General features: G+C 42.8%; 6 protein-coding genes across 6 annotated transcripts; all 6 read right to left on the bottom strand.

The window, feature by feature from the left end:
- Positions 1–379: 379 nt before the first annotated feature.
- Positions 380–967, bottom strand: LOC122452994 (interferon omega-1-like). The gene has a single exon (XM_043486800.1). The coding sequence runs from the start codon at positions 965–967 to the stop codon at positions 380–382; it is 588 nt and encodes a 195-aa protein (XP_043342735.1).
- A 4,686-nt stretch (positions 968–5,653) lies between these two features.
- On the bottom strand, positions 5,654–9,597 carry LOC122452957 (interferon omega-1-like). The gene is made up of 3 exons (XM_043486763.1): positions 9,047–9,597; positions 7,469–7,520; positions 5,654–5,977 (listed from the first exon to the last, which is right to left on the bottom strand). The coding sequence occupies exons 1-3, from the start codon at positions 9,595–9,597 to the stop codon at positions 5,654–5,656; spliced, it is 927 nt and encodes a 308-aa protein (XP_043342698.1).
- A 10,343-nt stretch (positions 9,598–19,940) lies between these two features.
- LOC122452987 (interferon omega-1) lies at positions 19,941–20,762 on the bottom strand. Its single transcript, XM_043486794.1, has one exon. It carries the CDS (start codon positions 20,601–20,603, stop codon positions 19,941–19,943), a length of 663 nt encoding a protein of 220 aa, XP_043342729.1. The 5' UTR covers positions 20,604–20,762.
- An 11,623-nt stretch (positions 20,763–32,385) lies between these two features.
- Positions 32,386–32,955, bottom strand: LOC122452999 (interferon alpha-1-like). Its single transcript, XM_043486805.1, has one exon. The coding sequence runs from the start codon at positions 32,953–32,955 to the stop codon at positions 32,386–32,388; it is 570 nt and encodes a 189-aa protein (XP_043342740.1).
- Positions 32,956–39,263: 6,308 nt separating this feature from the next.
- Positions 39,264–39,862, bottom strand: LOC122452995 (interferon omega-1-like). The gene has a single exon (XM_043486801.1). It carries the CDS (start codon positions 39,849–39,851, stop codon positions 39,264–39,266), a length of 588 nt encoding a protein of 195 aa, XP_043342736.1. The 5' UTR covers positions 39,852–39,862.
- Positions 39,863–52,316: 12,454 nt separating this feature from the next.
- On the bottom strand, positions 52,317–52,886 carry LOC122453141 (interferon alpha-1-like). The gene has a single exon (XM_043486996.1). The coding sequence runs from the start codon at positions 52,884–52,886 to the stop codon at positions 52,317–52,319; it is 570 nt and encodes a 189-aa protein (XP_043342931.1).
- Between the last annotated feature and the right edge of the window lie 13,114 nt (positions 52,887–66,000).

Here is a 66,000-nt window from a genome sequence, read left to right as displayed (position 1 = left end):
AAAAAAAAAAAAACCTCAGGAAGTTTACCTTGATAAGTATTGAATAAATAAAACAAATTACAATATTAATGAAATAGAATATATTTTCTAAATTTTAATACAATGCAAACATATACATCTTTTAAATGAAAATATAAATATGAGATAAAACATTAACTAAATAAATAATAAATAAATAAATAACACCGAGGCAGTCATCGCTTATGGACTGATACCCCTGCAGCTGAATAATTTCTATCTACTATCTTCTTACTACTGACAATGTATTGGTTGAAGTAATCCAATAAATTTTGTGGCTGAAACAGAAATCAGAGTCTTCTGAAATGACCACAGGTAACTGTACAAGGGTGATGTGGCATCTTAGTCAGTGAGAGTCCTGTCAAGGTGAGATCAGGTCTCCACCCATCATTCTTAAACTTTCTTGCAAGCTGGTTGATGAAGAGAAGGATCTCATGATTTCCAGTCTGACGATTTCCCAGGCGCAGGTGCTGTATTCCTTCTCTTGCAGGTAGACATGGATGCCCTGGAAGTACCTCTTCACGGCCAGCGTGGGGCCCATCCTTCCCAGGGCAGAGTCTTCCTCTCCCATCACCTGCCCCAGGCAGGCATCCAGGTCGTCCAGCTGCTGATGGAGTCCCGTGCGGAGCTGCTCCAGGAGGGTGGTGTCCCAGGCAGCAGAGGAGCGCTCTGTGTGGAAGAGGTTGAAGCTCTGCTGGAGCATCTCGTGGAGCACAGAGATGGCCTGGGCCTCCTGCAGCTGGCCGCCCTCCACCATCTCCTGGGGGAAAGCAAAGTCCATTCTGTCCTGCAGACAGAAGCGAGGGGAGAGTCTCCTCATTTGGCCCAGGAGCCTGAGGTTCTTCCTGCCAACCAGCACGTGGTTCTGAGACAGGTCACAGCCCAGGGATCCTCCCGGGCCGTAGCTGACCAGCACCAGGGCCATCAGAAGAGAGAGCACGAAGGCCATGGGGAAGATGAGGCTGCTGCTGCTGGCCTGACTGCGATGGTGTCTGGTGGAACCTTGAGGTAGGTTCTCTGATGCCATGCTTTCTAAGCAAGGCCATTAAATAGGGAACATGGTAGTTTTCATTTTCTAATCATTTCTATACACTTTTACTTCCTATTTTGGTTTTCTGTTATGTATTCTGAATATGGTCAAAGAACTTGTCTTCAATCTAAACTATTAATTTTACCTTTTTCCAGTAACTTCTGATGTGCTTATCCAAATGGATATTCATCATCTAATGAGAAAGGTCTTCGTTTTAAGTTAGAATTGAAGTACATTTGTAATGACACACATTATTGCCTCCTTTCTCTCATGCATAAATGTTCCTGTCCTCTTTTCTAGGAACACATTTGTAGCCCTCATCTTAGGCTCCATTTTCCCCTCTCACTTTACCTAGGAAGCTAGACTCCCTCAGCTATGGTTTCCATATTTATTTAGGGTTTTACCAGATCACTGTGGCAGTTGAGCTCTTTGAAACAAAGGGTCAGTTTTCTTTAGTGTTTGATTTAGAGAAGAAGCTGATTATTGTGAGTCCATGAGCTTCTCCCACATTTCTCTTCCTTCTAGAACACATTCCTGCAGGTCCATGTGGTTGTGTTTAGGGAACCAAGAGGGCAGGACTATGACAGACATCACCCTTTCTTTCCACCATTTTCTTACTGGAGACCTCTTGTCCTCCACAGACTGGGCCAAAACACCCAGCAGAATCCTGGTTCTTCTCAGGGAACATGGGTGAGGAGACTCTCATTCCAGGATGATTGTATTTCCCCAGCAGCACCTCACTCACAATGGAGAGATCACATGGAGCCACAGCCTGTCCTCTGGAGTGACAGAGTCCCTTCCTCACCTGCTGGACTCCCTCCCTGAGGACAGGCTCACCACATCCTGTGGATTTGAAAATCTCCTTTCTGTGGAGGGATTGTATGTTTGTTGGGGAAATAAATCCTCTTCCTAAACCCCATCCTCTCCCCTGGAGTGTTTCTGTGAAGGACCCTAGGTCTTGGTGGTGACCTCCTCTTCTCCTGACCAATTTCCTCAGGTGTCCAAAGTGTTAGCAGTGCTCAGATGCTGAGAGCAAAAGTGTGTTTGTGTAAGTTGGTAGAGGAATTTCCAACAGCAATCATTTTGCTTTTAGTAGATAAATAATATCTACTTTGCCAAGTATAGTTTTTATTATTCAATTCTTTTACCTAAACTCTTCAACACTTGTTCTGCTCAGAGTTTCTGAGCTGGAGGAAGGAGATTCAGTGCTGGTGTTGTTTCTTGTTGGAAGCTTATGTCATAGAATCTAGTGAGTTACAGTCGTTTATTCAGGCAGTTGACTCCACCGGGCATCTCTGTTTCTCTCTTTCTCTCTCCTCTGAGAATGCAGGGCATTGAGACCCAGTCTATTAGATCAGGAGAAATAGCCTCTTTTCCTTTAGTGTAATTTTTCATTTAAACTTTTTATATTCACTTAGTGACGTATTGGACAAGATTTGTTTCACTGCTCCTTCTCTGGTTGTAATTCATGATGAGGTGAGAACAGTAAAGGGAAGTAAAGAAAACCCTAGGGGCTACATCACTTTCAAGAGGTTAGGTTTTTTTTGTTTCTCTTTGCAATTTTGCTAGAAAGTAAAATTCCACAGTTGTTTTGTGGGCAACAAGAAAACAAGGGTAACTCTCATTGTCATGAATATGAAATAAGGGAAGTGGTTTTCCCCTGACACAGTGATGTATTCTGGGTTAACAAACTTCAGGGCAGCATAGCTGGGGCCTAGGCTGTGGCAGAAGGGAAGGATCAGGTCAATATGAACAACAGAAAGGCTGCGACATGGCTGCTTCTGATAAAAGCTCAAGGAAGGCCAAGTCCTGAGTCTGTGGACTGCCATCAGCTTTGTAAGACCAGTCACCTGATTTTTCTTTCCTTTAATCCATATGTGGACAGTATAAGGGGAGAAGGAAGAAGTCACACGCACCAGCTCTTGGGAGATGGGCAATCAGAAGCCCCGTTGCTCGAACACTAACCCTCTCTCACAGGGTCAAGGAGACCAGCCTTGCTGTGCATCTGTGACAAATCCACCTGGGCAATGAGAAGTTGCATTGAAAAAATTAGAATGAAAGGGAATGAAATGATTCCAAGGGATTCTGATCTTAGTCTGAGTAACAATAATTATAATATTAAAAATGAAAACTGAATTTTATTGATTGCTAACCCTAATCTCCCTAATATCCCACCTTGTGATATGATCCCATTGATGGGTTGTTTTTCTTTGGGTTTTTAAGAATTTTAAAATATTTATTTTATGTATTTATTTGGCCGTGCCAGGTCTTAGTTGCGGCATGCTGGATCTTCGATATTCCTTGCCTCCGATGGGATCTTTACTTGTGGCATGGGAAGTCTTTGTTGTGGCCTGTAGGATCTAGTTCCCTAGCCAGGAACAAAACATCAAAATTCTAGGAGAGTAGACAACTTTCCTAGAATCTCTTCCTCAGCAAAGAACTGTAGGATTTCTCTCCAGTATGTATAAGGCACTGCTCAAAAGGGAGGAAACTTGGGCTCCTGGGCTCGTCACAGTCCTGAAGGCATTCCGTCTCCTAGAATGAACTAGGAATTCAACATGCAGACCCTTGACTGTGTTAAGGAACTTGCAGGCAACGCTTCTCTTGGTTGAACTGAGGGTGGAAGAAAGAGGTTACTAATTTGCAAACTGTGTATTATTTGAGGTAAAGGGTGTCCTCTGTGACTGCTACTAAAGTTGTCTTGATGTTTTAGAACACAAAATGAACGTCTGGTGTCGGCTACACTCAGGAGCCCCAGATTGTGTGAGAGTAGACCTTCCTGCTGCTCCCAGGCCCTCCTCTTCATCAGCTCTGAGAACCGGCCCTCAGCTGCTCTGAGCACGTGCTGCCTCCTTCCTCCTCATCCTGCCTCCAGAGTCCTCTCCCCTGATCCCAGGAGGGCAGTCATCATCCCCGCATGACTCTCCTGGAATCCACATCGCCAAGCACATTGTCACACGTGTGTGCAGTGAGCACACTTTGGTGACAGAATGAAGAGAGCTCTGTGAATTAACCCATGTTCACTATTATGCCACTAATATCTGTAGACCACCAGAAAACAGGAGCTATGGTCCTGTAAATAACTGTGCAGATTGAAACCTTATGTATTAGACCCTTAAAAAGGAAATGCAGAGAGATGTGGCAATTTAAAAGTTGGTGGATTTTATCAAAACCACAATGAGGTACCACTTCATGCCAGTCAGAATGGCTGCTATCCAAAAGTCTACAAGAAATAAATGCTGGAGAGGGTATGGAGAAAAGGGAACCCTCTTACACTGTTGGTAGGAATGCAAACTAGTACAGCCACTATGGAGAACAGTGTGGAGATTCCTTAAAAAACTGGAAATAGAACTGCCATATGACCCAGCAATCCCACTGCTGGGCATACACACTGAGGAAACCAGAATTGAAAGAGACACGTGCACCCCAATGTTCATCGCAGCACTGTTTATAATAGCCAGGACATGGAAGCAACCTAGATGTCCATCAGCAGATGAATGGATAAGAAAGCTGTGGTGCGTATACACAGTGGAATATTACTCAGCCATTAAGAAGAATACATTTGAATCAGTTCTAATGAGTTGGATGAAACTGGAGCCTGTTTTACAGAGTGAGGTAAGCCAGAAAGAAAAACACCAATACAGTATACTAACACATATATATGGAATTTAGAAAGATGGCAATGATAACCCTGTATGCAAGACAGCAAGAGAGACACAGATGTATTGAACAGTCTTTTGGACTCTGTGGGAGAGGGCCAGGGTGGGATGACATGGGAGAATGGCATTGAAACATGTAAATTATCATATGTGAAATGAATCGCCAGTCCAGGTTCAATGCATGAGACAGGGTGCTCAGGGCTGGTGCATGGGGATGACCCAGAGGGATGGGATGGGGAGGGAGGTGGGAGGGGGGTTCAGGATGGGGAACACATGTACATCCATGGCGGATTCAAGTCAATGTATGGCAAAACCAATATAATATTATAAAGTAAAATAATAAATAAATTAATTAAAAAATAAAACCTCCAAAAAATAATAACATTAAATAAAAAATAAATTAAAAAAATATATATGTGGATTTTAAAAACTGTCGAAATAGACTATGGAGTCACACCTCTAAGTTCTCTTTTAGATTAAAGAAGAGAGATTGAGCCTCAGGTTTTTCTTTCAAGCTGAGTTGACTCATACAGATGAATATCTCCTTTTGGATTGAGACTTTTCCATGAATAAAATTTCATTTCCAGTGTAAAAACACATGAGAAGTATCGAAGCTGTGACATTCTCTGATGCCCAGAATAGAAGGGAAAAGTTTTTCAGTGGAGACAAAATTGAGAAAAGTGCAGAAAGTGACAATTCTGACCTATTTAAAAATCTTAGTTTCGGGAAGGTGCTGGGAACAGCTGGATAAAGGAGGGCACAGCCCGACATCTGCAGCATCGCCAAGCTCACCAGATGCCAACCCCTTCCCTGATGACAAGGAGGGTGATGTTCTCCAGCCCTGGAGAATGGTGATCATCACCATTGCCACCCTCTGAGAGACCAGGAATCCCCAAAATTAGCACTTCAATGAAACTGACTCCCAGGGCTTCAGCTCAACAAATGCTCAAATCTGCCTTTCCTGCGCCCCAGCGACCAGGAGGGCACCACAGAACTCCCTGTAACAGAGCAACTGGCCCTGCTCTCCCCGCAGACCTGTCTCCAGGTCCAGCGCCTCGAACTCCAGCGCCAAGTCCATGGGGAGATCTGGGGAGTCCCTGTAGGCAGGAGCCTCCAGCTGAGCTAGGTGCTGCTGGGGCCCAGAGAGCGCGAGGGGCCCCGGGAGCAGTGAGGAAACTTCCTTTTCGGGCCAGACTGCCCAGGGGAGCGTTGCAAGGGTTTTGCTCACAACTTGATTTTTGCACCTGCCCCTGCGTCCATCCTCCCCTTTCTGGGACGAGATTTTAGCCAGAGCAGTTTACACTGGTGCGCATTTATGCTGCGATTGATGACTGGAAATCTGAGCATGTTGTGCTATGTTTTCAGATTCTGGGTTGTTTCTGGGGAAAAAGACTAATTCGCAGAAAGGGGAAAAGCATCTACATTCTGAACAGTAATCTAGATATAGGGACCATCCAGTGGAAAAACTTGAGGACAAGACTGAGATTACAGGAGCCCCTGGGAAAGGGAAAATGATTTTATTTAATATAAATGGTTAATTTCTCCTGCAACATTCAAGTTGTTGAAAATATTTTAAAATCTATAAAGAAGTCTGAAATTCACACCAAGTCTAAATATTCCTTATGCCAAAACACAACTTTAAGTTCCTGGTTTCAGTGGAAGCAAAATCATCTGTAATGTTTTCAAAATTACTTCTTTGTTTATCTCAGTTCAATTGAGGGAAAGCCATATTTGAGAAACTTATGACCCAGGAGCTACCTTAAATAATTAATCTCAATTTTCAAAATCTTTTTTTCTTCTCATTTCCTTTATCTAAGGATCTTATGTTAAGCTATCAAATGTATACATAGTTTTGCATTGGAGAGTTTTATTCACTTTTTTAAAATGTCATTTCACTTAGATAAGTTGCTTTAAAATTCATAATCAAGATGTTTTTTATTTCAGCATAATGTAGATTTTCACTTAATACACCATTTCCTACCTATTAAGCATCTTGTATGCCAAGTGCGCTGACTGCATGGTGACCTGATGCTCACTAAATGTCTCGGTGTGCTTGGGAAAGTCATGAGATTATTTTATTTGCTAGTAAAATTTTTAAATGTGTAGATATGCTTTGTACAATACTAGAAAAGATTAACCTATTCTAATTTGCAGAGGTAGAATTTTTGCATTAAAAATTGAGTAGAGCAAGGCACAGATAAGGCATAATCATCTTTAGGGTAGACGTGAAATAATGGTGAAAGCTTTGTATACACCTGTCACAGTAACAACTCTCCCAGCTGTTTAATGTGTCCCTGATGCTTTATATAATCTACACATTTAAGATAATTTTGTAAGTTTTTATATTAACATCATATAGAGTACATAACATGAGGTAGTATATTGAATGGAGTACAGTATTCTCATTTTCCCCATTTTGATTTCAATTGGAGAGTAATTGCTTTACAATGTTGTGTTGGTTTCTGCTGTACAACAACATAAAATAGCTATAAGTACACATATATCCACTCCCATATCCTTATTTTAAAGCTGAGAAAACAGTAGCATAAGACAGAAAAATCAACTGGACTAAATGATGCAGGAAATTGAGGGACCAGTAAAGAGATGCCCAGATAACAAGTATACTGGTCACCTGAGAAGACAAGAGTAACCCACAAAAGATAAAGACAAAAAAATGTAGCAGTATTGTCATTTTCAAACAGTTTAACTGGTAAAACTATTTTAAGCTTATCATTATGATTATTATCACTATTACACTTACACTTTTATTGACACCCCTGAGGACCCGCAGTATCCTACCATTGTGCAGGGTGCTGGGTGGGAATAAGAAATGGAGACTTGCTCCTGCTCTGGGGAGTCAATTCCTCCCCATTTAAGGGACTGTCAGTTAGAAGGTCCTGATGGAGGATGTGTGTGAGGGAGAGGAGTTTAAAATGAAAAGAAAAACTTTGATCTTGAAAAGTACAGATTATAGGAAATTCTTAAAATAATAAAAGTTGACATATGGTGAATGAAATGTATAAATTTGTGGGATCTTTGTTGATCAATTTTTATCAATGAACCCTGGGTTGTTACTGCAGAAACTTGGATATACCTCAATAAAAATATTTTCTGTACAGCATGTTGACTTATTGATTTTAAAAATCTTTCTTAGAAAATCATACTGCTTGAAGACAGACAACATACCTATTTCCAGTAATTAATGCCCAGTTCAAATCTCAGCCACACGTTATGTCCGTGATGGTGAATAAAAGATATGGTGGGTGTGCATGAGATGGTTGAGCATTTTTCAAATGGTCAAATATCAAAGTTTTGGCTTAGCTTCTGGTTCAAGATGGCAGAGTAGAAGGACATGCACTTATCTTCTCACGCAAGAGCAATGAAATCGCAACTAGCTGTTGAACAACCATCCAGAGGAGACTCTGGAGCCTGTCGAAAAAGGATGCTCTGCGTCCAGATGGAGGCAGTGAAGGTGCTGTGTAAGGGAGTGAGCTGCTCAGTAAGGCAGTACTGAGGAGAAGGCGGGAGACAGAGTAATAGTTAGGCGCGGCTGGTTAACACCGCATGTCATCAGCTTTCCTGCTGGAGGTGACTGCTTCCCTCAGATATGTATATCAACCATTCTTTAATGAGTGGGTATAAATCAGTTATGCCTATGACATCAAGACTCACCATTTTCTACAATTTCATAATTTCCCTTCTTTTTTCTTTTTGGCACCCTCCACAGCTTATAGGATCTTTGTTCTTCAACCAAGGCTCCCTGAAGGAAAAACTCAGAGTCCTAACAACTGCACCCAGGAAATATTCTCAGAATTCCACCTTTTGACAAACATTTCTTAGAAAATGATAGAACTGTTACACAATATAAAGTGAACAAATACTATTTTATGATAGGTCTATGTAGACAAAATAAGGATTTAGGTTTTCAAAACAAAAATTTAACAAATTTATCTTGATAACTATTTAATAAATAAAACAAATGACAATTTTAATTAAATAGGGAAAATATTTTCTAAATTTTAATACAATGTAAACATACACATCTTTTATATGGAAATATAACTATGATGAGATAAAATATTATATTAACTAAAGAATAAATAAATAACATCAGGGCAGTCATCGCTTATTGATTGATACCCCTACACTTGAATACTTTGATATCTACTTGCTTATTACTACTGACATGTATTGGCTGAGTTTATTCAATAAATTTGGTGGCTGAATCAGAATTGAGTCTTCTAAAATGAGCCCAGGTGAGTATACAAGGATGATGTGGCTTCTTAGTCAGTGAGAGTCATGTCAATGTGAGTTCAGGTCTCCATCCATCATTCTTAACCTTTCTTGCAAGCTGGTTGATGAAGACAAGGCTCTCATTATCTCCACTCTGATGATTTCCCAGGCGCAGGTGCTGTATTCCTTCTCTTGCAGGTAGACATGGATGCCCTGGAAGTACCTCTTCACGGCCAGTGTGGGGCCCATCCTTCCCAGGGCAGAGTCTTCCTCTCCCATCACCTGCCCCAGGCAGGCGTCCAGGTCGGCCACCTGCTGAAGGAGTCCAGTGCGGAGCTGCTCCAGGAGGGTGGTGTCCCAGGCAGCAGAGGAACGCGTTGTGTTGAAGACGCTGAAGCTCTGCTGGAGCATCTCGTGGAGCACAGAGATGGCCTGGGCCTCCTGCAGCTGGCCGCCCTCCACCATCTCCTGGGGAAAAGCAAAGTCTTTTCTGTCCTGCAGACAGAAGCGAGGGGAGAGTCTCCTCATTTGGTCCAGGAGATTGAGGGTCTTCCTGCTAGCCAGCATGTGGTTCTGAGACAGGTCACAGCCCAGGGATCCTCCAGGGCCGTAGCTGACCAGCACCAGGGCCATCAGTAGAGAGAGCACGAAGGCCATGGGGAAGATGAGGTTGCTGCTGCTGGCCTGACTGCGATGGTGTCTGGTGGAACCTTGAGGTAGGTTCTCTGATGCCATGCTTTCTAAGCAAGGCCATTAAATAGGGAACATGGTCATTTTCATTTTCTAATCACATCTATACACTTTTACTTCCTTTTTGGTTTTCTGTTACGTATTTTCTATATAGTCAAAGAAATTTTCTTCCTTCTAGACTTAATTTTGCCTTTTCCTAGTGACTTCAGATGTGCCCATCCAAATGGATATTTTTCAATCAAATGAGAAAGGTCTTTGTCTTAAGTCTGAATTGATAGACATTTGTAATTACACATGTTATTGCCCTTTCCTCTCATTCATAAGTGTTGCTCTACTTTCATCCATGAACACATTGTTGGCTTGCTCTTAGGCTCCGTTTTTCACTCTTAGTTTCCATAGGAAGCCAGGATCTGTCAGCTCTATGGTTTCCTTATTTATTTATTTATTTTTACTTTTCTGAATGTTAAGGGATTTACCAGATCACTCTGCCAGTTAAGCTCTTGGAAACAAATGATGAGTTTTCTTTAGTGTTTGATTTAGAGAAGAAGCTGATTATTATCAGTCCTTGAACTCCTCCCACATTTCTCTTCCTTCTGGAACATGTTCCTGCAGATCCCTGCCCTTCAGGGAACCATGAGGGCAGGACTGTTACACACATCACCCTTTCTTTCCACCATTTTCTCACTGGAGACCTCTTGTCCTCCACAGACTGGGCCAGTACCCCCACCAGAATCCTGGTTCTTCTCAGGGAACATGGGTGAGGAGACTCTCATTCCAGGATAATTGTATTTCCCCAGCAGCACCTCACTCACAAGGCAGAGATCACATGGAGCCACAGCCTGTCCTCTGGAGTGACAGAGTCCCTTCCTCACCTGCTGGACTCCCTCCCTGAGGACAGGCTCACCACATCCTGTGGATTTGAAAATCTCCTTTCTGTGGAGGGATTGTATATTTGTTGGGGAAATAAATCATCTTCCTAAACCCCATCCTCTCCCCTGGAGTGTTTCTGTGAAGGACCCCAGGTCTTGGTGGCGACCTCCTCTTCTCCTGACCCATTTCCTCAGGTGTCCAAAATATCAGCAGTGCTCAGATGCTGAGAGCAAAAGTGTGTTTGTGTAAGTTGGTGAAGGCAATTTCCAACTGCAATCATTTTACTTTTAGTAGATAAATAATATCTACTTTGCCAAGTATAGTTTTTATTATTCAATTCTTTTACTTAAACTCTTCAACACCTGTCCTGCTCAGAGTTTCTGAGCTGGAGGAAGGAGATTCAGTGCTGGTGTTGTTTCTTGTTGGAAGCTTATGTCACAAAATCTAGTGAGTTACAGTAATTTATTCAGGCAGTTGATTCCACCGGGCATCTCTGTTCCTCTGTTTCTGTCTCCTCTGAGAATGCAGGGCATTGAGACCCAGTATTAGATCAGGAGAAATAGCCTCTTTTCCTTTAGTGTAAGTTTTCATTTAAACTTTTTATATTCACTTAGTGACTTATTGGACAAGATTTGTTTCGCTGCTCCTTCTCTGGCTGTAATTCATGATCAGGTGAGAGCAAGAAAGGGAAGTAAAGAAAGCCCAAGGGGCTGCATCACTTTCAAGAGGTTAGATTTTTTTTGTTTCTCTTTGCAATTTTGCTAGAAAGTAAAATTCCACAGTTGTTTTGTGGGCTACAAGAAACAAGGGAAACTCTCACTGTCATGAATATGAAATAAGGGAAGTGGTTTTCCCCTGACACAGTGATGTATTCTGGGTTAACAAACTTCAGGGCAGCATAGCTGGGGCCTAGGCTGTGGCAGAAGGGAAGGATCAGGTCAATATGAACAACAGAAAGGCTGCGACATGGCTGCTTCTGATAAAAGCTCAAGGAAGGCCAAGTCCTGAGTCTGTGGACTGCCATCAGCTTTGTAAGACCAGTCACCTGATTTTTCTTTCCTTTAATCCATATGTGGACAGTATAAGGGGAGAAGGAAGAAGTCACATGCACCAGCTCTTGGGAGACGGTCAATCAGAAGCCCCGTTGCTCGAACACTAACCCTCTCTCACAGGGTCAAGGAGACCAGCCTTGCTGTGCATCTGTGACAAATCCACCTGGGCAATGAGAAGTTGCATTGAAAAAATTAGAATGAAAGGGAATGAAATGATTCCAAAGGATCCTGATCTTAGTCTGGGTAACAATAATTATGATTTTAAAAGTGAAAACTGAATTTTATTGATTGCTAACCCTAATCTCCCTAATATCCCACCTTGTGATATGGTCACATTGATGGGTTGGGTTTCTTTGGGTTTTTAAAGAATTTTAAATGTATTTATTTTATGTATTTATTTGGCTGTGCCCAGTCTAGTTGTAGCATGCTGGATGTTCTTCCTTGCCTCAGATGGGATCTTTACTTGTGGCATGGGAAGTCTTGGTTGTAGCCTGTAAGATATAGTTCCCTGACCTGGAACAAAACATCTAAATTCTAGGAAAGTTAGAGAACTTTCCTGAACCTCTTCCTCAGCAAAGAACTTCAAGTGATATAGGATTTCTCTCCATTACATACAAGGCACTGCTCAAAAGGGAGGAAATCTGGGCTCCTGGGCTCTTCACAGTCCTGCGGACATTCCCTCTCCTAGAATGAACACTTAGGGATTCAACATGCAGACCCTTGACTGTGTTAAGGAACTTGCAGGGAAAGCTTCTCTTGGTTGGACTGAGGGTGGAGGAAAGAGGTTACTATTGGTTCTATTGATATGAAAGACTGCTATCATTCACTCAGTTCCACATTCTCAGCCTAATTTGCAAACCTTGTATTATTTGAAGTAAAGGATGTCCTCTGTGGCTGCTACTAAAGTTGTCTTGATGTTTTAGAACACAAAATGAATGGTGTCGGCTACACTCAGGAGCCCCAGACTGTGTGAGAGTAGACCTTCCTGCTGCTCCCAGCCCCTCCTCTTCATCAGCTCTGAGAACCGGCCCTCAGCTGCTCTGAGCACGTGCTGCCTCCTTCCTCCTCATCCTGCCTCCAGAGTCCTCTCCCCTGCTCCCAGGAGGGCAGTCATCATCCCCTCCTGACGCTCCTGGAATCTACATCGCCAAGCACGTTGTCACATGTGTGTGTGCGTTCAGCATACTTTGGTGAGAGAATGAAGAGAACTCTATGAATTAACCCATGTTCGTTATTATGCCACTATTATCTGTAGACCACCAGAACGCAGGAGCTATAGTTCTGTAAATAACTGAAGAATTCAAACCTTATGTATTAGACCCTTATGTATTATGTATTCCTTTAAAAAAGGAAATGCAGAGAGATGTGGCAGTTTAAAAATTGGTGCAATTTAAAAACTGTCAAAATAGACTATGGAGTCACACCTCTAAGTTCTCTTTTGGACTAAAGAAGAGAGATTGAGCCTTGGGTTTTTTTTTCAAGCTGAGTTGACTCATAGATGAATATCTCCTTTTGGATTGAGACTTTTCCATGAGTACATTTCATGTCCAGTGTAATAACACAGAAGAAGCATCAAAGCTGTGACATTCTCTGATGCCCAGAATAGAAGGGAAAAGTTTTTCAGTGGAGACAAAATTGAGAAAAGTGCAGAAAGTGACAATTCTGACCTATTTAAAAATCTTAGTTTCGGGAAGGTGCTGGGAACAGCTGGATAAAGGCTGACACAGCCCTACATCTGCAGCATCACCAGGCTCACCAGATGCCAACCCCTTCCCTGATGACAAGGAGGGTGATGTTCTCCAGCCCTGGAGAATGGTGATCATCACCATTGCCACCCTCTGAGAGACCAGGAATCCCCCAAAATTAGCACTTCAGTGAAACTGAGTCCCAGGGCTCCAGCTCAACAAATGCTCAAATCTGCCTTTCCTGCGCCCCAGCGACCAGGAGGGCACCACAGAACTCCCTGTAACAGAGCAACTGGCCCTGCTCACCCGGCAGACCTGTCTCCAGGTCCAGCGCCTCGAACTCCAGCGCCAAGTCTGCGGTGGGGGGCGGACTGGGAAGTCCCTGTAGGCAAGAGCCTCCAGATGAGCTAGGTGCTGCTGGGGCCCAGGGAGAGCCTGGGGCCTCGGGAGTTGTGAGGAAACTTCCTTTTTGGGCCAGACTGCCCAGGGGAGCTTTGCAGGGGTTTTGCTCACAACTTGATTTCTGCACCTGCCCCTGCGTCCATCCTCCCCTTCCTGGGAGGAGATTTTAGCCAGAGCAGTTTATACTGGTGCCCGTTTATGCTGCGATTGATGACTGGAAATCTGAGCATGTTGTGCTATGTTTTCAGATTCTGGGTTGTTTCTGGGGAAAAAGACTAATTCTCGGAAAGGGGAAAGGCATCTACATTCTGCACAGCAATCTAGATATTGGGACCATCCAGTGGGAAGACTTGAGGACAAGACTGAGACTTACAGGAGCCCCTGGGGAAAGGGAAAATGATTTTATTTAATATAAATGATTAATTTCTCCTGCAACATTCAAGTAGTTGAAAATATTTTAAAATGTATAAATAGTCTGAAACTCACACCAAGTTGAAATATTTTCCTTATGCCAAAACAAAGCATTAAGTTCCTGGTTTCAGTGGAAGCAAAATCATCTGTAATGTTTTCAAAATTACTTCTTTGTTTATCTCAGTTCAATTGCGGGAAAGCCATATTTGAGAAACTTATGACCCAGGAGCTACCTTAAATAATTAATCTCAATTTTCTGGAGAAGGAAATGGCAACCCACTCCGGTATTCTTGCCTAGAGAATCCTGTGGACAGAGGAGCAACCCTATGGGCTGCTGTCCATAGGGTCGCACAGAGTCGGACACAACTGAAGCGACTTAGCAGGCATGCATGAATTGGAGAAGGAAATGGCAACCCACTCCTGTGTTCTTGCCTGGACAATCCCAGGGACAGCGGAGCCTCATGGGCTGCCATCTATGGGGTCACACACGGTCGGATACGACTTAAGTGACTTAGCAGCAGCAGCATGTATATATGTATATGAATGTATAACTGAATCACTTTGCTATATATACGTTTTTAGATTCTTTTTCATTATCCCTCATTTCAGTATCCCTCTATACTCAAGATATTGAGTATAGTTCCCTATGCTATACAGTAGGATCTTGTTGATTATCTGTTTATAGATAGTTGTATATATATTTAATCTCAAATTCCTAATTTATCCCCTTTCTCCCCACTTTCCTAACCATAAGTTTGTTTTCTATGTCTGTGCTGCTATTTCTGTTTTGTAAAAATTCCATTTGTATCATTTTCTTGATTCCACATATAAGTAATATTATAAGATATTTGTCTTAAAAAAAAAATTAATCTCAATTTTCAAAATCTTTTTTTCTTCTCATTTCCTTTATCTAAGGATCTTATGTTAAGCTATCAAATGTATACATAGTTTTGCATTGGAGAGTTTTATTCACTTTTTAAAAATGTCATTTCATTTAGATAAATTGCTTTAAAATTCATAATCAAGATGTTTTTTATTTCAGCATAATGTAGATTTTCACTTAATACACCATTTCCTACCTAGTAAGAATCTTATATGCCAAATGCACAGATTGCATGGTGACTTGATGCCCACTAAATGTCTCGATGTGCTTGGCACAGTCATGAGATTATTGTATTTGCTAGTAAAATGTTTAATTGTGCAGATATACTGGTTATAATACTAGAAAAGATTAACTTATTCTAATTTGCAGAGGTAGAATTTTTGCATTAAAAATTAGAGTTGAGCAAGGCTCAGATATGGCATAATCATTTTTAAGGTAGACATGAATTAATGGCGAAACCTTTGTATACACCTGTCCAGTAACAATGCTCACTGCTGTTTAATGTGTCCCTGATGCTTTATATAATCTACACATTTAAGATAATTTTGTAAGTTTTTATATTAACATCATATAGAGTACATAACATGAGATGGTATATTGACTGGAGTACAGTAGTCTCATTATCCCTATTTTGATTTTTTTTTTCCTATTTTGATTTTAATTGGAGAATAATGGCTTTACAATGTTGTGTTGGTTTCTGCTGTACAATGTAAACCAGCTCTAAGTACACATATATCCACTCCCTTCTCCCTATTTTAAAGCTGAGAAAACTGTAGGATAGGACAGAAAAGTTGACTGGACTAAATGATGCAAGAATTTGAGGGAAAAGTAAAGAGATGCCCAGATAACAAATATACTGGTCACCAGAGAAGACAAGAGTAACCCACAAAAAATAAAAACAAAGAAATGTAGCAAGATTGTCATTTTCAAACAGTCTAACTGGTAAAACTGTTTTAAGCTTATCATTATGATTATTATCATTATTACATTTACACTTTTCTTGACACCCCTGAGGACCAGCAGTATCCTACCATTGTGCAGGATACTGGGTGGGAATAAGAAATGGAGACTTGCTCCTGCTCTGGGGAGTCAATTCTTCCCCATTTAAGGGACTGTCAGTTAGAAGGTCCTGATGGAGGATGTAGAGGGGAGGGGCGGGAGGGGTGTTTAAAACTAAAAAGCAAGGCCTTGATCTTGAAAAGTACAGACTATAGGAAATTCTTAAAATAATAAAAGTTGAAATATGGTGAATGAAATGTATAAATTGGTGGGATCTTTGTTGATCAATTTTTATATATGAACCCTGGCATGTTACTGCAGAAACTTGGATATGACTCAATAATAATATTTTCTGTACCGCATGTTGACTTATTGATTTTTAAAATCTTTCTTAGAAAATCATACTGTTTGAAGACAGAAAACATACCTATTTCCAGTAATTAACTCTCTGTCCAAATCTCAGCCAAATGTACGTCCATGGTGGTGAATAAATATGGTGGGTGTGCATGAGATAGTTCAGCATATTTCAAATGGTCTAATATCAAAGTTTTGGCTTAACTCCTGGTTCAAGATGGCAGAGTAGAAGGACACGCACTCATCTCCTGCAAGAGCACCGAAATCACTACTAGCTGTTGAAAACCATCCCCAGGAGAACTCTGGAGCCCACCAAAAAAAGATACCCCACATCCAAAGACAAAGAAGAAACTGCAATGAGACGTAGGAGGCACTCAGCACAATAAAAATAAATCCTATACCTGCCAGATGGGAAACCAACAAACTGGAAAACAATAATACCAAAAAAGTCTCCCACTGGTGTGAAGGTTCTGAGCCTCTTGTCAGGTTTCGAAGCCTGAGAATTTGGCAAAGAGACTCGGAATCCCCAAGGAATCTGACTCTGAAGGCCAGTGGGATTTAATTACAGAACTTCCACAGAACTATGGGGAAAAGAGACTCCATTCTCAAAGGGGACAAACAAAATCTTGCGAGCACCATGAGCCAGGTGAAAGGAGCAGTGGCCCCACAGGAGACTGAACCAGACCTCCCTGCTAAAGTTGGAGTCTCCTGTGGAGGTGGGTCCGCAGTGGCCTGCCGTGGGGACAAGGGCACTAGCAGTAGCAATCCTGGAAGGTGCCCCTTGGCATAAGTCCCCTTGGAGGTTGCAGAAAATCAAACAATTCATTCAGTAATAATGTTCCTCACTTTTTTAGTACAAGAAGTGGAAAAATTGACTTCTGAACCCTTTTTTGGTTTTGGTCTTTCAGTAGCAATGCAGAAGCTCAAGGAGATGACATTGCCAGCAAGTATCGACAAAGGACTTTATGGAAAAGAGAACTGGGTTACAACCCGGCATGTTGGGAGCCGCCAGGACGTGCCCAGGCCGTGACAAGGTCACGGGACGAGAGAAGAACCTGCAAGACAGTTCTTCCCCTCGAGGTTGTCCCGGGGGCCCGGTGTGTCCCTTTCCTCCTTCTGTCTTACTGTTGTAGGGCTTTCTATTAATTTTTGGAAATATATAGTAATAAGGCCTCCCTGGAAAAGTCCAAGCCTTTTTGGAAATGCTCTGGCTCAGGACACTACCATAAACATCAAGTCAAAAAAAGAGAAAAGGCCACAGGTATAGTTTGACTGCTTGCTTAAAAGATTATACATTCTAGAATAGAAAAGAGTAGAGGGATTTAGAATTAGAAGTTGAGATCCGCTTCAGTTTACTTGCTCCTTGGTTGACAGGGTTTTCATTATTGCCATTTCCTTGCTGCTATTTGTCCATTGTTTCCCTTTCTTTAAACAACATGGGATATTATGTGTATTTTTGTAGAGTTAGGAAATGGGGTACATAGGATTTCAATAGAAGATTTATATTAACCAGCTTCACTGCCATTATCTCACTATTAATAGAAATGTTTTGCTGCTTTAGAGGTGTTTTTGCTGTTTAATAGTTAATCATTGTAAATTGAGGTTTTGTGGTTTCAGGTAAAGAAAAATATCAAGGTTTTTCTCATGGTACTATTCTCAGAAATGTAAAACATGTTACTGTGACCCATCCCATGTATTGTTTTATTGCCCCAAAAATTTACACTATACCTGAGATTTGTAGAACATTGTTTTGTTAGAATGAAAATGTTAAGCCATTGAGGCAAGAAGACTATGTACGGGACATTTAAGAAAAAACCCTGTAATCGGAAACATTCTAGATGAATGCATAGGGGAAAAACATGGGAAAGAAAAATATTGACAGGAGCACGAAACCAATATCTGATGTAATATGTGGTGACTTAAGGGGGAGGTAACGTTCATTCTATAAAAACTGAGCTATCCTAAAAATAAAAAAAAGCTACCTCTTCTACGCAACCTCCTGTGTGTGTCTGTCTTCTTCCTCGCCGACGCCACTCATCCCTTGGGTGTTCCTGGACCCACTGGGCTGGACCCCGACACCGGCATGGCCCAGAACTGGAGAGCAGAACCATACACTTCACAGCCCCTGCTCTTTGCTTCCTGCCTCTGCATGTGTTTGATTATCTGCAAGGACATGAGATCTATTCTTTATTATTCCTGTTTATATTAGATCAAAGCATTTTCTACCAATCCTGCTTTCTCAAAGAGTTTCCTTCAAACTCATAGAATGCTTTTAGAGATATGAAACCCAGAAATTGGAATGCTCTTCAGCATACAGCAATGGAAAGTTCTCACACTGAAAGCACTTTGGAACTAGCACCCAAGGTGAAAAGAAAATACCTTTGCCGGGGGCCCAGCACCTTTCCAGTGTCGCCTTCCAGTCACTGTCTCAGGCCAGCTGTCCTGTCTCCTCCCTGTGGGCAGGCACTCTGTGATCCTCACAGTCCTGATGATTTCTGCAGGAGCGCTTGATGCCTCTTGTGTGATATGGACTCATTGAATCCAAACAGTAATTATATGAAAACCACTCTTATTGTCCCCATGTTAAAGATGAGGAAACTGACCTGTAGTGTTTGTGACATTTTTCAGGGTCACACTGTTGGTAAATAGTGGAGTTGGGATTCAAAGATTTTGGAATTTCTAGAACTCCTTTCCCTTGGGCTCTCTTCCTGTGGCTTCCACTCTGACTGCACCGTGCAGCTAGAAGAAATCAGCAGAGAACGGAGCTCCTGTGATGGAGGCAGTGAAGGCGCTGTGTGAGGGGGTGACCTGCTCAGTCCTGAGGAGCAGGGCTGAGGAGAAGGTGGGAGACAGAGTAATAGGAGTCAGGAGCGGCCATCAACACCGCATGTCGTCAGCTTTCCAGCAGGAGGGGACTGCTTCCCTCAGACATTTATATCAACCATTCTGTAATGAGTGGGTATAGATTAGTTATGCCTATAACTAATGCCTATCAAGATTAACAATTTTCTACAATTTCATATTCTCCTTTCCACTTTTTTCCTTTTTGGCACACTCCACAGCTTCTAGGATCTTAGTTCCCCAACCAAGTCTCCCTGGAGGGAAAACTCAGAGTCCTAACAACTACACCCACAGAAAATTCCTAGAATGCCACCTTTGACAGACATTTGCTAGAAAGTGATAGAACTGTTCCACAGTATAAAATGAACAAATACTATTTTGCCATGGATATATATAGACAAAATAAGGATTTAGGTTTTCAAAAAAAAAAAACAACTCAAGAAGTTTACCTTGATAAGTATTTAATAAATAAAACAAGTTACAATTTTAATAAAAAAGGGGAATATATATTTTCTAAACTTTAATACAATGTAAACATACACATCTTTTATATGAAAAAGTAAATATGATGAGATAAAATATTACATTAACTAAATAAATAAAGAATAAATAAATAATATCAAGGCAGTCATCAGGTATGGACTGATACCCCTACAGCTGGGTACTTTTATATCTACTTGCTTATTACTACTGACATGTATTGGCTGAGTTAATTCAGAAAATTTGGTGGCTAAAGCAGAAACCAGAGTCTTCTGAAATGACAACACCTGAGTGTACAAGGGTGAATTGACATCTTAGTCAGTGAGAGTCATGTCAAGGTGAGATCAGGTATCCATCCATTATTCTTAACCTTTCTTGTAAGCTGGTTGATGAAGACAAGGCTCTCATGATTTCCAGTCTGACGATTTCCCAGGCACAGTCGCTGTATCCCTTCTCTTGCAGGTAGACATGGATGCCCTGGAAGTACCTCTTCATGGCCAGCATGGGGCCCGTCCTTCCCAGGACAGAGTCTTCCTCTCCCATCACCTGCCCCAGGCAGGCATCCAGGTCGTCCAGCTGCTGATGGAGTCCAGTGCGGAGCTGCTCCAGGAGGGTGGTGTCCCAGGCAGCAGAGGAGCGCTCTGTGTGGAAGAGGTTGAAGCTCTGCTGGAGCATCTCGTGGAGCACAGAGATGGCCTGGGCCTCCTGCAGCTGACTGCCCTCCACCATCTCCTGGGGGAAAACGAAGTCTTTTCTGTCCTGCAGACAGAAGCGAGGGGAGAGTCTCCTCATTTGGCCCAGGAGCCTGAGGTTCTTCCTGCCAACCAGCACGTGGTTCTGAGACAGGTCACAGCCCAGGGATCCTCCTGGGCCATAGCTGACCAGCACCAGGGCCATCAGTAGACAGAGCACGAAGGCCATGGGGAAGATGTGGCTGCTGCTGGCCTGGCTGAGATGGTGTCTGGTGGAACCTTGAGGTAGGTTCTCTGATGCCATGCTTTCTAAGCAAGGCCATTAAATAGGGAACACGGTAGTTTTCATTTTCTAATTGTTTCTATACACTTTTACTTCCCTTTTTTGATTTTCATGTATGTATTCACAATATGATCAAAGAAAACAATCTAAACTATTAATTTTATCTATTTCCCAATAACTTCAAATGTTCCCAGCCAAATGGATATTTATCAATAAATGAGTAAGGTCTTTGTCTTAAGTCAGGAGTGATGTACTTTTGTAATTACACACATTATTTCTTCCCGTCTCTCATGCATAAATGTTGCTCTCCTCTTGTCCAGGAACACATCAGTAGCCCTCATCTTAGGCTCCATTTTCCCCTCTTACTTTACATGGGAGTCCAGTCTCTCTCAGCTCTATGCTTTCTGTATTTATTAGGAATTTACCAGATCATTCTGGCAATTAAGCTCTTTAAAACAAATGATGGGTGTTCTTCAGCATTTGATTTACAGAAGAGGCTGATTATTACAAGTCCAAGCTCTTCTTCCATGTTTCTGTTCCTTCTAGAACAATTTCCTTCAGGTCCCTGTGGTTGTGCTTCAGGGGACCATGAGGTCAGGACTGTTACAGACATCACCGTTTCTTTCCACTGTTTTCTTACTGGAGACCTGTTGTCGTCCACAGACTGAGCCAATAATTCCACCAGAATCCTGATTCTTCTCTGGGAACATGGGTGAGGAGACTCTAAATGCAGGACAATTGTATTTTCCCAGCAGCACCTCATAAGGGAGAGATGATGTGTAGCCTCACCCTGTCCTCTAGAATGACAGGGTCCACTTCCAAACCTGCTGGATACCCTCCCTGAGAGCAGGGTCAATCCTCAGAATCCTGAGGACTTGAAAATCTCCTTTCTATGGAGGGCCTGTTTACTTGTTGGGAAAAAACTTTATCTTCCAGAACTCCTTCCCTGTCCCCTGAAGTGTTTGTGTGAAGGACCCTGTTACTCTGTGGTGACTTCCTCTTCTCCTGATCCATGTCCTCAGGTGTCCATAGTGTCAGCAGCCCTCAGACACTAACAGCAAATGTGTATTTGTGCAAGTAAGTGGAGGAATTAATCCAACGGCACTCCCTTAACCTTAATAAAAATTAAAAGGGACCTAGGTATTGAAGCCGGGTGTCCTGCATCACAGAACAAGTCTTGACCATCTGAGCTACCAGGCAAGCCCTAGTCTTAGTAGAAAAATAATTTTTATTTGACCAAGTATAGATTTAATTATTCAACCCTTTTACTATTGAGCACTTGTTTTACTGAAATTTTCTGAGCTTGAGGTAGGAGATTTAATGATGATGTTGTTTCTGTTTAGAAGCTATTTCACAGAACCAAGGGTTGAGCTTCATTTGGTCATTCAGTTCAGTTCAGTTGCTCAATTGTGTCTGACTCTTTGCAACCCCATGGACTGCAGCATGCCAGGATTCCCTGCCCATCACCAACTCCCAGAACTTACTCAAACTCATGTCCATTGAGTTGGTGATGCCATCCAACCATCTCATCCTCTGTCATCCCCCTCTCCCCCTGCCTTCAATCTTTCCCAGCATCAGGGTCTCTTCCAACGAGTCAGTTCTTCACATCAGGTGGCCAAAATATTGAAGTTTCAGCTTCAGCATCAGTCCTTCCAATGAATATTCAGGACTGATTTCCTTTAGGATGGACTGGTTGGATCTCCTTGCAACCCAAGGGACTCTCAAGAGTCTTCTCCAGCACCACAGTTCAAGAGCATCAATTCTTTGGTGCTCAACTGCCAGAGTCCAGCCCCAGCAGGATCCAGGGGAACCCTCAGGATGAACGGTGTTGGTGAATGAGAGAGAGACAGTGAGACAAAGCTTGGGGGCTAAGTCTGAAGTTTACTTTTGCACGGCCCCTTTATACCCTTAACAGCATCTTTTTGGGGGAAGTGCATATTGCTTACACACAGGTCATCTTAAAACAGCAACTTGACCTTCAACAAAAACAGGATGTCACCCACATACTTTTCGTTCACAAGAGTCTTTCCTATCATTTGGCCTTCAGGCCTGCTAACATTTTATGGCTTGCACCTGGTGTGACTTAAGCAACTTCAGTAGCCGACCCTGTTTTTCTCATAATTAATCTATTTTCTTTCTAATAGGCATCATCTCTATGGGAACTAGATAGGATTACATTTTTACAGAACAGAAATGCGAAGGACTGCAAAAACAGCAGATATAGCACAAAACAGGCTCTTAGTCTAAAAGTTAACTCTAATCTCTATCTAAAGTATTTTCTATGAGGCACATTTATGGCTATTGTATTTGTGGAGCTTTTCTCACCCTGAGAAGGGGCCTATGCTTAATAGTTTCTTTTGTTAGCGTACTGTGCTTAGGATATTTAGAACAATCATGAGCATTTTTTGCAATGAGAGCACACATTTATCAAACAAGCCAGAATGCCAGCAAAAGAGTTTAAACTGAAGCATTTCTTTCATCCCTAGCCCCTTCATAGGGTACCAGCATCTAGGAGATTTATTAATTAGGGTTTTAAGTTGGTCTTTATTCAATGAAAGAGGAGCAGGAGAGCTCTCGGCAGGCAACACAAGAATCCGCAGCAAGGCAAACAAGGACAACAGCAGAAAAGGAGGGAGGATACAGGGTGGGGTAGAGGCCGAGGCCAACCTGGAGGGTCCCTTATCCTAGACGGCCTTGCCTGTCAGGTTTTTTCCTCATGACCTCATCATGAATGGTCCTGGATGGCCTTGCCTGTCCGGTATTTTCTTCATGACCTCGTCATGGGCGGGATCTCCCATAATGGCTCCCAGCACTCAACTTTCTTTATAGTCCAACTCTCACATCCATACATGACTACTGGAAAAACCATAGCTTTGTTTGACTAGATGGATCTTTGTTGGTAAAGTAATGTCTCTGCTTTTTAATATGCTATCTAGGTTGGTCATAACTTTTCTTTCAAGGAGCAAGTGTCTTTTAATTTCATGGCTGCACTCACCATCTGCAGTGATTTTGGAGCCCCAAAATAAAGTCTGCCTCTGTTTCCATTGTTTCCCCATCTATTGCCATGAAGTGGTGGGACCGGATGCCATGATCTTAGTTTTCTGAATGTTGAGCTTTGAGCCAACTTTTTCACTCTCCTCTTTCACTTTCATCAAGAGGCTCTTTAGTTCTTCTTCACTTTCTGCCATAAGGGTGGTGTCACTTGTATGTCTGAGGTTATTGACATTTCTCCTGGCAATCTTGATTCCAGTTTATGCTTCATCCAACCCAGCATTTCTCATGATGTACTCTATATATAAGTTAAATAAGCAGAGTGACAGTATACAGCTTTGACGTACTCCTTTCCCGATTTGGAACCAGTCTGTTGTTCCATGTCCAGTTCTAACTGTTGCTTAAGCCAGCTGAATTCCATGGGCATCTCTGCTCCTCTGAGAATTCAGGGCAGTGAGGACCAGCCTAGTATGTCAGGAGAAATACCCTTTTTTCCTTTATTTGAGTGTAATATTTCATTCAGTTTTTAATACCCTATATTCACTTAGTGGCTGACTGGACAAGACTTGTCTCAGTGCTCCTGATCTAGTTCTAATTCATGATGAGATAAAGAAAAGTAAAGAAAGCCATAGGGGCTGCATCTCTATCACTTTCAAGACTTTAGATTTTGTTTCTCTTTGCAAGTTTCCTAGAAAGTACAATTGGAGATGTGTTTTGTGGACAAAAAGAAAGCAAATGTAAGTCTTCAACATAATGAATGTGGAAGAAGGGAGGTGGTTTTCCCCTGACACAGTGACGTATCCTGAGTTAGCAAACTTCAGTGCAGCACAGCTGGGGACGGGGCTGTGGCAGAGGGGAAGGGTGAGGCCAGTATGAACAAGGATCAGAGAAATGCAAATCAAAACCACAGTGAGGTACCACTTCACGCCAGTCAGAATGGCTGCTATCCAAAAGTCTATAAGCAATGAATGCTGGAGAGTGTGTGGAGAAAAGGGAACTCTCTTTCACTGTTGGTGGGAATGCAAGCTAGTACAGCCACTATGGAGAACAGTGTGGAGATTCCTTAAAAAACTCGAAATAGAACTGCTATATGACCCAGCAATCCCACTGCTGGCCATGCACACTGAGGAAACCAGAATTGAAAGAGACACGTGCACCCCAATGTTCATTGCGGCACTGTTTATAATAGCCAGGACATGGAAGCAACCTAGATGTCCATCAGCAGATGAATGGATAAGAAAGCTGTGGTGCGTATACACAATGGAATATTACTCAGCCATTAAAAAGAATACATTTGAATCAGTTCTAATGAGGTGGATGAAACTGGAGCCTATTTTACAGAGTGAAGTAAGCCAGAAAGAAAAACACCAATACAGTATACTAACACATATATATGGAATTTAGAAAGATGGTAACGATAACCCTGTATGCAAGACAGCAAGAGAGACACAGATGTATTGAACAGTCTTTTGGACTCTGTGGGAGAGGGCGAGGGCGGGATGATATGGGAGAATGGCATTGAAACATGTAAATTATCATATGTGAGAGGAATCGCCAGTCCAGGTTCAATGCATGAGACAGGGTGCTCAGGGCTGGTGCACTGGGATGACCCAGAGGGATGGGATGGGAAGGGAGGTGGGAGGGGGGTTCAGGATGGGGAACACATGTACATCCATGGCGGATTCAAGTCAATGTACGGCAAAACCAATACAATATTGTAAAGTAAAATAAATTAATTAATTTAAAAAAAAGAAAGAAAAGCTGGGACACAGCTACTTCTGACAGAAGTTCACTAAAAGCCAAGCCCTGACTCTATTGACTGCTTTCAGCTTTGTATAATAGTCATTTGATGTTTCTTTCATATAATCCACATGTGATCAGTAATAAGGAAAGAAGGAATAAGACACACCCACCAGCTCACAAGAGACTAACAAGCAGAACCCAGTTGTTAGAACAATAACCCTCTCTGGCAAGATCGTGGAATCTAGCTTTGCTGAGCATTTGTGTAGGTGGTAAATACACCTGGGCACTGAGAAGGTGTTTGGGAAAGCTAGAATTAAAAGGAAAGGAATTAGATGATTTAAAAGATTCTGATCTTATTCTAAATAATAGTGATTGTGATATTAAAAAATAATAACTGAATTTAATTGCTTGCTACTAATGGACTAGCCACTTTTCTAAGTTCTTTCAAATTTTAACTCAGTCCTCTCATTAACACTATTAGGTTATAGTCAGTCATGCAACTAGAGAGCAACATAAATCTTGACAACTGAACTATTCCTAATGTACCAAAGATATAAGGGAACACCTTAGTGGCTCTACAATGATTTTTCTTAAAGAACCCATTAAAAAAGTCAAGAGTTCAATTGAAGATATTTAGGAATGAACGAAATAAGTAGATCCAGGAGAGTGAGATGACAGAGGACCCTAATCCACTACAAATGCCAAAGAGTACTGTCTATGGTTTTGTGGGGTGATTCGGGTGTGGTCTGAGTGAACAGAACTAAGTTCTAATCAAAAACACAATATCACTATTGTGTAGTTAGAACAGAATAGATATGTCCGCCAAATGAAGAAGAAAAAGAAAGCATTTCCTAGAGTTTCCTAGAGTTTCCTAGAGGTCTAGTCATCAGGATCCTATATTTTCACTGCTGCAGGCCAGGTTCAATCCCTAATTGGGGAACTGAGATCTCACAAGCCACACAGCAAGAACTCTTAAGATTGTATGAGTTATTTCATCAATGAAATTTAGTAAAATAATGTTATTAAACCTACAGGAGCTGACTCCTGAAATCTTTGTAGTTTTAACTCTTGACTTTTCCAGTGAGTTTAATTTCTACCCATTTTAGCTCTGATGTTTCTCCTTCAGGATGACAACTAAAATGTCATTTTCCATCTTGTTCTACACGAATGAAATCGCTATACCCACTGCAGTCCCTGACCTCCAACATACCCTGATAGGTGTTCAGGGGGGAGATCAGGAACGAGGCTGGGAAAATTGACACAACAGGCCAGCAGAGAGTTAGATAATTCCCAGAGAAAATGTTTGAACCCAATTTTTGCAACTTCTCATTCTTAGAAAAGCTTGGAAATCATTTATAGAGACATCTGTTCCTCCTGACTCTCAGCCACGTTCTACCAAGATGTGAGCTCGATGCCATATAACCCCTTTACCACAAACACATATACACTGACCTCCCGCTAAGTCCTTGAGCAGTTCCTCAGAGCTGAGGAGAGGCTGTCTTCCAGCCTGTAGTCCTCAGTAAGTCTTCCCCCAAAACTGAACTCCTGGCTCTCACCCTGTTGGATATTTTTCAGTTGACAAAGGACCTCTTCCAGGAGACCTCCTCAGGTCAGCCTGTTACTCTCACTCACATTCTCTTTCATTTCCCACCTCCAGTCCAGACGGCTCATCCTGTTGTCCACTGAGTCCAGTGAAGACCCTCTGCTCTTTATTTTTCCAGCTACTAGTGATGATGTGGGCACTGAAGAGGCCTTATGTGTGACCGAGATGGAAGAGCGTACATGCTTCCTGGACAGTAGTAGCACAGGTTTAGTGTATGTGCAGCCGAAGTGAGCGCAGCAGCACCGGTTTTGATGGGCTCCTTAGCAAGGAGGGTCTGAAATGAACTCCAGAGTCAGCCTTATGATCTTACATGGTTGTGTTTATTTAAATTTCTAGCCTCAATATTTTGAAAATCAAAAATAATACTGTAGGATTGAAATAAAAATAATACTTAAGAAATCATTTGTTAATAAAATGATATTTTTAGCAGTAATATAGGAATGGTTTTTGCTTGTATTAGGGCCCTAATCCTCTGGAAGGGTTCCAAACCTAAAATGTACTTTAAATGTCCTCTATCTTTAAAAGTATCTACTCAGTGCTATATGTACCAACTGGAAAGAAGAGAGAAGCTCAATCCATCAATGTCCTCTTTATCAATTGCCCACATTAAATACATGAATTTCCACAAAAATCATTGTTACTTTTAGAAAACGTGATCTTCCAGTGTGCACGTTACTGTCATATGTCCTGCAGGGAAAGCTCTGTCCCACTGTTGCTAAAGATTAAAGCCCTGCCTGCATCCCTTCTACGAAAGCTTGTTTGATCTTGTTTGTCTCTCAAAAAGGCAAAGACACCATGATGGAATTTAAGAACTTCCTTGGATTGCACTGTCCCCAGGCACATCCTGCCCTGCTCTGTGATAACTTGCTGGGTCCTAAGGAAGAAACAAGTCTGCAGCTGTGACGGGAGTGACCCTCATGCCTTCCAGGACTCTGCAGGCTGCTGTGGTGTGAACGTCACCCATGCTGGGGACCCAGCTAGTGGCCAGTCATTCGTGCTCTGTCTCTGTACTTTCAACATCCACTTCGGTCTTCTCAGTCTCTGAAAAGGAATGTTGTGGAGAAGCACTTGCCTCAGTGTAGCCCATCTGTGTTGTTCCATATCCTGAGGACCTGCCACTGCTCCACAAACATTTTAAATGTCTGTGTTCTCCTTCCAAGTTCTCAAGCTGCTGCTGACTTTCAGCTCCATGTTTCCTGCCCTTTGGGCTTTTTGAGCAAGTGAGATTCTTGAACCAGGTGAGCTCCTCCTAGTGTAATCAGCATGTGGAAGAGCCCAGGTAGACGCTCAGAGGAGCCCCTGGAGTCTCCACCATTGTTCACTGTGGTGCATTTCCCTCTATTTACTGTGTTTCTTTGGGAGGCTGGACAGTCTGGACCTGCAGTGCTTTTCAGGCAGAGTGGGTAAAATCATAGGAGAGTGTCTGACAGACCTAGAACATTAACTCAGGTCCTGCTTTTTGGTTGGTGGCTTTGCCGTCTTACGGGTAAATGGACAACCAGAAAGTGTAATGGAGAAGGACACAGCTGTCTGAACGGAGAGGACACCTTCATGCAGAGTGAATGAGGAGAGCATGCTGGGGGTTTCTACACTGGGAGGAGTGAATGATTGTGATAGTTGAGTGTAAGAATGAGACCCAGGGGAGCAGAGATGAAGCAGAATGGTGCCATGTATCAGAATCAGCAGATAGGTATATGGTATGTTATACATGTAGCATGCTTTATTACTTTGTTTTCACACACGTGTATATTATTATTTTATCATGTATATAATTACATAAAATTGATGAAACACTTTCCCCCAATACTTTTATTTAGGTTGTTATTGTTTTGCAGTCAGTGAAAGAGGGAGGGTAGGAGAATTCATTATTCCCATTTAGATTTATATGAAAGAAAAGAAAATATGCACTACCTGTTTAGCCCTCACTCAGTGTATGATACTTGGCTATGTGCTCTTTAATGTTCTGCTTTGTCTGACTCTCCAAACACTAGGAACATTTTCACTTACTTTATATTTGAGGAGACTGAGGTTCAGGGAAGTTCAGTGGTTTCCTGTGATGACCCTGACAGAGTCTAGACTCAATGCAGGATCTCATATCACATAGAAATCATTTTTTAACTTTCAGCCCGTGTGAGTCTCAACCCTTTGATTTCTTCTCCGGTGCTTTGGGAAGATCGGTTCTCCCGGTTGGCTCCCAAGTGCACTGGATGCTCCACCTCTGGGCCCTTTGCAGACTCTTCTTTACTTTCTCAACCTTCAGAGTGGAAGGTCCTCATGAACTTTAGGTCATCTTCTCATTCTACACTCTAATCCTAAAGCACAACGTCCACATAAGCTTCTACCAATGGGAAATGGGAAACCTGTCTTTAGGTGTTTCTTGGGCACTTTACAGACAAGTCGTCTTTATCCCCTTCTTGAGAGGCCTCAACCAGATCCTGGTGGGAGAATCCCCTTTTGTCTAGCTCTCATTGTAACAGGGAACTTAAATAATTAAGCATGATTACTGCTTTTATACCTTTCTCTTCCAAACTAAACCCTCCAAAATAAGAAGTTTCACATTTGGTTTTTCCACCTCTGTGTTTTCAGAACTGAAAATATATCTGATATAGAAATAAACAATTTCAAATCATATATCTGATATAGAAATATGCAGTTTTAAGTTATAACCTGCTGAAAGAAGTGAGTGATGAGTAGAATTCTTCATCCAGGTTTCAGTATGCATTGTGAATTTAAGCTATTTCTTTTTACAAGAGTAACAATTCCAAGCTGTCTTCTGGGGAAGAGTTTCGTAAATTAAAGGACAAAATAATTTGAAAAATGATAAACATAAATATATTTTCTTAAATTTGAATAAATTATACATTTGAACATGATATTGTATGAACAAAACTATTCTAAATACCATATATAGTATGACTGAGGTAAAGTACAGGGATAAGTAGGTGAATACGTTAGAGCCCTTTGCACTTTAATCACTGTTATATTGACTCCTGATCTGATAATTCCTAAACCTCTACTGTATCTGAGACTAGCTGTGATACTTGCTGTGTGTCCTCCAACTGCGTTCTTCAGCTTTTAGTATAGTAAATGTCTGTTAAAAGTTGATGTTGATGGACTGGATAAAAGGGAACGAGGTAAATTGGCCTTGACAGTGATCATTAGCATTCATTTTGGGAGGAGTTTGGCTGTGTTTACTTGTAGTTCTGCCTTTGTTTCTGCCCTCTTGATTTTGCATGTCAACTACACTGGCTTATGGTTCTGGATTGGTCTTCTTGAAAACAGGTTTATTAGACGTGTTTGACAAGTAACCACCATAGAAGAAAGGTGTATGTCTTGTTCACCATTCTGTCATGAGCACAGAGTTCATAATAACTGCACCGAATTCACAAAGAATATTCTTAGAGTTTCCATCAGACGTCCCACCAGAATCTTCTGTTGACTTCACTTATTGACCTTCTTAAGAGAAGTAGTTAATAAGCATCTTTAGCTGACATTTCTACTGCACCTCTTGAATCTTCATTTTCATCTCACAGTGGAGCTGTAGGGTCTGTGATGCTAGGTAATCAGCCCTCATGCTTTCCCGATTTCAGAGTCTTTGTAATTTTATACATTCTTTTTCATTTAGTACTTTTCTGGGCAGGGCTTGTCTTGCTACTTCTGAATTACTTTCTGTATCATTTTAAGGTTGTAGCTTAATAAGAAAGTAAAAATGGAAACATAAAGGGCCTGTACCATGATTTTCCATGTTCAATACATCATTGATTTTCTTCTCCATTCAGCTTTCTTGGAAAGCTGTCACTGTGTTGGAAGCACTGAGGTAAAAGGAAAACAAATGCTATTCTAACTATGGTGAGAGTAAAAGAACTAAAGAGAATCCCCAGAGGAAACAGGTGACATTGGGACTTTGTTTCTTATTAAATTGCCACCCAATCCAGTATCGTTCCCGGTGGTTAATTCCACCCCATCAGCTCTCAGTAAGGTCAGTTCCATCTGCTTTCTGTGCAGTGAATGCTTTCAACCACAGAGCAGCTTCCTGACATTCAACACTCTATAACACAATCAAAAGAATGATACTTCATCACTGTGTGTTACTAAATCTCATGATTTAAAGTAAATCAGATCTTAAACAGTGATATGAGTTGTTAATGCATCAAATCCACGAAATAAGCAAAGTATGAAACACTGCAGAGCAGGGGGAAAAAACAAACACCTTGCACTCTAAGTCCCACCCTATCCTCTCCTCAATGAGACAGCAAATATCTCAAAACCATTTTCTATACATATTATTATTACCTTCTCTTCTCCATCCTTCCACCTTGTCCACTATGGTGTCTGTTGATTAAGTCTACCAAGCAAGCTCTCATTAAGGTGGCCCATGCCATCTCTTTTCCCAAGTAAGAAGCACTTTCCATCTACAGGTTCATGAATGCATTGAGTCTTAAGTGGTTGCAGCCTTTGCATCTCTGTCCTCTCACCATTCTCTCTTGTGCTGTTAACATATGGCCATTCCCTCTCTGCTTCCTTTGTGGCATTCCCTCCCTTTTAAGACTGAGGTCATGGGACTCAATTTTCAGTGCTTTTCTCATTCTATATCTCGTCCTATTTGATCAGTTCTTCTGTTACGCCTTACACTTTATGGAATTGCTTGTAAATTGCCATCGCCAATATCCATTGAACATTTGCACTGAAATGTCTACTATAAGTAGTTGACTTTTATTTTCACATGCTCCCAAAGCTTGATCCACCTTCTACTGGGGGAATTCCATTTTTCTCCCTTTCATTGTATCAGTCAAGCTAATTGATAGTCATTTCTACTACTAATTATACTATTTTAAAAATAGTTAACATTTTATTATAAACTAACTCATTATTGTTTTTAGGTTACTTTCCATTAAATAATCAAAGTTACAAAAATGATTGGATTAATTAATTTCACATCTAGGTCCTGAGAGCAACACACCACCTGGCTAGAGAAAGTATATTTTTACTTGTAATGTGCAAATCATAAAGATGGGTGAAGGAATTGTAAAATGCATTCTTTAATCAAGTTGTGTATTCAGTCTTGATGTTTCTTTTTTAAAGAAAAACAAAGGAAGTTTTTTATAGTAAGGTTTAATGAATGAAGAAAACTCATAAATTGACTAAATACAAAATATATTTTTCCCTTAAGTATACATACATAATTATATGAACAAAATAAATTAATTCTTTATATATAGATAAATATTAAATTAGATAAATAAATGTCCAAGTATATAAATAAGTAGATGGATCAGCTTGAGTATCTGCAATGGACTAGTGCCTGTAGAGTAGAACATGATGTCGCTTAATATACTTGAAATCATTTGACAAATTGAATCGATTCAGGGCAGGATGACAGCGGAAATGTGAGCCCTTGACGTGGCCGTGCAGGAGGCATGTCTTGTTGGTCTGTGAGGATCATTTCCGTGTTGAACCAGGTGTGTGTCAGTCCTTCCTCCGGAATCTCTCCTGCAAGTTTGTTGAGGAAGAGAAGGCTCTCATGACTTCTGCTCTGACAACCTCCCAGGCACAAGGGCTGTGTCCCTTCTCTTGCAGATAGAGAGTGACTCTGTGGAAGTATTTCCTCAGAGCCAGGCTGGAGTCCCCCTTGAGCAGAGGAGCCCCTTGCAGCCCCTGCTCCTGCCTCAGACAGGCTTGCAGGTCAGTGAGCTGCTGATCCAGTGCAGTGCGGAGCTTGTCCAGGAGGCTCTGGTCCCACGCAGCGGCCGAGCCCTCAGTGCTGAAGAGCTGGAAGGTGTGCTGGGTCACCGCGTGGAGCACAGAGATGGCTTGAGCCCTCTGCAACTGGCTGCCACCCAGCGCCTCCTGGGGGAATGCGAAGTCATTCCTGTCCTGCAGGCAGGAGGAAGGGGAGACCCTCCTCAGTTGTCGCAGGAGCGTCAGGACCCTCCTGTTGGCCAGGCTGTGGGTGGGAGGCAGGTGGCAGCCCAGAGAGCAGATGGCGTTGCAGCTGAGCAGCAGCAGGGCCAGGAGTAAGGACCAGGCTGGGGCCATCGGGGACCTTGTGGATGCTGCTGGCCTGGGGAGGTGGGTGACTCTGTGAACCTGCTCTCTAGGTTCCCTGAAGACCTTCCTTCAGGCCTGTGTCTTAAATAGGAGCCCATGGTTTCCATTTTCTGAGAGTTCCCTCTTGCTTTCTACTTTTGTTTTTGCTTTTCAATTTGCACTCTTCAAATGGGTTAGGACAGCGTTTCGCAAACGTTGTTTTCATTATTGCCTCCTCTTCCCCTATTGACAGAGTCTTCTGAGATATTTTTTTCCTAATTACCCACACCATGAAATTTTGACAACACAATTATGCTGTGGATCCATCTTTGTACTACTTGCATATCTTTATACATAGAAAAAGAAAGTTCAAAGCTTACTTGTTGTATTCACCCTAGGGTTAACAATGCCGTAAAATGAAAGGTGTACATTAAATGTAAAAGTTGTTGAATTTTGTTTACTTTATGAATGAGTTTGAAGAATGACTTTTAATGGAGGATATTTACTTATATAAATAGTAATGTACCAAATTACATATTCATATGAAATTCATATAAAAATATATAATAATACCTCAGTATAGATAGACTTAAAAATCTTTCAAAACTCAAAATCATCGAAAATCTTAGATTATTTTCCTCATATTTATTTTGAAGCACTTTTAACTTTGTTTCATATCAGAAACCAATTTTTAATTCCCTGTCTGCTGAATATTCATCTCAATTTTATCAACATTTCTTTCTGTTTAGCTGTTCACATACTTATGGATGTTCTTAACAACTTTGATAGGAATAAATAATAAAATGCCATGATACCAATCCAATGGAGGAAAGTGAAGAGGAACTAAAGAGTCTCTTGATGAGGGTGAAAGAGGAGACTGAAAAAGCTGGCATAACACTCAACATTTAAAAACCTAAGCTTATGACATCTATGGCAAATAGATGGGAGAAAGAGAGGAAACAGTGACAGATTTTCTTTTCTTGGCCTCCAAAATCACTGTGGACGTTGACTGCAGCTACAAAATTAAAAGACACTTGCTTCTTGGAAGAAAAGCTATGACAGAACTAGATAGCATGTTAAAAAGCATAAACATCACTTTGACAACAAACGTCTGTATAGTCAAAGCTATGGTATTTCCAATAGTCTTATATGGTTGTGAGAGTTGGACCATAAAGAAGGCTGAGTGCAGTAGAATTGATCCATTTGAACTATGGTGCTGGAGAAGACTCCTGAGAGTCCCTTGCACAGCAAGGAGATCAAACCAGTCAAGAAATCAACCCTGAATATCACTGGAAGGATTGATAATGAAGCTGAAGCTCCAATAAGTAGGTAAACGTTAGTTGCTTAGTCATGTCTGATCTTTATGACCCCATGAACTGTAGCCAGCCAGTTGCTCTTTTGTCCATGGAATTCTCTAGGCAAGAATACTGGAGTAGGTTGCCATTCCCTTCTTCAGGGATCTTCCCGACCCAGGGATCAATCTTGGATCTCCCGCACTGCAGGTACATTCTTTACCATCTGAGCTACCAGGGAAGCCATGTAGTTTGGCCATCTGATGTACAGAGCCACCTCACTGGAAAAGACCCTGGTGCTGGGAAAGATTGGGGGCAGGAGGAGGAAATGGTTGGATGGCATTACCAACTCAGTGGATATGAATTTGAGCAAACTCCAGGAGATAGTGAAAGACATGGAACCCTGGTGTGCTGCAGTCCATAAGATCGCAAAGACTCAGACAGGTTTGAGCACAGGATTTACCGACTCAAAAATAGCAATAAAATACCCTTCCCTTGAGCCTGGTACATTGCGCTTCTCCAGGCAGCTGCAGGAGGGCACAAAAGGTCTTTTTCTCAGGTTCCTTTGGGATGCCCACTTTGGAGAGTTTGCAGTTCTGGGCTCTGCAGACCATCAGGGCACAGCAACCTCAGTGAGTCTTTTGATACTGATTTATTATTGGGGGGAAAACCTTTTTGTTTTCACAGTGCTGAGTGCTGAAGAGGGAGCCTTGTAGCCCTGCCAGCGACAGTGTTCTCTGGTTGGGAGCTCAGAACCTTGCATTTTCTGAGCCTTCCCTAGAGTTTTGTGCTTTATTTTCCAGGATGGATTCCATTTGCTGAGGTGCTTCAGGTGGGGAGTCAGTGAGTTGGGGTTGATTTTACAGATTCGGGTCCCTTCTGGCACCATCCAGCAACAGCTCAGAGACAGGGAAGCTGGTGGTGGTGATGGGACCTCTGGAAGGTGTCCAGGATGTCCTGGGGTGAGTCAGAGCACGGCCACCACCAGGCCAAAGACCGCGGAGCTGTGATTTCCTGCCTTAAGAATATTTATCCCTGTGCAGATTAAATTTTAAAAAAATATTTCCTGGCCTATTCATGGATAATAAGGAAATAAAATAAAAATAATTTAGAACATGGAACCAACAGATTTCTTCTTGAACAAGTTGGCAGGAAAACTCAGGAATTAAGGGGAAATATTTTAATTCTCAAGATACTGAAATTTACTGACTTTCACCAAAACATGAAGTTAAGCAAGTTGGTTAATTTCACTGCCCCCTCTCTGACTGGTTACTGATTAAAGGAATGGTTGATGCAAATATTTGGATCAAGCCATGGATAGGGAACAATATTGGCTAAATGGTTAAATGGTTTTTAAAATGTCAAATTTTTTTTCAAAATATGTTAAAATAAAAATTATTTTAGGTATATTTTTCCCATTATCCCTTGGGAAGAACCAGAAGGCAGAGCATTCTTCCCTGTTGCCTCATTTTTCTTGCTGTTTCCTTTCTTTCATCAGTACTCTTAGTGTCCTTTAGATGGGCCGTCATTCCTCTCTTTGGTTCAGACTCTATGGTTTTTACTTGTGAGTGCAGATTGTCAGTTTTCTTTCTGAAGAAGGGGATTGAGAATAATTACACATGACTATTTCTTCTCTGTCATGTATGCTTTGAACATGAGATATTTACATACAACCTCAACTAGGACTGCCCTGCCCTGTGTCTTAGTTCAGGCTGCTCTGACAAGGTCCCAGAGACTGGGTGGCTCATCGGTGACAGAAGTTTGTCACAGTCCTGGGGCTGCAAGTGTGAGATCAAGGGTGCCAGCAGCGTGGAGTTCTGGTGAGAACCCTCTTCTGGGCTGCAGACTGCCAGCGTCTCTCTATGTCCTCACATGGTGGAGAGCAGAGAGGAAGCAAAGTGTCTTGTGAGCCTCATGAAGACAGTAATCCTGTGCATGGGGAATCTCCCCTCATAACCTCCTCTAACCCTAATGATTTCTCTAATATCCCACCTCCTGATATGATCACATGGTGGGAGTAGATTTCAATATATGAATTTTGGGAACACACACCCAGTCAACCTGTAACATGGTAACAAGAAGATACCGAGGCATTGTGTTTATTGCAGATTCATTAGAATATATTTCATTCTTGATATTCATTTGAGGATAACACATTCCTTGATGCTGTCATCCCTTATTATGGCTCATTCATCCTGAATTGATTACTAATTTAATGTTACAATGCTACTGTGAACATGATTACCAAGAACTTGCCAAACAAATTCCACAGACTTTCAATCTTAAAAAATGACATTAACTGCAACTACAAATTCCTTAAGGGACACTTAATCCTTCCAACATAGTTGAACCTGAGTTGTAAATATTCTCATTTCCAGGAAACACCTGCTAAGACTTTATTTGAATAAAACAATCTAATAAGAAAATGGCAAGTCCAGGATTCAAAACCTAATATGTCAAATTCCAAACCCCACCTCCCTATCCATATCATAAACACCTGTGCAAATTGAATGTATTGAACGATCACTTATTTTCCTATTTCACTAACACACGTTGTGCCTTTGTTTTCCATACCTTGCTGTTACAATACTCTATATTTTCACTATTTTATCGTCTATCTCCAAATTTCTAGGTGAATTGAGCAATTTACAAAGTATCCTGATTATTTTATGTAATAAGCAAAATGAAATTATCAACTGGTAATTCTTTCTGAGAGTCTAAATGTAACTGACAAAATTAATAATTCTAATAATTATAAAATAATCATATTTAACTGTCCTGGATGATTCATAAAGATTGCTCAATTAACTGTCACCATAAATTTGAGATGCATGATAGATAAGACCCTTGAGAATTATAGCCATTGCAAGAGATTGGATTACAAACATTCCAGTGAGCCTGCGTAGAAAACAGACTTCCCTAGTGGGAAAGAATCTTTCAGTGGATTAAAGAATCCACGTGTCCATGCAGGAGAGGCGTGTTAGATCCCTGGATTGGGAAGATCCTCTGGAGGAGGAAAGGGCAACACACTCCAGTATTCTTGTCTGGGAAATCCCATGGATGGAGAAGCCTGGCAGGCTTCCCTGGGGTCACAAAGAGTCGAATGAGACTTAGCAGCTAAACAATGAGAACAACTGTAGAAAACACCAAGCTGACAGGGCTCTTGTGGATTTAGGTTAAAAATACTTAATGCTACCAAATTACATGAATGTGGGAAATGACTGGAAGAAAAGACGACGCATGCTAACCGGTGAAACGTTAGGGATGGAGCAGAGCATTCCCACTGCCATCAGCAGGGAGACCAGAGTTTCAGAAATTCAGCACTTCACCAGGGTCTCAGTGAAACAGCTCAGGTCTTGCACTAAGCTAAGGCCTCCAAGCTCCCTTCGCTGCGCCCCAGCGGCCGGGATGAGCACCTGAACTCTCAGTAATGGATCGGACGCGCCTCCAGGTCCAGCGCCGCGAACTCCCGCGCAGGATCCAGCGGAGAACTGAGTCCGGTCGACAAGAGCCTTGACTCTGGCGAGGCGCCTCCATAGCCCAGGAGCGCGTGTGGCCGCGGGAGCAGTCAGGAAACTTCCTTTTGGGTCCCACTGCCCAGGGGAGCTTTGCCACTACTTCGCTGAGATCCTTAGATTTTTGCACCTGCCCCTGTGTTCACCCTCCCCTTCCTAAGAGGAGATTTTGGCCAGAGCGGTTTACACAGGTGCCCGTTTATGCTGAGATTGATCGCTGGAAATCAGAGCATGTTGTGAAGTGTTTTCAAATTCAGGATGGTTTCTGAGAAGAAAGACTAATTCTTTCAGGGATTCAGGGGAGGGAAAAAAGGGAAAGGCACCTAAAGTCTGGACAGGAATCTACTAGATATTGGGACCCTCCAGTGGGAAGAGTTGGGGACAAGACTGAGACTAAAGGGAAAATTATTTCATTTAATATTAATATAAATGGTTAATTTCTCTTGCAATGTTAATTGGTTAAAAAATATTTCAAAATTTATAGTGAAAGTCGTTCAGTCATGTCTGACTCTGCCACCCCATGGATTATACAGTCCATGGAATTCTCCAGGCCAGAATACTGGAGTGGGTAGGCATTCCCTTCTCTAGAGGATCTTCCCAACCCAGTGATTGAACCCAGGTCTCTCACATTGCAGGCAGATTCTTATAATTTATAAGTAATTATAAATAACTTAAAATTTATAAGTAAGTCTTAAATATCAAGTTAAGATATTTCCTTTATGACCAAACCAAACTTTAGTTTAAGTTCTTGGCTTCAGTGGAAACAAAATCATCAGTAATGTTTTCAAAATTGTTTCCTAGTTTATCTCACTTCATTGCACAAATGCCATATTTGACTAACCTATGACATAATAACTATCATAAATAATTAATTCCAGTTTACAAAATCCCTTTTTCTCTCATTTCTTTCAAACAAGGGTCTTCCCTAGTGCCTCAGACAGTAAAGAATCTGCCTGAAATGCAGATTCCAGATTCCATTCTTGGTTGGGGAGATCCCCTGGAGAAGGAAATTGCAACACACTCCAGTAATCTTGCTTGGACAATCCCATGGACAGAGGAGCCTGGTGGGCTATAGTCTATGGGGTCACAAAAGAGTCGGACTTTACTTAGCAACTAAACAAAAAACAATAAAAAACTCAAGAAGTTCACCTTGATAATATTTAATAAACAAAACAAATTACAAATTTAATGAAATAAAAATGTGAATGTATTTGCTAAATTTTAATACATGTAAACAAAAATATTTTACATGAAAAAATAAATATGAGGAGATAAAAGAATAAATATAACAAAATAAATAAGCAAACAAACAATAACATCAGGGCAATCTTCACTTCAGGACTGATGCACCTGCAGCCAAAAATATTTTTATATATTCATTTACTACAGACAAAGTATGGCTGCAGTAATTCAATAAATTTTGTGGCTAGAGCAGAAATCAGAGTTTTCTGAAATAACCACAGGTGAGTATGCAAAGATGATGGAGGCATCTTAGTCAGTGAGAGTCATGTCAAGGTGAGTTCTGGTCTCCATCCATCACTCTTAACTTTTCTTGCAAGCTGGTTGATGAAGAGAAGGATCTCATGATTTCCAGTCTGACGATTTCCCAGGCACAGGCGCTGTATTCCTTCTCTTGCAGGTAGACATGGATGCCCTGGAAGTACCTCTTCACGGCCAGTGTGGGGCCCATCCTTCCCAGGGCAGAGTCTTCCTCTCCCATCACCTGCCCCAGGCAGGCGCCCAGGTCGTCCAGCTGCTGATGGAGTCCAGTGCGGAGCTGCTCCAGGAGGGTGGTGTCCCAGGCAGCAGAGGAGCGCTCTGTGTGGAAGAGGTTGAAGCTCTGCTGGAACATCTCGTGGAGCACAGAGATGGCCTGGGCCTCCTGCAGCTGGCCGCCCTCCACCACCTCCTGGGGGAAAACGAAGTCTTTTCTGTCCTGCAGACAGAAGCGAGGGGAGAGTCTCCTCATTTGGCCCAGGAGAGTGAGGGTCTTCCTGCCAACCAGCACGTGGTTCTGAGACAGGTCACAGCCCAGGGATCCTCCCGGGCCGTAGCTGACCAGCACCAGGGCCATCAGTAGAGAGAGCATGAAGGCCATGGGGAAGATGAGGCTGCTGCTGGCCTGGCTGAGATGGTGTCTGGTGGAACCTTGAGGTAGGTTCTCTGATGCCATGCTTTCTAAGCAAGGCCATTAAATAGGGAACACAGTAGTTTTCATTTTCTAATTGTTTCTATACGCTTTTACTTCCTTTTTTGATTTTCATTTATGTATTCTGAATATGGTCAAAGAAATTGTCATCAGTCTAATCTATTAATTTTACCTCTATTTCCCAATAACTTCAAGTGTACCTATCCAAATGGATATTTATCAATCAAATGAGAAAGTTCTTTGTCTTATGTCAGAAATGATGTAGGTTTCTAAGTACAAACATTATCACTCTTTCTTTTTCATATATAATGTAGTTCTTCTCTGTTCCAGGAACACATTTTTGGCCCTGATCCTCGGCTCAATTTCTGTTTCTTACTTTACTTCAGAAGGCAGGCTCTGTCAGCTCTATGGTTTCCGTGTTTATTAAGGATTTACCAGGTCACTCTAGCAAATAAACTGTTTGAAACAAATGACGGGTTTTCTTTAGTGTTTGATTTAGAGAAGAGGCTGATTATTATGAGTCCATGAGCTCCTCCCATGTTTCTCTTCCTTCTAGAACACGTCCCTGCAGGTCAATGTGGTTGTGCTTCAGGGAACCAAGAAGTCAGGAGTTTTTACAGATATCACGCTTTCTTTCCACAATGTACATACGGGAGACCCATTGTCCTTCACTGACTGGGCCAATACCCCCACCAGGAATTCTGGTTCTTCTCAGATAATGTGAGTGTGGAGACTCTAAATCCAGGATAATTGTATTTCCCCAGCAGCACCTCACTCACAAGGGAGAGATCGCATGGAGCCACACCCTGTCCTCCAGAGTGACTGAGTCCCCTTGCTCACCTGCTGGACTCCCTCCCTGAGGACAGGCTCATCACATTCTGAGGACTCGAAAATCTCCTTTCTGTGGAGGGCTTGTTTATTGTTGGGAAAATAAATCATCTTCCTGAGACCCCATCCTCTCTCCTGAAGTGTGAAGGACCCATGTTCTCAGTGGTGACCTCCTCTTCTCCTGACTCATGTCCCCAGGTGTCCAAAGTGTCAGCGGTGCTCAGATACTGAGAGCTAAAGAGGGTTTGTGTACTTTGGTGGAGGGATTTCTAAGTGCAGTTATTTTACTTTTAGTAGATCGATAATCTTTATTTTTCCAAGTATAGATTTTATTAATGAACTCTTTTGCTTAAACTGTTCAATACTTGTTCTGCTTAGAGTTTCTGAGCTGGAGGAAGGAGATTCAATGATGGTGTTGTCTCTCTTTGGAAGCTTATGTCACAGAATCTAATGAGCTTCAGTTGTTCATTCAGGCAGTTGATTTCACTGGGCATCTCTGTCCCTGTGTCTCTGTCTCTGAGAATGCAGGGTCTGAGGATCAGGCTACTAGATTAGGAGAAACAGCCTTCTTTCTTTTACTTGAGTATAATTTTTTGTTTAAACTTTTTATATGCATTTTCATTTAGTGACTTATTGGACTAGATTTGTCTTGCTTCTCCTGCTCTAGTTCTAATTCATGATGAGATAAGAATAAAGGGAAGTAAAGACAAGCAGAGGGGCTGTATCTCTATCACTTTCAAGACTTTAGTTTTCTTGTTTCTCTTTGCAGCTTTTCCTAGAAAGTAAAATTTGATATGTTTTTTGTGGGCAAAAAGAAAAAACAAAAAACAAGTGTAAGTCTCAGTGTCATGAATATTATAGAAAGGAAGTATCTGACATAAAGACTTATTCTGAGTTAGCCAACTTCAGTGTAGCAAAGCTGGGGATGAGGCTGTGGCAGAGGGGAAGGATGGGGTCAGTATGAAGAACAGAGAGGCTGGGACATGGCTGCTTCTGACAGAAGTTCAGCGAAGGCCAAGTCCTGGGTCAGTTGACTGCTCTTTGCTTTTCAAGATCAGCTACATCATTTTTCTTTCTTTTAATCCATGTAGGATCAGTTTCAGGAGGGAAGGAAGAAGTCACACCCACCAGCTCACAAGAGATGGGCAACTAGAACCCCAGTTGCTGCAACATTAACCCTCTCTGGCAGGGTCATGGACACCAACCTTGCTGAGCATCTGTCTCGGATGATAAATCCACTTAGACAATGAGAAGATGCTTTGCAAACACTAGAATTAAAAAGAAAGGAATCAAATGATTCCAAAGATACTCATGTTAATCCCCAGGTAGTAGTAATCATTGATGTTAAAAAGTAACTGAATTTTATTGCTTGCTACTAGCAGACTAGGCACTTTCTAAGGTCTTTAAAATATTAAATCAATCCTGTCATTAATCCTGCTGGGATCATACCCACTTATCCAGCTGGAGAGAAATATAAACCTGAACCACTGAACTATTCCCAGTGTACCAAAGGTACAAAGGCACATTTTAGGAGCTTTGCTATGATTTGTCTGAACAAGCCCGTTTAAAAAAGTGAAGAGTGCAGATGAACATGATATTTAGGAACCAATGAAATAAGTAGATGGAGGAGAGTGAGGTGACGAAGGGCCTGTAATCCATTTCAGATGCCAAAGATTTACATTGTATGGTTTTGTAAGGCAATTCGGAACAGGGTCTGAGTCAACAGAATTGATATTAAGTTTTAATCAAAAATAGACTAATAAATACTTAGAAGAGTATAGATTTTTCTGCCAATTGAAAGAAAAAAAAATCATTAGTTTTCTAATCCTAGTGGTCTAGTGGTCAGGATCCAGCACTTTCACTTCTGAGGTCTGAGTTCAACTCCTGGTAGGAAACCAAGATCCCACAAACCTTGAGGCACAGTCTGAGACTGTATGAGTGATTTCTTTGGCCAAATATAGTAAATTAACTTTATTAACCATACAAGAGGTGAACCCTATAATCTATGTATTTTAAACCCTTAACTTTTCTCATGAGTTTATGAACAGAGAAAAAGTACCTAACGAATTTCTTGCCACATGAGCTCCGACATTTCTCGTTCAGGATGACGACTAAAATGTCACTCACCATCTTTTTCTACATGAATGAAGTCACTAGCCACTGCAGTCTCTGATCTCCAGTTCGCCCTGATAGAGGTTCAGGTTGGAAATCAGGAATGGGACACTTTGTGCTCTGGGAAAATTAGCAGAACAGGCCTTAAGATACTTAGATCATTTCTGGAGAAAGTTTTATGAAGCTAACTTTTTGCAATGTATACATAGAAAAGTACTAAACTCATTCATAGAGACATCTGTTATCCTGACTCTCAGCCATCTTCTACCAAGATGTGAGGTGTCTTCATGTAACCCCTTCACCGCAATCACATATACGGACCTCCCCTGACCTCCTTGGAGCAGTTCCTGAGAGCTGATAGATGCTGTCCTCCTAGCTATAACCTGCAGCTAGTCCTCCCCAAAACTGAACTCTCAGCTCTCACATTGTTTTGTTTTGTTTTCAGTTGAGAATGACCTCACTGATTTCCCAGGAGACCTCCTCAGGTCTGAAAGTGAAAGTGACTCAGTCATGTCTGACTCTTGTGACCCCGTGGACTATACAGTCCATGGAATTCTCCAGGCCAGAATACTGGAGTGGGTAGCCATTCCCTCCTCTAGGGGATCTTTCCAACCCAGGGATCGAACCCAGGTCTCCCGAATTGAAGGCAGATTCCTTACCAACTGAGCCACAAGGGAAGCCCAAGAATACTGGAGCGGGTAGCCTATCCCTTCTCCAGCAGATCTTCCCAAAACAGGAATCGAACTGGGTCTCTTGCATTGAAGGCAGATTCTTTCCCAACTGAGCTTTCAGGGAAGCCCCTCGGTCAGCCTGCTGCTCGCGTTCTCATTCTCTTCCATTTCCCACATCTAGTCCAGACGGCTCATCCTGTTGTCCACTGATAGGGTCCAGTGAAGACCCTCTGCTCTTTATTTTTCCAGCTACTAGTGATGAATGTGGGCACTGAAGAGGCCTTATGTATGACCAAGAGGAAGAACATACACAATTCCTGAACAAAAGCAGGGAAGGTTTTGATGGGCTCCTTAGCAGGGAGGGTCTGGAATGAACTCTAAAGTCAGCCTCACAGCCTTGCATGGTTGTGTTTATTTAAATTTCTAGCCTCAATCTATTAAACATCATAAAATAATACTGTAGGATTGAAATAAAAAATATTATTTAAGAAGTCACTTGTTAGTGATATTTTTAGCTGTAATATAGGAATGGTTTTTGCTTATTTTAAGGCCCTATTCCTCAGGAAGGTTTCCAAACCTCTAAATGTACTTTAAATGTCCCTCTGACTCTAAACATTCCTACTCAGTGCTGCTTGTACCAACTGGAATGAAAGAAAGATGATCCATCAATGTCCTCTTTCCAAACTGCCAACATTAAAAATAAATTTCCACAAAGATCTTTCTTGCTTTTAGAAATTGTGGTCTTCCAGTGTGCATGATGGATTTCCCCACTGGCTTGGTGGTAAAGAATCTGCTTACCATGCAGGAGATGCAGGTTTGATCTCTTGTGTCAGGAAGATCCCCTGGAGGAGGGCATGGCAACCCACTCCAGCATTCTTGCTAGAGAACCCCATCGACAGAGGAGCCTGGCGGGCTACAGTCCATAGCATCACAAGGAGTCAGACATGGCTAAGTGAAAGAGCACACACACACAATGTGCACATTACTGATATATATCCTGCTAGGAAGGCTCTGTCCCAGCGGTTCATTTCAGTTCAGTTCAGTCACTCAGTCGTGTCTGACTCTTTGTGACCCCATAGACTGCAGCACGCCAGGCTTTGCTGTCCATCACCAACTCCTGGAGCCTATTCAAACTCATGTCCGTTGAGTTAGTGATGCCATCCAACCATCTCATCCTCTGTTGTCCCCTTCTCCTCCTGCACTCAATCTTTCCCAGCATTGGGGTCTTTTCCAAGGAGTCAATTTGCATCAGTTGGCCAAAGTATTGGAATTTCAGCTTCAGCAACAGTCCCTCTAATGAATATTCAGGACAGATTTCCTTTAGGTTGGACTGGTTGGATCTCCTTGCAGTCCAAGGGACTCTCAAGAATCTTCTCCAACACCACAGTTCAAAAGCAGCAATTCTTCAGTGCTCAGCTTTCTTTATAGTCCAACTCTCACATCCATAAATGACTACTGGAAAAACCACAGCTTTGACCATATGGACCATTGGCAAAGTAATGTCTCTGCTTTTTAATATGCTGTCTAGGTTGGTCATAGCTTTTCTTCCAAGGAGCAAGCATTTTTTAATTTCATGGCTGCAATCACCATATGCACTAAATGTATTAAAAGCCCATCCCTTGTTCTTCTATCAAGCTTGTTTTATTTATTTATTTATTTATTTTTGTCTTTCAAAGAGGCAAAGACATCATGATGGAATTTTAAGAACTTCCTTGGATTGCACTGTCCCCAGGAACACCTTGCCCTGCTCTGTGATAACTTGCTGGGTCCTGAGAGAGTGAATTCCTAGGCAGGTTGATAAGAAGTCTGGGGTTCCCGAGGAGGAGAAAGGTGTCTGGGGCTCTCAAGGAGGAGTTAGGGGTCTGGAATTCTCAAGGAGGAAAGGACAAACTTTTTTTCTATGTTCCTTAGTAAGGATTATATAACAATAATATATCCTACTTGAGTACATGTTTCTCCTTCCTGAAAACCTTCTGACTAATCCTGTTATCTTAAAATGTATATTGTGGGAGTGGGTCTAGTAAGATCTTTACAACCTTGAGACATTCTTTTGATTTATTGTAATAACCAATTAAAAAAGTATATAACTCCCTTGCTAACACTAGCAAAGGGGGCACTCTCTGTCCCCCTTCTGATGTCTATGTCAGAAGCTTTCCCTGTCTCTTTTTCATACTTTAATAAAACTCTGCTATACAAAAGCTCTTGAGTGATCAAGCCTGGTCCCTGGTCCTGAAGCTAAATCTTCTTCTTCGGAGATGATGAATCCGACATCATTCACTGTAAACTATCATTCCTAGGGAAGAAACAAGTCTGCAGCTGTGACGGGAGTGACCCTCGGCCCTTCCAGGACTCTGCAGGCTGCTGTGGTGTGAACGTCACCCGTGCTGGGGACACAGCTAGAGGCCAGGCCCTTGTGCTCTGTCTCCGTGATCTCAGCGTCCACTTCAGTCTTCTCATTCTCTGAAAAGGAGTGCTGTGGAGAAGCACTTGCCTCAGTGTAGCCCATCTGTGTTGTTCCATATCCTGAGGACCTGCCACTGCTCCACAAACACTTTAAATGTCTGTGTTCTCCTTCCAAGTTCTCAAGCTGCTGCTGACTCTCAGCTCCATGTTTCCTGCCCTTTGGGCTTTTTGAGCAACTGAGATTCCTGAACCAGGTGAGCTCCTCCTAGTGCAATCAGCACGGGCGAGAGCCCAGGTAGACGCCCAGAGGAGCCCCTGGAGTCTCCACCATTGTTCACTGGGGGGCGGGGTTCCCTCTATGTACTGTGTTTCTCTGAGACTGGGCAGTCTGGACCTGCAGTGCCTGGCAGGCAGAGCCGGTAAAGCTGTAGGAGAGTGTCTGACAAACCTAGAACTTTCACTCAGCTTCTGCTTTTAGTTGGTGGTTTGCAGTCATAAGGGGAAATTGACAACTAGAAAGCGTAATGGAGAAGGACACAGCTGTCTGAATGGAGAGGACACCTTCATGCAGAGTGAATGAGGAGAGAAACAGGGATTTCTACCCTGGGAGGAAGTGAATGATTGTGGTATTTGATTGAAACAATGAGATCGAGGAGAGTGCAGAGAGGAAAGCAGAATTGTACCATGTATCACAATCAGCAGGTGTATGGTATATTATGTACGTTGTATACTTTAATCAATAACGTCAGATATGCAGATGACACTACGCTTACGGCAGAAAGCGAAGAACTAAAGAACCTCTTGATGAAGTGAAAGAGGAGAGTGAAAAAGTTGGCTTAAAACTCAGCATTCAGAAAACTAAGATTATGACATATGGTCCCATTGCTTCATGGCAAATAGATGGGGAAACAATGGAAACAGTGGCAGACTTTATTTTGGGGGGCTCCAAAATCACTGCAGATGGTGACTGCAGCCATGAAATTAAAAGTCACTTGCTCCTTGGAAGAAAAGCTAGGACCAACCTAGACAGCATATTAAAAAGCAGAGACATTACTTTGCCAACAAAGGTCCATCTAGTCAAAGCTATGGTTTTTCCAGTAGTCATGTATGGATGTGAGAGTTGGACTATAAAGAAAGCTGAGCACCGAAGAACTGATGCTCTTGAACTGGTGTTGGAGAAGACTCTTGAGGGTCCCTTGGACTGCAAGGAGATCTAACCAGTCCATCCTAAAGGAAATCTGTCCTGAATATTCATTGGAAGGACTGATGCTGAAGCTGAAACTCCAATACTTTGGCCACCTGATGTGAAGAACTGACTTATTGGAAAAGACCCCGATGCTGGGAAAGATTGAGAGCAGAAGGAGAAGGGGACGACAGAGGATGAGATGGCTCGATGGCATCACCGACTTGATGGACATGAGTGTGAGCAAGCTCCGGGAGTTGGTGATGGACAGGGAAGCCTGACGTGCTGCAGCCCATGGGGTTGCAAAGAGTTGGACACAACTGAGAGACTGAACTAAACTGAGTATACTTTATAATATGTTTTCATATAGTGTATATGTATATTATTATATTATTATGTATATAATTACATAATAATTGATGGGACACTTTCCCCCAATTCTTTTCTTTAGATTTGTTTGCAGTCAGTTACAGAGAGATGGTAGGAGAGTTCATTATCACGACTTAGATTTATATGTAAAAAAAAACAAGAAAATAGGCTCTACCTGTTTAGCCCTCACTCAATGGGTGATACTCTGCTAAGTGTTCTTGAATGTTCTGGTTTATCTGGTACTCAAAAAACTCTAGAAACATTTTCACTTACTCTATATTTGAGGAGACTGAGGCTCAGGGAAGTTCAATGATTTCCTATGATTACCTGTATATCCGGACAGAATCTAGACTCCATGCAGGATCTAATATAACACAGAAATAATTCTTTAACTTTCAGCCTGTGTGATTCTCAATCCTTTGCTTTCTTCTTTGATGCTTTGGGAAGATAATTTCTCCTGTGTGGCTCCCAAGTGCCCTGGTTGTTCCACTTCTGGGCCCTTTGCAGACTCTCCTTCACTTTATCAGCCTTCAAAATGAAAGGTCCTTATAAGCTTTAGGTCATCTTCTCCTTCTACACACTTCTCCTAAGGCACAATATCCACATAAGCTTTTACCAATGGGAAATCTGTCTTTAGGTGTTTCTTGGGGACTTTATAGACTACATCTGCTCTCTCTCCTTCTCAAGAGTTCTCAGCCAGATTCCAGTGAGAGAATCTCCTTTTGTCTAGCTCTCATTTTAACAGGACGCTTAAATGAAATAATTAAGCATGATTACAGTTTTTAAATCTTTCTTTTCCAAACAGAACTCTTCAGAAGAAGAGGTTTAACGTTTGCTTTTTTTAATCTCTGTATTCTCAGAGCTATCATATATCTGATATAGAAATGTTGTTTAGTCACTAAATCGTGTCTGACTATGTGACCCCATGGACTGTAGCCCACCAGGCTCCTCTTCATGGGGTTTTCCAGGCAAGAATGCTGGAGTGGGTTGCCATATCACTCTCCAGGGGATCTTCCTGACGTAAGGATCAACTCACATCTTCCGCATCTCTTGCATTAGCAGGAGGATTCTTTACCACTGAGCCACCAGAGAAGTAATATAGAAATATAAGGTTTTAAAATATAACCTACTAAAGAAGTGAATAGTGTGTAGAAACTATCATCCATTTTTTAGTTTGCTTTGCAAATTTAGGCTATTTCTTTTTGTAAGAATAACAGCTCCAAGATATCTCCTGAGGAAGAGTTTCATAAATTAAGCAAGAAAATAATTAGAGAAATGATAAAGGTAAGCATCCTTTATTATATTTGAATACATTATGAAGTTGAACATGATATTATATGAACAAAGATTTTAAATACCATACATAATATGACTGAGATAAAGTGCAGGGATAAGTAGGTGAATACATTAGAACCTTAGTACTTTCAGTTCAGTTCAGTCGCTCAGTCGTGTCTGACTCTTTGCGACCCCATGAATTGCAGCACGCCAGGCCTCCCTGTCCAACACCAACTCCAGGAGTTTACTCAAACTCATCCCCATCGAGTCGGTGATGCCATCCAGCCATCTCATCCTCTGTCATCCCCTTCTCCTCCTGCCCCCAGTCCCTCCCAGCATCAGGGTCTTTTCCAATGAGTCAACTCTTTGCATGAGGTGGCCAAAGTATTGGAGTTTCAGCTTCAGCATCAGTCCTTCCAATGAACACCCAGGACTGATCTCCTTTAGGATGGACAGGTTGGCTCTCCTTGCAGTCCAAGGGACTCTCAAGAGTCTTCTCCAACACCACAGTTCAAAAGCATCAATTTTTCGGTGCTCAGCTTTCTTCACAGTCCAACTCTCACACCCATACATGACCACTGGAAAAACCATAGCCTTGACTTAGCACTTTAGTCACTGTTAATTGACTGCTGGTCTGATAATTTCTAAATATCTACTGTATCTGAGTCTAGTTCTGATATTTTCTCTGTCTCTTCAAACTGTGTTTCTCCCCTTTTAGTATAGTGAGTTTCTGTCGTACATTGAATATGATGGACAGGATAAAGGAAAAGAAGTAAACTTAGGGTCAGGAGTTACATTTATCTTGCAAGGAGTTTGGCTGTGTTTCTTTCTAGTCATGTTTCTGTTTCTGCCTTGTTTATTTTTTTTATATCAGTCCCTCTGACTTATCCTTCTGCATTGATCTTCTTGAAAATAGATTTATTAGACACATTTAACAAGTAACCACCAAAGGAGAAAGGTATACCTCTTGTTGACCATTCTATTGTTAGCACAGAGTTCATAATTAATCCAAAAAATTATTCACAATGAGTATTCTTAGATTTTTCCATCATACCTCCCATCATAAGCTTCTATTCACCTCACATCAGAGCCGTAATAGAAGTAGTTAATAAGCATCATTAGCTGATTGAATACATTTCTATTGAGCCTCTTGGATCATCATTTTCATCTCACAGTGGAGCTGTATTATCTGTGATGCTAGGTAAAATCAGTATCATGCTTTCCTGATTTCAGAGTCTATGTGATTTTATGTTCTTTTTCATTTAGTATTTTTCTGGGCAGGGGTTTTCTTGCTGCTTCTGAATTACTTTCTGTATCATCTTGAGGTGAGTAGCCTAGTGGGAAAGTAAAAATGGGAACATAAAGGGTCTGTACCACAATTTTCCATAATGTTCAACACATCATTGATTTCCTTCTCCATTCAGCTTTCTTGGAAAGCCATCATTGTATCGGATGCATTGAGGCAGAACAAAAACTAATGCAAATCTTACTTTGATGAGAGTAAAAGAAGTGATGTGAATCCCCAGGTGAGTAAATATCCATGGGACTTTGTTATTAATCTTCCTCCTACTCCAGTATGGTTCCTGCTGATTGATTCCACCACATCAGCTCTCACTAAGGTCAGTTCCATCTATGTCCCATGTAGTGAATGCTTTCAACCATGGAGCAGCCTCCTGACGTTCAGTTCAATTCAGTTCAGTCGCTCAGTCATGTCCGACTCTTTGTGACCCCATGGACTGCAGGATGCCAGGCTTCCCTGTCCATCACCAACTCCCAGAGCCTACTCAAACTCATGTCCATCAAGTCAGTGATGCCATCCAACCATCTCATCCTCTGTCTTCCCCTTCTCCTCCCACCTTCAATCTTTCCCAACATCAGAGACTTTCAACATCCAGTTAATCAAAATAATGATACATTACCATTGTATGTGACTGAATCTCATGATTTAAAGTAAATCCAATCTCAAACACTGATATGAGTTGTCTATATATCAAATCCATGAAATCCCTTCATAAGCAAAGTATTTCAAAAAGGGAAAACACTGCAGAGCAAAAAAAAGAAAAAGAAAAAAATCCACCTTCTACTTTAGGTCCCACTCTATTATCTCCTCCAGTTCAGACAGCAAATATCTGAAACCCATGTTCTATATATTATCATTACCTTCTCTTCTTCATCCTTTCATCTTATCCACTATCGTTTCTGCTGATTAATTCTACCGACGAAGCTCTCACCAAAGGGTCAATGTCATCTCTTTTCCCAAGTAGGAGGCACTTTCCATCTACATGTTCATGAATGCATTGCCTCTTAAGTGGTTGCAGCCTTTGCATCTGTCTTCTCACCATTCTCTCTTGTCCTGTTAACTTACGGCTACTCTATCTCTGCTTCCTTTGTGACATTTCCTCCTGTTTAAGGTTAAGGTCCTGGAACTCAATTTTAAGTCCTTTTCTCATTCTGTACTCTCCTTCCATTTGATCACTTCTTCTGTTCCATGCTTTACACTCCATCAATTTGCTTGTCAATTGCCATCTCCAAATCCAACGGACATGTGCACTGAAATGTCCCTTTGTCTAGTGCTGTGCTGTGCTAACTCTCATCAGTCATGTCTGACTCTTTGAGCCCCTGTGGCTGTCACCCACCAGGCTCCTCTGTCCATGAAATTCCCCAGGCAAGACTGCTGTCGTGGGTTGCCATTTCCTTCTCCAGGGATCTTCCAGACCAAGGGATTGAACCCATGCCTCCTGCGGCTCCTGCATTGCAGGCAGAGTTTTTACTGTGGAGCCGTGGGGGAAGCCCGCTAGTCTAGTAGTTAACTTTTATTTTTATGTCCTCACATAGTTTGATCCACCTTCTACTGAGAGAATTCCGTTTTTCTCCCTTTTGTTTTTGCATTCAACCTAACTGATATTTTCTTTAACTAATTAATACTATTTTAAAAATAATTAACAGATTATTATGAATTAACTGATTATTGTTTCTAGGTTATTTTCCTTAAAAAAAAATCAGAATTACAAAAAGGATTGGATTAGGTATGTTCACCTCTATGTCCTGAAGGCAACAAACACCCTGGCTAAAGGAAGTGTATTTTTACTTCTAACATGCAAGTTGTAAAAAGGGGTCCAGGAATTGTAAAATGCATTCTTTAATCAAGTTGCACATTCAGGCTTGGTGGTTGTTTTTTTTAAAGAAAATGCAAGTAAAGGAAGTTTTTATAGGAAGAATTTAATGAGTGAAGAAAAATAATAAACTGCATACAGAGTATATATATTTTTCTCTTAATGACAACATATGCATGCACATAATATATGCACAAAAATAATTTAAATCTTTATAAATAAATAAATAAATAAATGTCCAAGTAGATAAATAAATGGATACATCAGCTAGGGCATCTGTGAAGGACTACTGCCTATAGAGTAGAGCATGATGTTACTTAATATCCCTGAAATCATGTGACAGATGGATTCAATTCAGGGCTCAATGACAGCAGAAATGAGAGTCCTCCCCGTGGCCGCGAAGGAAGCATGTGGTCTTGTTGGTCTGTGAGAATCATTTCCGTGTTGAACCAGGTGTGTGTCAGTCCTTCCTCCGGAATCTCTCCTGCAAGTTTGTTGAGCAAGAGAAGGCTCTCATGACTTCTGCTCTGACAACCTCCCAGGCACAAGGGCTGTGTCCCTTCTCTTGCAGATAGAGAGTGACTCTGTGGAAGTATTTCCTCAGAGCCAGGCTGGAGTCCCCCTTGAGCAGGGGAGCCCCTTGCAGCCCCTGCTCCTGCCTCAGACAGGCTTGCAGGTCAGTGAGCTGCTGATCCAGTGCAGTGCGGAGCTTGTCCAGGAGGCTCTGGTCCCACGCAGCGGCCGAGCCCTCGGTGCTGAAGAGCTGGAAGGTGTGCTGGGTCACCGCGTGGAGCACAGAGATGGCTTGAGCCCTCTGCAACTGGCTGCCACCCAGCGCCTCCTGGGGGAAGGCGAAGTCATTCCTGTCCTGCAGGCAGGAGGAAGGGGAGACCCTCCTCAGTTGTCGCAGGAGCGTCAGGACCCTCCTGTTGGCCAGGCTGTGGGTGGGAGGCAGGTGGCAGCCCAGAGAGCAGATGGCGTTGCAGCTGAGCAGCAGCAGGGCCAGGAGTAAGGACCAGGCTGGGGCCATCGGGGACCTTGCGGATGCTGCTGGCCTGGGGAGGTGGGTGACTCTGTGAACCTGCTCTCTAGGTTCTCTGAAGACCTTCCTTCAGGCCTGTGTCTTAAATAGGAGCCGATGGTTTCCATTTTCTGAAAGTTCCCTCTTACTTTCTACTTTTGCTTTTGATTTTCATTTTGCAGTCTCCAAATGTGTTCTGACAGCATTTCTCAACAGTTAATTTTTTTTCATTATTGCCTCCCTTTCCCCCCATCCACAGAGTCTTTTGAGATATTTTTTCTAATTTGCCCACACCATAAAGTTTTGATATCACAGATATACTGTGTATCTATTTTTATACTCCATGTATATCCTTATACATAGAGAATAGCAGTGCACCACTTTCTCTTTTTATTGAATACAGGGTTAAGAATGACATAGAGGATTTCCCTGGTGGTCTAGTAAGACTCCAGGCTCCCAGTGCAGAGGGCCCAGGTTTGATCCCTAGTCAGGAAACTAGATCCCACATGCTGCAGCTAACACCTGGCACAGCCAAATAAATTAACATTTTTCTTTTAAAAAAAGAATGACATCGGCACTTCCCTGTTCGTCTAGTGGCTAAGAATCCACTTTCCAATGCAAGGGACACAGGTTCGATCCCTCATCTGGGAAGATTCCACATGGTGCAGGGAAACTAATCCCTAGAGCCACAACTCCTGAGCCCATAACTCCTGAGTTCTAGGGCCCATACTCTGTAACAGGAGAAGCCACTGCAATGAGAAGCCCGTGCACCACCCCTAGAGAGTAGCCCTGACTTATGCAAACTATAGAAAGCCTGAGTGTGGCAAAGAAGCCCAGCACAGCCAAAAATAAACAAACAATAATAATAATATAATAAAAAGATAGGAGTCCTGCGGCTTTATTTTGAGGCCACAGCCTCTGCCATTTCCCCTTCTGACTGCAGGGAGAGGAAAGGAAGCAACTTGCCCTGGTACTCCAAGTGAAATTGCTGAAGGAATTATTATAATTTGTTTGTGCTCCCTGTATTAGTTGACTCCGAGCATAGAGCATGTTATGGTAAATATTGCTGCATTGCAAGTTATCATAAAATTTAGTAGCTTAAAACATTTTCTGCATACAATACAAACAATGTCCCTGTCACTATAGCTTTGAAATAACTTACTCCAAGATCAATCACCCTAAATAATTGTCTCAGCTCACAGATTCTGTAAGTCAGGGATTTATTTCCACAGGGCACAGAAGGAATGGTTTGTCCCTGTTTCACAGTTTTTTAGGGCCTCAGATGCACAGATCACTGGGTAACTGGGGGTGACCTGGCAGTTGGTGGGCGCTTTCACTTATAGATCTGATGCTAATAAGCCTCAGCTGGGACCTCAGCTGGCCCTGGGCACAGACGCACCCCTCCATGACCACTCCTGAGGTCTGGTTTTCCTGTGAGCAGGGTGCACTCACTGTAGTTGTACTTTTTACATGGGGAGCTTGAGCTCGAAAGTGAGTGGTCCAGTGAGCAAGTTATTATGACATAATCCATTGATCCTCAGTGAAGGGAATTTTGTCCCTGAGGGGATGTTGGCGATGTCTGGAGACATCTCCAGTCACTAAAACTGGTGATGAGGGCCGACACTGGCATCTAATGGATAGAGGTGAGGGATGCTGTTCAATGCCCTACAGTCCACAGAGGATGGACAGCACAACAAAGAGTGATCTGCCCTCAATATCTGCAGTGCCAAGGTTGAGAAACCCTAATCTACCATTGGAAGTCATAGAATATGTTTCCAACAAATTACTCTGTAAACAGTGCACTCGCTGTAAGCTTAGGCAATTCAACCTGGAAGTTCTCTTCTTTTTACATCTCCTGCTAGACCAGTCCCTGCAGACTTAGACCCCACTCACAGGAACATGAGTGCCCCACCTACTTTGGGGGGGCATTCTACTGCTTGGGCTAAAGCAGCTACACCTGTTACTTCACTAAAGGGTAATATCAGCCCTGGTGTTGGTCATTAACCTGAGGGGTTGTGAGGGATGGCCTGGCTCCTGGTTTCCTTGGTAACTGATGAGCCAACCTGAGGTCAGCTCCCCTTGGAAAGGATCATCTCAGTCCTCCCCAGGCACTGAGTAGCAAGGATGGCTGTCCCCATAGTAAGATCCCCAGTCCAATAGACCACTCGTGTCTCTGCCACCAACTCTGAGCTCTTTCCTCAGTCTCCAGAGTGGGCAGCTCTAAGGCTTGAAGATGTGGAGGATGCTACTCAACCACTGGTGAGCTAGCCAAGAGGCCAAGGAAACTCTGGTAAGTGCTGAGATGTAGGGAAATAAAAATGTGAAACAGACTGGAAGGGTGTTGGGGAGGGGAGGGGTGCTAATTCCAAGGCGGCCCTCCACTAGCAGGGGGACCCTGAGGCCACTGTCCACTGTAAGGTTTGTCTTTCTAGATCCTTCTACTGCTGATATCCTCTTAACCTCAGGGTCTGTTTCCAGGTAAAAAGCAGCAGCCCTGAGCTCCTGGTCTATCTGATTGGACAGGGAAGGCTGGTGAATGTAGGCAAAATGCAAGGACCTGGGTTTCCTATCAGATACTTTGGGAGTTAACCTGGTTGGGTAATCAAGCAGACCCCCAACCCAACACCGCTAAACAGTTAATAGCCACAAGCTTTAGGGATATTTAACTGAGGACAGGCTTGTAAATTAGGCGTGGCCAGTTCCCCAGAAAGGTTTTGTCCAGGCCTCTGGCGAAGGTAGTATACTAAGGATACCCTGGAGCTTTGGGGGCATTGGAAGGGGGCAGAGCAATGATTCAGTGTGACGGAACAACAGCTCTCTGCCGTCTGCATTGTCTTAGAAGCAGTGGAAGCCATAACCACAGGCTTCTATGAGGTATAGAGCAATGTGAAAAACCACTGATGGGGAATCTAGCACAGCTGTGTGGGATAAATGGGATTCCCAAAGTTCCCAGGCACTTTCCAGATCCTTGGGCTGCAACAGCATAGGAATAATATCATTTCCACAAGACTCCTGGGGAAGCAAAGTTTTATTCAAAGAGCATGTCCACAAAGGAGAAGGGGCAAGAAAAAGCCAGCTCCCTGAGTAGAGGGGGGCGAATTGCATTTCTAACAAATGGAAGGGTTTGTCTCTGGTGACTGATAATGTCCAGAAATCATCACACTTCTTGGATCAGCAGCAGGAGGCCCATGGTAGCTATCAGGAATGGTGAGCTTCAGTGTGGGGAAAGGAGTGGTGAAAATTTTCTAAAAGAAAGCACAAGGACAGGTAAGGTTAAAGGTTACAGTGGATGGACCTTCTTGCCTTGCAAACTAGGTATACGCTTGAATGTAGCAGAGAGAAAGTTCTTTTATTTCTGGGAGACCATTGCCACCCAGGTCCCCAGACTCAGGACCCCAGGACCCCAAAACATTGTCTGGTCTTTTTTCAAAATGGATGTATTCTTGTCTTCCTATCTCACCATGGACATTGATAGTGACAAGGAATCCCACTTTACTCACCATGGTGCAACAAGGAATCCCACTTTACTGACCATGGATTTCAGGAATGGCTGATGAGGCCGGTAAGCACTTTTCCTTACAACCATGCTCTACAGGGCTCATTGGAAGGCTTATCACGTGACACCTGCTGTGGGGACTGGGTGTGGACAGACCGTGTGGTACTGGAGCCAGGACAGAAAACAGGCCTGGGTGGCATTATCTGAGAATGCTCTGGAGGCTTGTCTTTTGCTTACTGGTCAGGACCTCCCTGTATTGTCCTGCTGGATTTCCTCCCTGGCCTCAGGGCAGGGGACCAGCTGGAGCACTGGGCAACAGGGGTCGCCTCTCTGCAAAGTGATTCTGCTGGCTGCTGTGCAGCAGGACGCTGTGGGAAGTCAGCCTGGCTAATGCAGCCGCGTGGGGCCAGCAGAGTCTTACCCTCTTCCTGTCCTGGGTGCCCAGAGCCAAGCTTACTACGACACTTCTTAGCTGCTTTCCCCTGTATGACATTTGTGGTATTTGGTTGCTGGGCTGACCCGGCAATGTACTGACAGACTCTAAGGATGTCTAGGATGGGGCACCATTGTAAGGGTTGTGCAAGGTTATGTAGGGGGTCGGGGTGTATGTTCATGCCCTCAAGATGCCTGTTCTCCTGCCCTTTCTACGTCCCCTGCTAGAGCATTTCTGCTGCACTTACACCCCACTCACAGGAACCTGCTTGCCCCTGCCCCGCCTAGTGTATGTAGGGAGAAGCAGCTCCACCTGCTAGTTCCTGAAAGGGAAATCCCAATCCCAGTGATGGTTATGAACGTGAGGTGTTTTGAGGGAGTGGAACCTGCTGCTGGTTTCCTTGGTAAATGATGCGCCAACCTGAAGTCTGTTTCCCATAGAAATGCTAATCTCCATCTACCCCTGGGCACCAAGTAACAAGGATGCCTGGCCTTTCTTACCTGCTGTTTGCTGTTGACAGTTGGGTGTTGTTTGAGGATCTTTGGCTACAGATATGTAGCATCCTCAGTCCAATAAACCACTGTCTCTGCCACCAACCTTGGGCTCTTTCCTCAGTTTACAGATTAGGCTACACTAAGGCTTGCAGGCATGCCGGGTACAGCTCAACCACAGGTGAATCAGCCAAGAAGCCAAAGAAGTTTCGAGTGCTGAGATGTAAGGAAATAAAAATGGGAAACAGACTTGGGGGGGGGGGGACTGGGCAGGGGCACTAATCTCAAGGTGGCCTTCCACTAGCGTGAGGGACCCTGTGGCTGCTGTCCACCATGAGGCATGTCTTTCTCAATCCTTTTATTGGTGACACCCTGTTAACCTCAGTTTCTTTCCAGTTTAAAAGTAGCAGCCCTGTGCTCGAGGCCAATCTGACTGTATTGGGATGGCTGGTGAATGCAGGCAAAATGCAAGGGCTGGGGTGTCCCATCAAATATTTTGGGAGTAACCAAGTCAGGTAATTGATTGTACCAGCAACCTACCACCCCTAAACAGAGCCACAGGCTTTGGGGATAATAACGGAGGACAGGCTTGTGAATTGGGTATGACCAGTTTCCTTCAAGGGTTTCACTGGAACCTCTTGTGAACACAACCTATTAAGAATACCATGGAGCCTCTGGGCCCAGCTCTGGAAGAGGACGGAGCAAGGACACAATGTGATGAAATAACAGCTCTCTGCTGTCTACAGTGCCTTAGAAGCAGTGGAAACCATAACCACAGGCTTCTATGAGTCATCAAGCAATGGCAAAAATCACTTCTGGGGAATCTAGAACAGCTGTGAGCAATAAACAGGACTGCCATTGTTCCCAAGCCTTTTCTAAATCCTTGGGCAGAAAAATCATAGAAATGATATCACTTCCAGAAGACTCTTAGGCAAGCAAAGCTTTTTATTACAACAGAGGACTTGTGCCCAAGGGAGAAGGGGAAAACAAAAACAAAAACAAAACACCAAAGCAGGCTCCACGAGTAGAACAGCAAGTTGCCTGTTGAAGAAAAGAGAGACTGTCTCATGAGCTGACAAGGATAGTAAGCACTGGTATTTTTACCTGACTTACAGCCTTGCTGCTGGCAGGCTAATTGGAAGTCTTATTATGTGGCATCTGTTGTGGGGACTGGGGGTGAACAGACTGTGTGGTACTGCAGGCCAAGGCAGTTAACACAGGCAGGGGTGACATTATCTGAGATGGTGTCAAGGCTTGTCTTTTGCTTACTGGTCAGAACGTCCCTGTATTGTTCTGGATTTTCTCCCTGACTGAGGGTGGGGAATCAGCTGGAGGACTGGGTGATCATGGTGGCCTCACTGCAAAGTGAGTGTTCTGGCTGGGTGTGCAGCAGGACTGGATGGGAAATCAATCTGGCTAATGCAGCCATGTGGGGCCAGCAAAGACCCTTGCCGCCTTCCTGTCCTGGGTGCCCAGGACCTAGTTGACTATGACACTTCTTAGCTGCTCTCCTTTGTATTACATTTGTTGTATTTGGTTGCAGGGCACCTCTACACACTAGACTGATCCCATGGATGTCTCTGAAGAGGGACACCAGGATAATGAGTTGTGCAGGGTATGTACAGGGCAGAATGTATGGTCAGGTCACTTCTCCATCCCCTACTAGACCCGTCCCTGCTACAGGTATACCCCACTCAAGGACCATGCTTGCGCCTGCCCTACATAATGGTTCTTCTAGTGCTTAGGCCAAAAGGGCTCCACTGCTAGTTCATTAAAGAGAAATATCAGCCCTGGTGATGGACATTAACCTGAGGGGTTGTAAGGGACTGGCCCCAGCTGCCGGTTTCTTTAGTAACTGATGAACCAACCTCAGGTCAGTTTTGCCTAGAAACACTAGTCTGTATCTGCCCCCTCCCCGCCACCCCCCCCCCCCCCACCGCCCCAACTAGAGTAGCAAAGATGGCGGGTCTGTCTTGTTTGCTGTTCCCAGTTGGATGTACTTGGAGGACCTTTGGCTTCAGACATGTAAGATCCCTAGTTCAATAAACCACTGACATCTCTGCCACTTACTCTGGGCTCTTTCCTCAACCTGTAGGCTGGGCAACTCTAAAGCTTACAGGCCTGCCGGGTGCAGCTCAACCACTGGTGAGCCAGCAAAGCAGCTCTGGTGAGTGCTGAGATGTACAGAAGTAAAAATGGGTGACAGACTAGGGTGGGGTTTCGAGAGAAAGGGTGGGGTTGCTAATCCCAAAGTGGCTCTACACTAGACGGGACCCTATGGCCACTGTCTACTGTGAGGCATGTCTTTCTAGACCCTTATACTGATGATATCCTGTTAACCTCAGAGTCTCTTTCTAGTTATAAAGTAGCCACCCTGTGCTCCTGGTCGATCTGACTGCTCAGGGATGGCTGGTGCATGCAGGCAAAACACAAGGTTCTGGTTTCTTCCTTTATCAGATGTGTTGGGAGTGACTTGGTTGGGTAATTGATCACACCCACCACCCCTAAACTGTTAAAAGCTATTGGTTTTAGGGATATTAACTGAGGACAGGCTTATGAACTGGACCCCAGACTACTGTCTGATCTTTTTTCACAATGGTTGTATTCTTGTCGTCCTATCTCACCATAGACATTGATAGTGACCAAGGAATCCCAGTTTACTGGCCAAGTTCTGGTGTTTCCACTTACCTTATAACCCTACTGCTGCCAGGCTAGTTGTGGCACCAGCTGTGGGGACTGGGGGTAAAGACACTGTGTGGTATAGTAGCCAGGACAGAAAACATAGGCCTGGGTGGCATCATCTGAGAATGCGTTCAAGGCTTATCTTTTCCTTACTGGTCAGGACCTCTCTGTTTTGTCCTGCTAGATTTCCTCCTCAGCTTGAGGACGGGGAATCAGCTGGAGGATCGGGTGACACTGGTGGTCTCTCTGCGAAGTGAAGGGGCAGGCTGGTGTGCAGCAGGACGCCTAGGGAAATCAACCTGGCTAATGCAGCCACGTGGGGCCAACGAAGACTCTTGCCTTCTTCCTGTTCTGACTGCCAAGGGCCTTGCTTATTCTTGACACTTCTTAGCTGCTGTCCTTTGTATTTATTGCATTTATGATATCTGGTTGTAGATGCTGCTACATACTCTTGAGACTGAAAAAAGTTGGCTTAAAACTCAACATTCAGAAAACTAAGATCATGGCATCTGGTCCCATCACTTCATGGCAAACAGATGGGGAAACAGTGGAAACAGTGACAAACTTTTATTTTGGGGGGTTCCAAAATCACTGCAGATGGTGACTGCAGCCATGAAGTTAAAAGATGCTTAGTCCTTGGAAGAAAAGTTATGACCAACCTAGACAGCATATTAAAAAGCAGAGACATTACTTTGCCAACAAACGTCCATCTAGTCAAGGCTATGGTTTTTCCAGTAGTCATGTATGGATGTGAGAGGTGGACTATAAAGAAAGCTGAGTGCTGAAGAATTGATGCTTTTGAACTGTGGTATTGGAGAAGACTCTTGAGAGTCCCTTGGACTGCAAGAAGATCCAACCAGTCCATCCTAAAGGAAATCAGTCCTGAATAGTCATCAAAAGGACTGATGCTGAAGCTGAAAAGCCAATACTTTGGCCACTTGATGTGAAGAGCTGACTCCTTGGAAAAGACCCTGTTGCTGGGCAAGATTGAAGGCGGGAGGAAAAGGGGACGACAGAGGATGAGATGGTTGGATGGCATCACTGACTCAGTGGACATGAGTTTGAGGAAGCTCTGGGAGTTGGTGATGGACAGGGAAGCCTGGCGTGCTGCAGTCTATGAGGTCGCAGAGTCGGACATGACTAAGCGACCGAACTGAACCACTACATACTGGACTGACCCAGAGGATGTCTCAGAATACGGGCAGACCAGGATTGTAAAGGCTGTGCAGGGTATGTAGGGAGGTGAGGTGTATGGTCAGGCCCTTCAAGATGACTTCTCTTGCTCTTTCTACATCTCCTACTAAACAGGTCCCTGTGGATTTACACTCTACTGACAGGAATGTACTTGCCATTGCCCCAACTAGTGGCTGTTCTAATACTTGGGCCAAAAGGGCTCCCCATCTGCTAGTTCCTAAAAAGTATTAGCCCTGGCGATGGGGGGTAACTTGAGTAGTTTAACGGAAGGGCCCCGTGCTGCTGGTTTCCTTAGTTAACTGATGAGCCAATCTGATGGAAATTCTCAGAATAATAGTATCTTCCTCCCTCAAATAGGTGAGATTGCCTGCATTCCATTGGGTGTTCCTGAAGTATTTTGCTTAAAGATTTCCTTTCCATTTAGCCATTGATTATTCTGTTTGTGCACATACACGAATTGGTGACCGGTAAGAGTTGAACACGGCTGAAGCAACTCAGCATGCAGGCGGTACAATGCAACAGAAGCATCCTCACATTTAAAGAGTGAAGTAGATTCAATTTGGTGAGAAACGGCAGTTTCCAAGGCACCCGTGGGATGGCAATTAGCATTGTTGGTATCCTTGGAAGATTAAATCTGTCAGAGTCTTTTGCTCTGTGGTTTTGTGACTTTAGCTCTTTGAAGTGGAGACTGTGAAATCTTTTATCTTCTGAAAGTCTCAAAACCGGTGCTTTTGATGATATTATTTCAAGGGACTTGGGTAAAGATGTGTTCACGATGCTGTTTAATGCACAATCTATCTACACTATGGCTATGAGAACGTTAAGGACACAGCTAAACCTCCAGTCCCTTTTCCTTAACCTATTGGTTGAAGGAAACAGCTTTTCTCAAATTCTTCCGATATTTTTTTGAATAGTTAAAAATGTTACTTACATGCATAAAAGGTTACTCATATGCATAAGGTAGAGGAAGCCATGTTTCACCCTCACCACCACCAATGCCCCCCCAAAAAAATTAGCACCAAATTTTCTTCTCTGACCACTCAGGGAACAGATGGGGCTGGAAGACTGCTAGTTCTACACACTCTCCTTTCCTGGTGTTGTAAAGAAGGCCAGCAGCTTCTTCCTGGTGTTGTAAAGAAGATCCCCAGAAATAGCTCTATAATTAAACCAAGTTAGGTTTAACTATAACTTTTTTTTTTTTTTTTTTGGCAGTGAGAGTCCTCTCCGTGAAGAAGCATGGGGAGGCTCAGGAGGAAGAAGTGGGAAGGGGATCAGTCCAGGGTTTGAGTTTGGATGACATGATTCTAAGGAAGTCAGGGAGGAGGGTGTGAGTCAGGGTTAAAATGTTTGAGCTCACATGAGTTATTTTTCTGGAGGTCCTAGGAACACAGTGGAGCTTGGGTAGTCCTTGCTGCTTTCTTACAGTCACTCTAAAGCTGAGAGGGTTGTGTTGTTCACCACATTTCTTTAGAAATGTTAGGAAGATCACCTTTTGTCCCGTGATGCAAGGGGATTAAAGAGAATCCCATTGCTGTTTTTCCCTGGAAAATATAATGGACAGATAAGGCAGGCAGTGTATGAAAACTCACTCACTATATGAAGTTTTACATCTGGTTTGGGAATCGGGATGTTGCTCTGTTGTATCAAAGTGGCTCAGATCCTTCAAGATGATTAGAGATGTATGGGACAAACAGATAATAAGTCTATGATGTGAGAGAACAGTGTTTCAGTTTTTACGTCAGCTTGAGTAAAGAGAACTGTGGACAGTGGTAGAGATAAGGTCTGGGGTGTAGTCATTCCTCAGGGATGGACGAAGGCTACTATTAGGAGTTAAACGGGAGTACTGTGGAGCTTTTTCTTTTGACCCTGCTCTTCTGAAAGACAAAAAGTGGGATGGTGAAACAGTAACATTGCTATTGTTGTTTAGTCGCTAAGTCATGTCCAACTCTTGTGACCCCGGGGACTATAGCTTGCCAGGCTCCTCTGTCCATGGGGTTTCCTAGGCAAAGAATACTGGAGTGGATTGCCGTTTCTTTCTCCAGGGGTCTTCCCAACCCAGGAATCGAACCTGCGTCTCTTACTTCACAGGCGGATTCTTTCTCGCTGAGCCACCAGGGAAGCCCTGACAGTAAAGGATACTAGAGAAAAATCAATCACTTTTGGCAGGGATGGTGCATAAGAGTAGCAGGTTTTGCAACTTTTTTGTGCCGGATACCACCACCTTCTGCAGTAATCTGCACTTCTCTCCAAACAAAATGGTTTTGGTCCAGCAACATCTGTGAAGTATTAACTACCCCAGGGAAGTGAGATTATGGACAGAAGAATGGTCAGTTTTACTGACTTTTAAAAAGAAAACATCCAGCTAGTGACTTGTCTGTAGTTCAAGACTGATTAGTGCAGTAATGCCCTGGAGAAGGAAAGAGCAAGCCACTTCAGTATTCTTGCCTGGGAAATCCCGTTGACAGAGAAGCCTGCTGGGCTACAGTCCATGGGGGTCACAAAAGAGTCAGACAGTCAGACATGACTTAGCGACTAAACAACAGTAAGATGACTCTAGCTCTGTCACTGTCCTGAACAAAGTCCCCTTGCTGCTAACACTTCTGCACAGGACCAAGGCATCAGCAGACTTAGGTCATTCTCAAAGTTACAATCCTGATTACTGCTTAGGTCTTGATAGGGATTCTCTATGGTGTCTCAGTAGACACTCCACACAGGCAGGTTGTCCATTGCAAGCTTTGACCAGATGCAAGTGCCCAGCAGGATATGTAAAAACACATTTCTGGAACTCAGTTTGGGGGCCAATAGGAAGCACCTCTCAGCTCAGTCTATACATAAAGAAGCTGTTGCACATAGCTGGTAGGTGGCTGTACTACAAGGTAAGTGGTGAGGGTGAATGAGAAGTGCAGATACCAATATCGGTGAAGTAAACTAAGTGGGCAATTTAAGTAGAATCCATAACCCACTCCCCTTACAGGTAAAGTAGGAAAAGTTGAGGGCACAGGTTAGTTCACTAATGGGAAGTCAGCCTGGAAGGTCAGAAAGCCCTTTTTTCCCATTCTCTGAGTGTGAATGATACCTTTGAGTGTGTCTGGGTACACAGTATACATGGAAGGTTTGGGAACTGTGTTATCAGGAGAAAGATGGAGAGCTCAATAACCAAAAACTCTACTTAGTATGAAGAAATGAGTTTTACTGATCACTAATCCCTGGCTGGAATGTGTTGGCTTCTAAGTGATAAACTATTTTTCTCAAATAAGATAAAAGTTCAGTCAGTAGAAATTAGACCTGTCCCTCACTCACATATATAGAGTCTGCTGATAGGCTGTTGGGTGAAATTAGGCAAAGAATGAGAAACCTCTACTGCTATAGTCAGAGGCTTCTGGAAGACGGACTAGTAAAGAGCTAGAAATACTACATGAACTTAAAACTGAGTAGGGCCTAAATATACAGTGAAACAACTGAGCTCAGGTAACAGATCTTTACTGCCATCAGCAGCTTTATATCATCTTGTTCTAATACTGTATTAAATAGAACAGGACAAGCTTGTATCTAGAAAAGATATACGGGTGTAAGTGCATTCTTGACAGCCTTCAGGAGGCACAATTAAGAGGTCACCTGAGGGAGAGAATGCTCAATACTAGAACATTTTGCTCTGAGACAGTGTTTTGGAGACAGAGGAAATGGGTAGTTCCCTTGCGTGTGTGCTAAGTCACTTCAGTCATTCAGTCATGTCCGACTCTGCAGCCCCATGGACTGCAGCACGCCAGGCTTCCCTGTCCATCACCAATTCCTGGAGCCTACTCAAACTCAAGTCCATTGAGTCAGTGATGCCATGCCAACCATTCTTTGTCGTCCCCTTTTCCTCCCACCTTCAATCTTTCCCTGAACCAGGGTCTTGTCCAATGAGTCGGTTCTTTGCATCAGGTGGCCAAAGTATTGGAGTTTCAGCTTCAGCATCAGTCCTTCCAATGAATATTCAGAACTGATTTCCTTTAGGATGGACTGGTTGGATCTCCTTGTAGTCCAAGGGACTCTCAAGAGTCTTCTCCAATACCACAGTTCAAAAGCATCAATTCTTCAGAGCTCAGCTTTCTTTATAATCCAACTCTCATATCCATACATGACTACTGAAAAAACCATAGATTTGACTAGACAGACCTTTGTTGGTAAAGTAATCTCTCTGTTTTTTAATATGCTGTCTAGGTTGGTCATAGCTTTTCTTCCAAGGAGCAAGTGTCTTTTAATTTCATGGCTGCAATCACCATCTGCAGTGACTTTGGAGCCCAGGAAAATAAAGTCTGCCACTGTTTCTATTGTTTCCCCATCTATGTGCCATGAAGTAATGGGACCAGATGCCATGATCTTAGTTTTCTGAATGTTGAGCTTTAAGCCAACTTTTTCACTCTCCTCTTTCACTTTCATCAAGAGGCTCTTCAGTTCCTCTTTGCTTTCTGCCATAAGGGTGGTGTCATCTGCGTATCTGAGGTTATTGATATTTCCTCTGGCAATCTTGATTCCAAATTGTGCTTCATCCAGCCCAGCATTTCACATGATGTACTCTGCATATTTTAAATAAGCAGGGTGACAATATACAGCCTTGACGTATTCCTTTCCTGATTTGGAACCAGTCTATTGTTCCATGTCCAACCCTTTGGGACCCTATGGACTGTAGCCCACCAGACTCCTCTGTCCATGGGATTCCCCAGGCAAGAGTTCTGGAGTGGACTGGCACACCCTCCTCTAGGGGATCTTCCTGACCCAGGGATCAAACACTCCTCTCCTGCATTGGCAGGTGAGTTCTTTACCACTAGCACCACCTGGGAAGTG

This window comes from Cervus canadensis, chromosome 14, assembly GCF_019320065.1.
Source record: "Cervus canadensis isolate Bull #8, Minnesota chromosome 14, ASM1932006v1, whole genome shotgun sequence".
Classification (NCBI taxonomy): Eukaryota; Metazoa; Chordata; class Mammalia; order Artiodactyla; family Cervidae; genus Cervus; species Cervus canadensis.
Note: the sequence above shows the minus strand (reverse complement) of the source record. Positions and strands in the feature narration are given on the sequence as shown.

Bases quoted from the DNA above. Each gene is read 5' to 3' on its own strand.
- LOC122452994 (XM_043486800.1), bottom strand. From the start codon at position 967: ATGGCCTTCGTGCTCTCTCTTCTGATGGCCCTGGTGCTGGTCAGCTAC.
- LOC122452957 (XM_043486763.1), bottom strand. From the start codon at position 9,597: ATGGCCTTCGTGCTCTCTCTACTGATGGCCCTGGTGCTGGTCAGCTAC. The intron at 7,521-9,046 runs GTTAAGAATGAT...ATTCCCACCCAG, and splicing joins TCAACCAGCTTGCAAGAAAG to CACCCTGCACAATGGTAGGA. The intron at 5,978-7,468 runs GTAAGTGTAATA...ATCTCGTCCCAG, and splicing joins TCAGGGGTGTCAATAAAAGT to AAAGGGGAGGATGGACGCAG.
- LOC122452987 (XM_043486794.1), bottom strand. From the start codon at position 20,603: ATGGCATCAGAGAACCTACCTCAAGGTTCCACCAGACACCATCTCAGC.
- LOC122452999 (XM_043486805.1), bottom strand. From the start codon at position 32,955: ATGGCCCCAGCCTGGTCCTTACTCCTGGCCCTGCTGCTGCTCAGCTGC.
- LOC122452995 (XM_043486801.1), bottom strand. From the start codon at position 39,851: ATGGCCTTCATGCTCTCTCTACTGATGGCCCTGGTGCTGGTCAGCTAC.
- LOC122453141 (XM_043486996.1), bottom strand. From the start codon at position 52,886: ATGGCCCCAGCCTGGTCCTTACTCCTGGCCCTGCTGCTGCTCAGCTGC.